Source organism: Dendrobates tinctorius, unplaced genomic scaffold (assembly GCF_039654945.1).
Source record: "Dendrobates tinctorius isolate UK_male_01 unplaced genomic scaffold, ASM3965494v1 ptg000032l, whole genome shotgun sequence".
Taxonomy (NCBI): Eukaryota; Metazoa; Chordata; class Amphibia; order Anura; family Dendrobatidae; genus Dendrobates; species Dendrobates tinctorius.
In genome coordinates this window covers 19,434,570-19,506,658 of record NW_027361700.1, presented here as the reverse complement: position 1 = coordinate 19,506,658, position 72,089 = coordinate 19,434,570, and the positions used below count along the sequence as shown (strand labels likewise).

The 72,089-nt window shown below is 46.2% G+C and overlaps 1 protein-coding gene across 2 annotated transcripts; it reads right to left on the bottom strand.

Annotated features, from left to right (window-relative positions):
- Positions 1–23,735: 23,735 nt before the first annotated feature.
- On the bottom strand, positions 23,736–46,124 carry LOC141086471 (transcription factor CP2-like protein 1). 2 transcript variants are annotated; one of them, XM_073572548.1, is made up of 15 exons: positions 45,977–46,124; positions 44,635–44,777; positions 42,093–42,169; positions 41,098–41,203; positions 39,157–39,263; positions 38,881–39,033; positions 38,633–38,743; positions 37,895–37,989; positions 37,691–37,745; positions 36,991–37,084; positions 35,403–35,493; positions 34,819–34,898; positions 25,828–25,973; positions 24,478–24,529; positions 23,736–24,016 (listed from the first exon to the last, which is right to left on the bottom strand). In XM_073572548.1, exons 1-15 carry the CDS (start codon positions 46,057–46,059, stop codon positions 23,979–23,981), a joined length of 1,431 nt encoding a protein of 476 aa, XP_073428649.1. In that variant the 5' UTR covers positions 46,060–46,124; the 3' UTR covers positions 23,736–23,978. The 2 variants fall into 2 exon arrangements, with proteins under 2 accessions (XP_073428649.1, XP_073428650.1); XM_073572549.1 differs by lacking the exon at positions 42,093–42,169.
- Between the last annotated feature and the right edge of the window lie 25,965 nt (positions 46,125–72,089).

The following is a 72,089-nucleotide window of genomic DNA, read 5'->3' as shown; positions in this document are numbered from 1 at the left end:
AGAGCGTGCTACGGAGGTCCACAGAGCGCGCTACAGCACAGCGTGCGCTTCAGAGGCCCACAGCGCACGCTTCGCAGGCCCACAGCGCTCTACAGAACCGCGCCAGGATGGAAGGAAATGCTTCAGCAGGTGGAGGGGTAAGTGCGCATAGCGCAGACCACCCTCCCCCATCCATCCCCACAACCCAGATCTTAGTAGAGCCCCTTCTGTATTATTAGGAGAAGGGAACCCCGGCTGAATCCCCCTCGGGGGTGAAGGACCCGGCCAAAGCCACCTCCAAATCAGTCCGATGCCCCGTATGCAGGGTAAAGCTGCCAGACACCTATAACAAGACCCTGTGTGGACCCTGTACCTCATGGGTCATAGGCGAGGAACAGCCATCCCTCCTTGCCGAAATGAGATCGCTGATAAGGGAGGAAGTCCGGGCCTCTACAGCCAGCTGCGCTCGTCGTCAGTCTCCCAGCCCAGGGCCGAGTCGCAAACATCCAAGGTGGGAGGCAGACCCAGAGTCGGAAGCAAGCCCTAGTGAGGAGTCTGACTTCCGGGACTCAGTTCAGGAGGAAGAAGGCGAGATCCTGGGGGATAGACGGGATCAGAGCAGAAAGTACCTGTTCAGACTGGAGGACACGGACGAGTTGGTCCAGGCAGTCAGTAACACTATGCAAATAGAAGTCCCTAAACCGCAGTCCAGACAGGACTTAATGTTTGGAGGACTAGTGGCCAGGAAACAGGTAGTGTTCCCCGTAAGTGAACACATCAAAGCGATGGTCCAGGAGGAGTGGAAGGAGGCAGAGTGTCGGTTGATACTCTCGCGAGACTTTAAAAATAGACTGCCTTTTGATCCCGAGGAAACCCGGGCATGGGAAGAAGTCCCTAAAATAGATGTCCCGGTCGCTAAGGTTACCAAAAAAACGGCCATCCCATTTGAAGACTCATCAGGTCTCCGAGACCCGATGGATAGGAAAGCGGACGTCTTGTTAAAGAGAGCATGGGACACGTCAGCGGCTCTTATTAGAGCCAACATAGCAGCCACCTCGGTGGCCAGGTCTATGTTTTTGTGGATGGGGCAGTTGGAGGAAGGACTAACCAACAGGACCCCTAGATCAGAGATCCTAGCTTCTCTTCCTCTCATGAAATCGGCCACGGCGTTCCTATCGGATACGTCGGCCGAATCAGTAAGGTTTGCAGCCAGAAACAGCTCCCTCTCTAATGCGGCCCGAAGAGCAGTCTGGCTAAAATCCTGGTCGGGGGACAATGCTTCTAAAACTAAGCTATGCTCCATCCCTTTCTCGGGCCTGAGAGTATTCGGGCCAGCCTTAGATTACATTCTAGAGCTGGTGTCCGATAAAAATAAAGGTTTCCCAGAGGAAAAACTCAGGCGGCCCCAGCCCTTTCGGAGAGGCTCCTTTTCTAGAAGACAGACCGAATTCAGGGGTCGGGCAAGGTCTAATAGAAGCTCCTATAGGAGCTCCTTCAGCCAAGGTGGGTGGAACAAGGGTCACCCATTCACGTCAAGATCGAGGAGGCAATGACGCCATAGGTATTGGGGGAAGACTTCGCCACTTCACAACAAACTGGTCCCGAGTCACCCACAATCAATGGGTCCTCAGAACCATCGCGGAAGGCTACAGCATAGAGCTTTATTCTCCTCCCCCCGAGAGATATATTACCCCCACCGTTGTCCTGGAGGACTCCGCAATGTGGACGGATCTACAGGACATGGTAGACTCAAAGGTCATAGTACCAGTTCCCCCGACAGAAAGAGGAAGAGGGCACTACTCTTCCCTGTTTTCAATCACAAAGCCATCGGGCGAGGCTCGTACCATCATAAACCTGAAACCGCTAAATGCCTGGGTCAGGTACAAAAGATTCCGGATGGAATCTATCCGATCCGCAATACTCCTAATAGACAGGGACGCCGTCATGTGTACCCTAGATCTAAAAAAGGCTTACTACCAGGTCCCTATCCATCCCTCATCCCAGAGGTTACTAAGTTTCGCGGTCAGTTTACCGGCCCGGACCTGCCAGTTCCAGTGTCTTCCATTTGGGTTGGCCTCAGCTCCCAGAATCTTTACAAAGCTGGTGATAGAAGTGGTGGCCTACCTGAGAGATCAGGGTATCATGATCATCCCATATCTGGACGACTTCCTACTGGTGGCAAGATCCAAAGAAAAGCTCATTCGCGACACAAACCGAGCAATTACTGTAATGGAGTTCCTTGGCTGGGTGATCAATTGGGAGAAGTCGGACCTCAGACCAGAGACCAGAAAAGTATTTCTTGGAGTCCTTCTAGACTCAGCCGACAGAATATCTTGGCTACCCGAGCAGAAGCAGAGGACCATTCAAGCCAGAACCAGAGACCTGTTGAGGCGTCAATGCTCCATAAGAGAGGCAATGGAGGTCTTGGGCCTCATGACGGCCTGCATTCAGTGTGTCCGATGGGCCCGATTCCACTCGAGATCATTACAGAAGGAGATCCTCGCGAGGTGGGACAGAAGTCAGGCATCGCTAGACAGACCCCTAAGGCTGCCAGAACGAGTAAGGGAGTCCCTTTGGTGGTGGACACAGTCCAGAAACCTTCAGATGGGCGTACTTTGGACAACCTCTCCATATGTGGTAGTCACCACAGACGCCAGTGCGTGGGGCTGGGGAGCCCACATAGAAGGGAAGATCTTCCAGGGGAGATGGCCAGTAGACATCAGGTCCAGATCCTCCAACTTCAGAGAGCTCTTCGCGGTCTGGGAAGCGTTGCGGAGAAACCAGTCGGTACTAAAGAATCATCATGTCCGCATACTATCCGACAATATGACAACAGTGGCATTCCTGAAGCGCCAGGGAGGACCCAGACATAAACCACTACAGGCCCTAGCGGGAAGGATATTCGCGTGGGCGGAGCAAACAGTCCGATCTGTGACCGCAGTACACCTAGAAGGCTCTCAGAACGAAGTTGCAGACTACTTGAGCAGACAACGGATCCACCCGACAGAGTGGGAACTGAACGAAGAGATCTTCGACCATCTCTGTCAGCGTTGGGGGACCCCCAGTATAGATCTTTTCGCAAGCCGAAAGAACTCGAAGGTCCCCAGATTCTATTCCCTGAATCCGACGGACCACCCGGAAGGCGTAGATGCCCTGAGCCAGACTTGGGGAGAATCCCTCGCTTATGCATTCCCACCACTAGCTCTCATACCGGCAGTGCTCAGGAAGATACGCGAAGACCACGCAAGAGTGATGCTGATCGTTCCATACTGGCCAAAGAGAAGCTGGTTTCCCCTTCTAGGAGCCATGGCAGTAGGAAACCCAGTCGAGCTACCCCTGCGGAAGGACATCATCCACCAGGGCCCGATCTACCACCCAAACCCAGCAAGACTCCACCTATCGGCCTGGATCCTGAGAGGGACATCCTAAAGGCAAAGAGATTGTCGGATCAGGTCATATCCACCCTACAGGCCAGTAGAAAGCCGGTGACATCCGCAATCTACCAAAAGATATGGAAAAGATTCTGTCTGGAAGGTTGCAGGTCCGATCTCGGGGCGGGCACCCCCCGACCTCCCTAGTATACTAAATTTCCTGCAGGCAGGTTTTAATAAAGGCCTTAAGCCCAGCACTCTGAAAGTCCAGATTTCAGCCTTGAGCGCCTTCTTCGACTACCAGCTAGCTTCACATCCCTGGGTAATCAGATTTATAAGAGCCACGCAGCGCCTGCGCCCCACGATTAGGCAGCTCACCCCGCCTTGGGACCTGGGCCTGGTACTCAGGTTCCTCTGTACAGAACCCTACGCCCTCAGTGAGAAAATAACCATCCCTGCTCTCACTCGTAAAATGGCCTTCCTAGTAGCCATTACCACGGCCAAAAGAATAGGGGAGATCCAGGCCCTGTCCACTAAGGACCCATATCTTCAGATAAGAGATGACCGTATAATCCTAAGGTTAGATCCGGCATTTACCCCAAAGGTAGCCTCCGCAAAGAATCTAAACCAAGAGGTAGTGTTACCATCGTTCTGTGACAATCCCCGTAATGAAAAGGAACAGCGTCTTCACTCGTTGGACGTGAGGCGTGCAGTTCTAGACTATCTAGAGGCCACCAATAGCTGGCGCATCGACCCAAACCTGTTCATCCTTTTTGGGGGTAAAAATAAAGGGAAAAAGGCCTCTAAGGCGTCCATCGCACGCTGGATTACCTCAGTAATCTCTGACGCCTACCAAGCCGAAGGCGCCAGCCCGCCAGGTTCCATAAAGGCCCACTCTACGAGGGCGGTATCGGCCTCATGGGCGGAACGGGCGGGGGAATCGGTTGATCAAATCTGTAGAGCAGCAACCTGGGCCAACCTTAATACATTCTGCAAGCACTACAATCTTGATGTGTTATCTGGTCAACAGACCGCATTTGGGAGGAAAGTTCTCCAGGCGGTAATCCCACCCTGAGGAGGTGCTTTGGTACTCTCCATGGTGCTGTCAGGTGGACGTCCTGGAAAATAGGTATTAGACCTACCGGTAATGATGTTTCCAGGAGTCCATCCTGACAGCACGGGTAGTTCCCTCCCTGTTATGTTATACTATGTTATATTACGATATGTCATATGCTGTAAATATGATTGTTTCATTAAACTGTTACTAGCATCATCCACCTTGTGGTACTTGTTAAATCACTGAGGGAAAGGGGGTGGGACATGACCTTTTAACCTCTCGTGTGCTTTTCCTGTCCCTGTAAGGAGGAGGACGTCCTCCATGGTGCTGTCAGGATGGACTCCTGGAAACATCATTACCGGTAGGTCTAATACCTATTTTTTTTTTTTTTTTTTTTTCCCCCTTAATGGTCATTCATTAGGTGGGATAAACAATGTGTTCATTTTATTGTGTGGGTCAATACAGACACAATGATGCCAAATATGTAATTGTATCACTTTTATACGTTAAAATACAGTTTTTCCAAAAGATTCTTTTAATGTCTTGCCTGTTGGCATATAAGAACTTTAACTTTAATTTTCGTTGACTGAGCCATTTGAAGATCTATTTATTTTTTTTTCCATTTTAAAAATTGCAAATAGGTTAATGGCCTAGTGCAAAAGTTTGGGCACCTTAGGAGATTTGCCCACAAAGCAGGTGAAGGCTATAAGAAGATATCAAAGCATTTAAGTTGCCCTTTTCAGTTCAAAATGTAATTAAGAAATGGTAGTTATCAAAATTTCAGTGAGAGCTGCTCATAGAATTGCTAGAGAAGCAAATCAGAACCCCCACTTGACTGTAAAATACCTTAAAGATTTGGCAGGCTGTGGAGTTGTGGCACATTGTTTTACTGTTCAGAGACACCTGCACAAATACAGCCTTCATGGAAGAGTCCTCAGAAGAAAACCTCTTCTGCATCCTCACCATAAAATTCAGCATAAGAAGTATGCAAAAGATCATCTAAACAAATCTGATGTGTTTTAGAAACCAGTCCTGTGGGTCAATAAGGTTAAAATAGAACTCTTTGGCTACAATGATCAAAGGTATGTGTGGAGAAAAAAGGGCACCGAAATTCAGGAAAAGAACATCTTGACAACCATTAAGCATGGGGGGTATATTATGCATTGGTTGTGTAGCAGCTAATGGCTCCTGGAACACTTCACAGGTAGCGGTAACCATGAATTCCGTTAAATTTCAACATATTCTTGAAGCAAACAAACGCCATCTGTAAAAAAAAAAAAAAAAAAAAAAAAGCTGAAGTTGAAAAGTGGATAGCTTCTACAAATGGCTACTGATTCTAAACCTGTGTCAAAATCCACAATAAACTAACTTTAAGGTGCAAGCGCTGAAGGTTTTACTATGGCCCTCACGGTCCCCTGATCTGAACATCATTGAAAATCTGTGCCTAGACTTCAAAATAGCAGTGCCTGCAAGATGACCCGGGAATCTTATAGAACTGCAAGAATTTTCCAAGGCAGAAGGGATGAAAATCCCTAAAACAATAACTGAACGACTCTTGACTAGCTACAAAAAGCATTTACATGCTTTCATACTTTCAAAAGGGGGAGCTACTGTACTTGGTACTAACCATGCAGGGTGTCCAAACTCTTGCATTGGCCCATTTTCCTTTTTTGTAATTTTTAAATGTAAAAGGATGAAAATAAATATAATTTTTACTTTTTGTTGCCTAAAATACAAAGGAAAATTTTCACAATAACTGCAATTATGACCAGGGGTGCACAAATTGCAATTATGACCAGGGGTGCACAAATTTTAACATGACACTGTATTAAGTAAAATGGGTTACTTGCATTTTTTTTTTTTTGTTTTATCATGCTTTTGATGCTGTTTTTTTTTTTTTTTTTTTTTTTTTTTTTGTCTTGTTGGTGTCGGTTGCTTTATTTGGCTTGATATAGTCATGAGGAGATTACATGCGTTTTTGTTGAGTTTCCGCTGCGGAATCACTAAAAACACCTGTGCACTTTTTCTTTTACTCAACTGGAACTGTAAGACTCAGTTTTTGACACCGTGAAAATATGCTATGTCAAAAATTCACCAAAAAATGATTGTGGGCACACCGCCTTATTTGGATAATTTCAGACAAAGCTTTGCCAAATGTGTAGTGTGTTTTGTTGTGGTTTTTTTTTTTTTTTTTTTTTTTTTTTTTTTTTATATACAACCAGCCTTGCTAAAGCAGAAAGTTGGGGGCTGGTATTGGACCATGGATATTGACCCCCCCACCCGACCAAAAAGTAGCAGCATGCAGCCACCCAGAAAAGGCACAGCTATTGAATTTGCCTGGATATTTCCACTTGCCCTGTGGCAGTGGCAAGTGGGGTAATATTTGTCAGATTGATGCCACCTTTGTATTGTCCAGTGAAGTCAAGCCATGTCTTAGTAATGGATAAGTGTCTTATAGATGCTTCTCCATTACCATTTCTATAGTTGTATGGTAAATAAATACACAGCAAGAATAAAGTCTTTTATTTGAAGTAAAAGCAAAACATATTTTTATTTAAAAATATCAAGCACAGTTGTACTCCCCTAACGCCCATTCCATTGTAGCCAACGTCTCCTGTTATAAAACAAAAATAAAGAGAAACACACTATGCCTCACCTGTCTGATGTTCTGTCCCCCATTGTAATCCATGTCTGGGGATAAATGGTTTTCAACTTGGAAGGTGCCAAGATGCGACCGTCCAGGTTGAGAACCATTGATGCAGCATCAGTGAGCAGCGGTGACCTCATCGAGGTTACCATGGGTCACTGAGGCTGCGTTCCCAGCTGGGCTGAACGGCGGTGACCTTAGCGCCGTGAGAAAAAGTCAATGCATTCAGCTCAGTGAGTTCACCACAGAGCAAAGATCTGAGGTGTACTTACTTAGCTGTCAGTTTTGCCTGTCTGGTTATCCAGAATAAAGGGGAACCCATGCCGTTTAAAAAAAAAAAAAAATTAAAAAAAATTTTTTTATTTGAGTTTAGGAAGCGGCTGATGAATACTCCCATCAGCCGTCGCCTGCTGTCACTGTTATTAACGGCAGCAGGTATAGGTTGATGGGAGTAGTAGTACCAACAGCTGCCGCCTGCTTTCACACTGTTATTAGTTGAATATAACTCAACATGCTCTCCTGCTCGTGCTAATCGAAGCACGAGCACGGGAGAATGATATGAGCGGTCTTCAGCACCTAACGCCAGGGAACAACGCTAACTGTACGGCTTCCCAGGCACCAGTATGTGTCACACTGACACACGGATATTATCCATGTATCATCAATGTGCTCATGTGCGGGATGGTTAGTGGCCTGTTCTACTGTTAAACGGACGTGTCAGCGTATTTTGCCCATGGGCACAAAGTCCATGGAATCATGCTGACATATGCACAGACTACGTGTGTAAAAGTCTCCGGTACGTGTGAAAACTCACCACACATACAGGACACACTGACATCTGAAACCGCTCTTAAAGTGAGAGTTGCACATATCATCATCACTGTCCCCAATGGGCCTCACAATCTAAATTCCCTATCTGTATGTCTTTGGAATGTGGGAGGAAACCAGAGTACCCGGAGGAAACCCACGCAAACACGGGGAGAACATGCAAACTCCTTGCAGATGTTGTCCTTCATGAGATTTAAACCCAGGACTACAGGGCTGCTGTCCACTGAACCACCTTGCTGATAAAAAGTAGCTCACCCTTTACTGGCAGGCATTAAATAATTTCCCCTGAATTGGCTGCAACTTTCCCCTGTGATCATCTTAAAGCACCATTCCAACGTTTTTGTTTTTAGTAATAATAAAATAAAAAATTTCAGCTCTGGAGTGGTGCAAACAATCGAAGTTTCCGGACCCTAGCAATATACTTGCCAGCTGCCATGTTCAGCTATTCCCGGAGCCTCTCCAGTCCCATGATGCAACTTCTGACTGACTGGAAGTTGGAGGTAACGGTCACAAGCTCTCAGTGTAAGTCTGAGACCTTTGTTCTGCCCTCGTTGTGGCTCTCATAGACTTACATTGAGTTATTACTTCTGGAGCGATCCATCCGGTCACAAACTGCTGGAAAACTCCTGGAGTGGCAGCAATAACAGCTAAAGTTAGAGGCTGATGAGTAATCTACACACATGGTCAAAATTGATGGTACCCCACCGTTCAATGACAGAAAAGCCAACAATGGTCACAGAAATAACTTGAATCTGACAAAATTAATAATAAATACAAATCTATGAAAATAAACAAATGAAAGTCAGACTTTGCTTTTCAACCATTTTTCTACAGATAATTTTTTTTTTTTTTTTTTAAATGAAACTCATGAAATAGGCCTGGACAGAAATGATGCTACCCTTTAACTTAATATTTTGTTGCACAACCTTTTCAGGCAATCGCTGCAAACAAACAATTCCTGTAACTGTCAATGAGACTTCTGCACCTCTCGACAGGTATTTTGGCCCATTCCTCTAGAGCAAACTGCTCCAGTTGTCTCGTGTTTGAAGGTTGCCTTTTCCAGACGGCATGTTTCAGCTCTTTCCAAAGATGCACCATAGGATTTAGGTCAGGGCTCATAGAAGGCCACTTCAGAATAGTCCAATGTTTTCCTTTTAGCCATTCTTGGGTTTTTAGCTGTGTGTTTTGGGTCACCTGCTTAACCCAGCAGGAAGTACGGTGGCGTCTAAAAATCACTAAAATTGACAAATCCCCGGGCCCGGATGGGATACACCCCCGAGTACTGCAGGAATTAAGCACAGTCATAGACCATTATTTTTAATCTTTAAAGATTCCATAATAACAGGGTCTGTACCACAGGACTGGTGTATAGCAAATGTGGTGCCAATATTCAAAAAGGGGATAAAAACTGAACTTGGAAATTATGGGCCAGTAAGTTTAACTTCAACTGTGGGTAAAATCCTGGATGGTTTTCTAAGAGATACTATACTGGAGAATCTGGAGAAGAATAACCTCATGACCAGGGCCGGTTTTAGGCAAAGTGGGGCCCTAGGCAAAGTTTAAAATGGGGCCCCAAATGCTAACATACTGCACATCACACAGAAGCATTTCGATTGTATTTACATGCACTGAGTTCGGGCCGCTAAATGATCGTCAAAATTGAAGTTGTTCAATGCTTGTTTCCCGGCCTCTTTCCACCATCTGAGAAAGAATGATGGGAACAGAACGATCACTAAGGGTGTGTGCACACGTTGCGGTTTTTGCTGCGGTTACGCCGCAGTTTCCATGCAGTTTACAGTACAATGTAAACCTATGGAAAACCAAATCCGCCGTGCACATGCTGCGGAAAATTCCGCGCCGATTTGCTGCGGTTTATTTTCAGCAGCATGTTACGTCTTTTTTGCGGGACCGCAGCTGCAGTGTATGTTCCGGGACATACAAATCAATCTCTCTCTCATTCACACTGCCAAACCGCACTAGAACCTGCATCAAATCCGCTGTACACATGCTAGGAATCCGCAGAAAAAATGCATGTATTTTACCCTGCAGTTTCTGCCAAGAGATATGGATTCTCTGCAGAAAAAGCCGCAGACTAATCCGCAACGTGTGCACACACCCTAAGGGTGGTTTCACATTAGCGTTTCAGGCCGCAGCATCGGCCTGCACACGGCCGCCGCTAAGCCCCGCCACCTGCCGCGCCTCCTCCGGTAGCTCCGCCTACGGGCGCATGACGCTGCATGCGTCCTGCGTCCCCTATCTTTAGCACTGGGGACGCAGGCCGTGCGCAGATATGCGTTTGGCAGCGCATGCGTCCTTTTGACGGTGCGCCGACCAGCGCCAAACGCAACCTGTTGCAATTTGGTGCGCTCGGCGCACCGTCAAAAGGACGCATGCACCGCCAAACACATACCTGCGCACAGCCTGCGTCCCCAGTGCTAAAGATAGGGGATGCAGGACGCATGCAGCGTCATGCGCACATAGGCGGAGCTACCAGAGGAGGCGCGGCAGGTGGCGGGGCTTAGCGGCGGCCGTGTGCGTCCCCAGTGCTAAAGCGTCATGCGCCCGTAGGCGGAGCTACCGAAGGAGGTGCGGCAGAGAGCGGGGGGCTTAGCGGCCTGCAACGTTAATGTGAAACCACCCTAACAGATCACCATACAGTATCATGTTATCAGCAGGACATCTACAGTTTACACCCCATAGTCCTCCATATAATATAATCTGCCCCAAAGTCCTCCATATAGTATAATACACTCCTTATAGCTCTCCATATATTAAAATACACTGCTCAGTCCTCCATATAGTATACTACACTCCTCATAGCCCTCCATATATTAAAATACACTGCTCAGTCCTCCGTATAATACACTCCATATAGTATAATGCACCGCCATAGTCACCCATGTAGTACAAATCACTTCCCATAGCATAATGCACCCCATAGTTCTTCATATAATGTATTCCCCATAGTTCTCGATACAGCATAATGCAGCCCACATATAGTATAATGCAGCCACCCCACAGAGTATAATGCAGCCCCGCCATACAATATAATGTAACCCCCATAGAATATAATGCAGCCACTCCACAGAATATAATGTAACTCCCCATAGTATATAATGCAGTCCCACCCCCTATATAGTATAATGCAGCCCCTCCATAGAATATATGGCAACCCCCTCATGGGATATAATGAAGCCCCTTATATAGTATAATGTAGCCCCTCCATAGAATACAATGTAGCCCTCCTCATATAATAACTATAATACAGCGTCCCCATAGAATATAATACAGCCCACCTCCCCATAGAATATAATGTAGCCCTTCATATTATTTAACACAGCCTCCCCCTATAGAATATAGGGTAAAATGTACCCTACATGGTATATAACACACCGCATAGTATACAGCCCAGCCCACCATGGTATACAGGCTGTATACCATGCTGGGCTGTATAATACAGCCCAGCATTGTACAATATAGCCCGCCCAGCATGGTATAATACAGCCCAGCATGGTATAATACAGCCCAGCATGGTATATAGCACCCCAGAATGGTATAATACAGCCCAGCATGATATATAGCACCCCAGAATGGAATAATGCAGCCCAGTATGGTATAATACAGCCCAGCATGGTACTGTATATAGCCCCCCCAGAATGGTATATAGCCCCCCCCCAGAATGGTATAATACAGCCCAGCGTGGTATATAGCCCCCCCAGAATGGTATAATACAGCCCAGCATGGTATATAGCCCCCCCAGAATGGTATAATACAGCCCAGCATGGTATATAGCCCCCCCCAGAATGGTATAATACAGCCCAGCATGGTATATAGCACCCCAGAATGGAATAATACAGCCCAGTATGGTATAATACAGCCCTGCATGGTATATAGCCCCCCCAAAATGGTATAATACAGCCCAGCATGGTATATAGCCCCCCCAGAATGGTATTATACAGCCCAGCATGGTATAATACAGCCCAGCAAGGTATATAGCCCCCCCAAAATGGTATAATACAGCCCAGCATGGTATATAGCCCCTCAGCACGGTATGATACAGCCCAGCACGGTATAATACAGCCCGGCATGGCATATAGCCCCCCAGCACGGTATGATACAGCCCAGCACGGTATAATACAGCCCAGCATGGCATATAGCCCCCCAGCATGGTATGATACAGCCCAGCACGGTATATAGCACCCCCCAGAATGGTGTAATACAGGCCAGCATGGTATAATACAGCCTAGCATGGTATATATCCCCCCACAGAATGGTATAATACAGCCCAGCATGGTATATAGCCCCCCCAAAATGGTATAATACAGCCCAGGACGGTATAATACCGCCCAGCATAGTATAATACAGCCCTGCATGGTATATAGCCCCCCCAGAATGGTATAATACAGCCCTGCATGGTATATAGCCCCCAGAATGGTATAATACAGCCCAGCATGGTATAATATAGCCCAGCATTGTATATAGCCCCCCCAGCCTGGTATAATACAGCCCAGTATGGTATATAGCCCCCCCCAGCATGGTATAATACAGCCGAGCATGGTATATAGTCCCCCCAGAATGGTGTAATACAGCCCAGCATGGTATATAGCCCCCCCCCAGCATGGTATGATACAGCCGAGCATGGTATATAGTCCCCCCAGAATGGTGTAATACAGCCCAGCATGGTATATAGCCCCCCCAAATGGTATAATACAGCCCAGCATGGTATAATACAGCCCAGCAAGGTATATAGCCCCCCCAAAATGGTATAATACAGCCCAGCATGGTATATAGCCCCTCAGCATGGTATGATACAGCCCAGCACGGTATAATACAGCCCGGCATGGCATATAGCCCCCCAGCACGGTATGATACAGCCCAGCACGGTATAATACAGCCCAGCATGGCATATAGCCCCCCAGCATGGTATGATACAGCCCAGCACGGTATATAGCACCCCCCAGAATGGTGTAATACAGGCCAGCATGGTATAATACAGCCTAGCATGGTATATATCCCCCCACAGAATGGTATAATACAGCCCAGCATGGTATATAGCCCCCCCAAAATGGTATAATACAGCCCAGGACGGTATAATACCGCCCAGCATGGTATATAGCCCCCCCAGCATAGTATAATACAGCCCTGCATGGTATATAGCCCCCCCAGAATGGTATAATACAGCCCTGCATGGTATATAGCCCCCCAGAATGGTATAATACAGCCCAGCATGGTATAATATAGCCCAGCATTGTATATAGCCCCCCCAGCCTGGTATAATACAGCCCAGTATGGTATATAGCCCCCCCAGCATGGTATAATACAGCCGAGCATGGTATATAGTCCCCCCAAATGGTATAATACAGCCCAGCATGGTATATAGCCCCCCAGAATGGTATAATACAGCCCAGCATGGTATATAGCCCCCAGCACGGTATAATACAGCCCAGCATTGTATATAGCCCCCCCCCAGCCTGGTATAATACAACCCAGCATGGTATATAGCCCCCCCAGCATGGTATAATACAGCCCAGCATGGTATATAGCCCCCCCAGCATGGTATAATACAGCCCAGCTGACGCTCTCTCCCCCATCACTGCCTCCTTCAGTGCGGCGGCGGGAGTCGGCGCTGGGGGCAGGCGGGCCCTCCTGCCTCACAGGGGCCCCATAGTGGCTGTGTGATGTGCCGCTGGCTGGGGGCCCCTGGAGGAGCGGGGGCCCTAGGCAGCTGCCTGGTCTGCCTGCCCATAACGCCGGCCCTGCTCATGACCCAATATCAACATGGGTTTACAAGGGACTGTTCCTGTCAGACTAATCTGATAAGCTTTTATGAAGAGGTAAGTTCAGGACTGGACCAAGGGAATGCAGTGGACGTAGTGTACATGGACTTTTCAAAAGCTTATGATACGGTGCCACACAAAAGGTTGATACATAAAATGAGAACAATGGGGATAGGGGAAAATGTGTATGTGGGTTAAGAGCTGGCTCAGGGATAGGAAACAAATGTTGGTTATTAATGGAGCAGTGTGTCGGACTTGGTCACGGTTAGCAGTGGGGTACCACAGGGGTCAGTATTGGGCCCGCTTCTTTATAACATATTTATTAATGACCTTGTAGGGGGCATAGAGAGTAGAATTTCAATATTTGCAGATGACACTAAACTCTGCAGGGTAATCAATACAGAGGAGCACAATTTTATATTACAGGAGGATTTATGTAAACTAGAAGCTTGGGCTGATAAATGGCAAATGAGCTTTAATAAGGATAAATGTAAGGTCATGCACTTGGGTAGAACGAACAAGATGTATAATTATGTGCTTAATTGTAAAACACTGGGCAAAACTCACTGAAAAAGTCCTGGGTGTATGGGTGGATGACAAACTCACATTTAGTGGCCAGTGTCAGGCAGCTGCTGCAAAGGCAAATAAAATAATGGGATGCATTAAAAGAGGCATAGATGCTCATGAGGAGAACATAATTTTACCTCTATATAAGTCACTAGTGCGACCACACTTAGAATACTGTGTACAGTTCTGGTCTCCGGTGTATAAGAAAGACATAGCTGAACTGGAGCGGGTGCACAGAAGAGCGACCAAGGTTATTAGGGAAGTGGGGGGTCTGCAATACCAAGACTGGTTATTACACTTGGGGTTATATAGTTTGGAAAATCGATGGCTTAGGGGTGATCTTATTACAATGTATAAATATATGTGGGGACAATACAAAGACCTTTCTAATGATCTTTTTACTCTTAGACCTGTGACGGCGACAAGGGGGCATCCTCTACGTCTGGAGGAAAGACGGTTTAAGCATAATCACAGACGCGTATTCTTTACTGTAAGAGCCGTGAGACTATGGAACTCTGCCATATGATGTTGTAATGAGTGATTCCCTAATAAAATTTAAGAGGGGACTGGATGCCTTTCTTGAAAAGTATAATATTAGAGGGTATATACACTAGTTTCCTTAATATTGCGTTTATCCAGGGAGCTAGTCTGATTGCCGTATGTGGAGTCGGGAAGGAATTTTTTTCCCCAATGTGAAGCTTACTGTTTGCCACATGGGGGTTTTTTTTGCCTTCCTCTGGATCAACATGTTAGGATAGGATATGGGTTGAACTAGATGGACTTAAAGTCTTCCTTCAACCTTAATAACTGTTACTATGTATTATTCTGTTGCAAGACCCATGACCTGCGACTGAGACCAAGCTTTCTGATACAGGTCAGCACATTTCTCTCTAGAATCCCTTGATGGTCTTGAGATTTCATTGTACCCTGCACAGATTCTAGACATCCTGTGCCAGAGGCTCCTCCATGTTTCACAGTAGGGACAGTGTTCTTTTCTTGATATGCTTCATTTTTCCGTCTGTGAACATAGAGCTGATATGCATTGCCAAAAAGTTCCATTTTTGTTTCATCTATCCATAGAACATTCTCCCAGAAGCTTTGTGGCTTGTCAACATGTAGTTTGGCAAATTACAGTCTGGCTTTTTTATGATTTTTTTTTTTTTTTTTATTTATTTATTTTTTTTTTTCAACAATGGTGTCCTTATTGGTCGTCTCCCATGAAGTCCACTTTGGCTCATACAACGACGGATGGTGCAATCTGACACTGATGTTCCTTGGGCTTAACGTTCACCTTTAATCTGTTTAGTAGTTTTTCTGGGCTCTTTAGTTACCATTCGTATTACCTGTCTCTTTGATTTGTCATCAATTTTCCTCCTGCGGCCACATCCAGGGAGAATGGCTAAAGTCCCATGGATCTTAAATCTCTGAATATGTGCAGCTGTAGTCACAGGAACATCAGTCTGCTTGGAGATGGTCTTATAACTTTTACCTTTTAGCATGTTTATCTATAATTTTCTTTCTAATCTCCAGAGACAACTTTTTGCTTCCTCTGGTCCATGTTGAGTGTGATACACACCATGTCACCAAACAGCACAGTGAGTATCTGTAGCCCTCTATACAGGCCCACTCACTGATTGCAAGATTGTAGATACCTGTGTTGCTAATTAGTGGACACGCCTTGATTTAACATGTCCCTTTTGTCACATTATTTTCAGAGGTACCATCATTTCTGTCCAGGCCTATTTCATGAGTTTTATTTTTTTTTTTTTTTTATAAAATCTGTGGAAGCATGGTCGAAAAGCAATGTCTGACTTTCATTTGTTCATTTTCATAGAACTTTTATTTCTTTTGTTAGATTCAAGTTATTTCCATTGTGACCATTGTGGGTTTTTCTGTCATTAAACGAGGGGTACCAACAATTTTGACCACGTATGTAAGTTCCCTGCCCCTAGTATTATAGGTGCTTCACTTCAGCAGTAAAATTACAAAACCCCACTGGAGTGGCGCTTTAAAAGTGACTTGATTAGAGCTATTCTGTGTAATTCTCTGGCTGACATTATTAGGGCTGTTTCATACATCAGTGGTTCAGGTACGTGTAGTGACCGTTTTCTCACGCACCGGAGACACTGACACGCTGACCTTTCCGTTTTGACCCGGACACACGGGACGCAAAGCCTGAAGCACACGGAGAACAGTGTACACTGTCCTCCGTGAGCACGAACGGACGCCGGGGAAGAAGCGGCTACTGTAAGCTTTGTTTCCCTGCATGTGGTGCTGAACGTGGCTGTCATTCTTCCTGCTCTGTCGGCAACAGCGCGAGCAGGAAAGAATGGATGGCAAAAAAAAGATGTGGGGTCACCCTTATATTTATTCGGACTCCCATGACAGCACCACGAGAGAGGGGATCCGCCCTATAGGAACAGGAAACCTACAGATACAAAAGGGCGGCACCTCTCCCACGCATCAGTTGGTTTCCTGTTCCTGAGGGGATGGGATCCTACAGAAGACCGGATCCCAGGCCGGCCAGCCGATACAGGTAGCGAGGGGGTCTCCTACCTCGGCCTGGTGCGGATCTCCTGGAGGACGCCATGGTGGCCCAGGATGGGTGGCACGGCGGTGGCGTGTTCAGCAGGGAGCAGCGTCTGGAGGATGTCCGTCTCCGGGGTTAGGCCGCCGCCGGTGAGTATGTTCCCCCCGGGGGTTCCCGGCCCCAGCGGTGCAGGTACGGCGGCAGCGCGGCTGCAGGGGGCTGTGACCGGGTGGCGCTGCTTCCGGGGCTCCCGGGCGCCCCGCGTGACTTCCGGTCTTTCCCGGGGTAGCGGTGACGTCAGGGGGCGGGCGGAAGATGCGCTTCCGGGTCGGTGCGCGACTGCGCATGCGCGAAGAATCCAAGATGGCGGCGCCCATCGGAAACACCGATAGCGTCGGCTTTCGGACCGTGTGCGGCGCCAGCTGGGGTAGGGAGCCCTGTTAGGGGGGGAGGGGCGCGACATGGATACTGCTGACCGGAGGAGGGGTATTTAGGCAGGACCCTGGCAGGGTACCTTGCCTTGGCCACATTATTACAAGCAGCAGCGTACAGCAGCAGCAGTGGCAATGGAGAGTGATCGAGAGCAACACCAGCAGCAGCGGCAGAAGCAAGGGCGACAGCAGCGGCAAGCATCACTGCCGCCCCTGGATGACCTTCGGCAGGTCAAACAGAAAAAGAAGGTGTCCCGTGACAGTAATGAGCGGGCGGGACGAAGTGACCAGTCCACTCGTAAGAGCTCCTCCAGGCAGACAGGAGCATCGACTGAGAGAAATCCCCCTCATTCTCCGGTACTTGATTGTGGCACTGGTAAGTGATCTTCGTGAAAGTTCACTCAGTGACGGGACCCCCCTTCTGTGTTTTTTTTTTTTTCTAGGGGAAAAAGGCTACAAATAAGACTAAACATAGGGAATGCGCACTCTGTGCATGCCCATTACCGGACCAATGCCTCAAAAAATTGTGCCCCCCCTGTATTCAGCAGACGGTGGCAGAAGAGTCGCCCACGGTAGCGGCGAGTTTAAGGGACATTGTCAGGGCAGAAATGAGGGAAACCCTAAAGTCCTTGTCCCAGCCGGAAAGTCTAAGGGGCGAGGTCCCAGTGGAGTCCGATTCCTCGGTAGAGTGGAGAAAAAGCAGAGACTCCCAGGCTTCATCTCCCTCGTCCTCCTCAGGAGAAGAGGACTCGGGGCGATTTTGTCTGCCTCTTGACCGGGTAGACAAGCTGGTCAAAGCAGTCAGAGGGACAATGGAGGTAGAGGAGCCTAAGCCCCAATTATCCATGCAGGATGTCATGTTCTGTGGGCTGGAACAGAGGAAGCGGAGAGTCTTCCCATTAAATCAAAAGATCCAGGATCTGATCCACAGAGAGTGGGAAAAAAACGGATAAAAGAGGGTCGCTACCACCAGCCCTCAAACGCAGATACCCCTTCGACGATCCGGCAGTGAATACTTGGGACAGAGCCCCCAAATTAGACGCAGCCATTGCAAAGGCATCGAAAAGATCCTCGCTACCCTTTGAGGACATGGGATCCCTTAAAGATCCCCTAGACAGAAAGGCAGATACTTTCCTTAAAAACACCTGGGAAATGGCGGCCGGGTCCTTAAGACCAGCAGTGGCATCAACGTGCACGGCCAGGTCCATGATGGTCTGGTTGGACCAGTTGGAGTCACAATTAAAACAGGGTACATCAAGACAGACAATTCTTGGGGCCCTACCAACCATCCAAGAGGGAGCAGCCTTCCTAGCAGATGCCTCAGCGGATGCAGTGAGAATGGCCGCCAGAGCAGCAGGTCTCTCTAATGCAGCTCGTAGCGCCCTGTGGCTAAAGTGCTGGCAGGGAGACATTCAGTCCAGGGCAAAGCTCTGTGCGATTCCATGTGAGGGCGAATATTTGTTCGGCGCTGTCTTAGACAAGCTGCTTGAGAAGGCAGGGGACGACAAGAAAAAATTCCCAAACCTTTCGTCTGCGTCCTACCATCGTCCATTTGGTAGAAGGAGATTCGGCCAGGGGAGAAGGCGCAACTCTTCGCCTATTAGAGATCGCCCCAGATGGGAAGACAGAAGGAGAAGAGGTACTGGCTATATGTTCACACGCTCGTCGAGAGATCAAAAGAGATCAAATCAATGACTAGCAATTCCCGTGGGGGGTAGACTGTCATCCTTCTTCCCGGCATGGTCACAGATTACAAATAGTGACTGGGTGCGCAAGGTAATATCCACCGGGCTTAGATTGGAGTTTACCCAGGTCCCGCGGGATACCTTTAAACTAACCCCTTTAAGATCTTCTCCTCTCGAACAGGCGGCTTTAGAAGCGGAAGTCTTGAGCCTATGCCAGAAAAATGTCCTGGTAGAGGTTCCAGAAGCTGAAAGAGGAAGAGGGTTCTACTCTCCCCGGTTTCTAGTCCAGAAACCTGATAAGACATTCAGAACGATTATAAACCTTCGTTTCCTTAACGAGTTTTTGATTAATCGTACATTTAAGATGGAGTCCATTAATACAACAATAAAAATATTGTTTAAAGGTTGTTTTATGGCAGTCATAGATTTGAAAGATGCGTACTATCATGTACCTATCCATACAGACTTCCAGCAGTTCCTGAGAGTGGCGGTTTCAGTAGGTGGCACAGTGCGTCATTATCAGTATAGAGCCCTTCCCTTTGGTCTCTCAGCAGCACCCAGGGTATTTACAAAGATAGTGGCCGAAGTTATGGCTCATTTACGGGAGGTTGACGTCTTAATCATCCCATATTTAGATGATTTCTTGATTGTGGGAAAATCGGTGGGTCACTGTAGATCCCAGATAGAAAAAGCTAAATCCAGATTAGAAAACCTCGGATGGATTTTAAACTACGAGAAATCCCGACTCCAGCCCTTAAAAATACAGAAGTTTCTAGGCTTATTACTAAATTCAGAAACTCAGCAGTGCCTGCTGCCACTAGATAAATTGCAAAAGATACAGGAGCAGGTTCTTCGGGCAATTGATAATCCGTCTATGACCCTCAGACAGGCCATGTCCCTGTTAGGCTCTCTAACTTCATGCATCCCAGCAGTCAGGTGGGCACAATTCCATACTAGAGCCCTTCAGAACGACGTCCTGGTTAATAGCAGGGCCTTGGAAGGCTCCTTACAAGGTCGAGTGTTGCTAAGCCCCTCAGCTGTTACATCGCTTAGATGGTGGCTCGATAGCGAGAACCTAGCATCAGGGGTGCCCTGGATAACATAGATAACCCGTATTATAACCACAGACGCTAGTTCCTTCGGTTGGGGAGCCCATATGGGGGACATAGTGGTACAGGGACATTGGGATTCTGATTCTGAAATCTCATCCAACCAGAGAGAGCTATTGGCGATAGAACGGGCAGTCAAGAAACTCATTATGTACCTACAGGGCCATCACGTGAGGATACACTCGGACAACCAGGTAGCGGTAGCATATGTCAACCACCAAGGTGGAACCCGCTCCAGCGCTCTGATGCAGATAACAGAACGGCTCCTTCAGATAGCAGAGAGAAATTTTCTATCTTTAACCGCGCTCCACATCAGCGGAAAGGACAACGTAAGAGCAGACTTTCTAAGCCGCAAGACTCTAAGGCAAGGAGAATGGGCTTTGAACAAAGATATTTACCACCAGATTGTCCGCAGATGGGGTCAGCCAGAGGTAGACCTCTTTGCCACCAGAGAAAACAGAAAAGAAAAATTGTTCTGCTCTCTGAACCCCAGGGAAAATCCCATGGCGGTGGATGCCCTCCTGATAAGATGGGACTTTTCTCTGGCATACGCCTTCCCGCCATTGAATCTTCTTCCTCTGGTAGTCAGGAAGATCAGAGAGGATCGGGCAAAAGTCATACTAATTGCCCCCTTTTGGCCCAGGAGGACCTGGTTCGCATGGTTGAGGACCATGTCGGTATGCGATCCCTGGGTACTGCCGAACCTTCCGGATCTCCTCTACCAGGGGCCAGTCAGCCACCCACAAGTAGCGGGACTTCATTTGACGGCGTGGTGTTTGAAAGGTCACTATTAAAGGATAGAGGGTTCTCCAAGAACTTAATTGACACCCTCCTGAGGAGCAGAAAATTAACTACCACTAACATCTATGCTAGGACCTGGAAACGATTCCTGTCCACCTTTCACTTTGACGTCAGAGACGGAATTCCCACAAAACATATTCTGGAATTTCTCCAGAAAGGTTTCGAATTGGGTCTCTCCACAAGTACGTTAAAAGTTCAAGTTTCAGCCTTAGGGGCCCTGTTTGCAGGTGATATTGCAAAAAATTATTGGGTAGCAAGGTTCATCAGAGCAGCGGCCATATCGAGACCTATACACAAAGACAGATGTGTGCCGTGGAACTTAAACTTAGTCCTTACAGCCATGACGGAAAGTCCGTTTGAACCTTTAGATTCTGCCTCACTAAAGGTTATATCTCTTAAGACAGCATTTCTGGTAGCGATAACATCCGCACGTAGGGTGAGCGACATACAGGCACTTTCCAGATTGCCCCCTTACACAGAGTTCTTGCAAGATAGAGTAATCCTAAGGCCAGATCCAGCATACCTTCCCAAGGTAGCAACACAATTCCACAGGACACAGGAGATAGTTCTGCCTTCCTTCCTCCCTAATCCAACCAACCCTAAAGAGCAAAAACTTCAGGCATTAGATATTAGGAGATGCTTACTTACATATTTAGCAGCCACGGATCCTTGGAAGAAGGAGAACGCATTATTCCTATCCTTCCAAGGTCCCAGGAAAGGATACAGAGTATCAAAACGCACGTTAGCAAGGTGGATTAGGGAGGCTATCTCTCTTGCCTACACAGCAGGTGGCGGCCCAGCTCCACAGAATCTGAGGGCGCATTCCACTCGGGCCATGGCATCATCCTGGGCAGAAAGATCTGGAGTATCAATTGATCAGATATGTTAGGCGGCCACCTGGTCATCTCCTTCCACCTTTTTTAACCACTATCGGTTAGACATGGGTGCCTCCTCAGACCTCACCTTCGGGCTAAGGGTGCTGCAGGCTGTAGTCCCTCCCTAAGTTAGTTTACATCTCTGTAATTCTCTCGTGGTGCTGTCATGGGAGTCCGAATAAAGTATTAAGTTACGTACCGGTAACGGTATTTTTCGGAAGCCCGTGACAGCACCCTTAGTTCCCTCCCTTGTTCATGTATAGGGGTGCACTCCTTTAGAAGATTGTTCATAAAATTACCTCATGTGGGAGATGGTGTAAAATAATTCTGGTAAATAGGGTAGATAGGTTGTATATATTATATGTTGTGTACTAACCATGGTAGCCTCTCAAGCTCTGTAATCCAACTGATGCGTGGGAGAGGTGCCGCCCTTTTGTATCTGTAGGTTTCCTGTTCCTATAGGGCGGATCCCCTCTCTCGTGGTGCTGTCATGGGCTTCCGAAAAATACCGTTACCGGTACGTAACTTAATACTTTTTAACCAACCCGACAAAACTAACCTGTGCGGGCTGCTACTTTCAGGCTGGTAAGGGGCCATGACTATGGCCCCCCCAGCCTAAAATCAGCAGCCCACAGCTGCCCAGAAAAGGTGCATCAGTCACGGAGCCTGTGCACGCTGCTTCCCATTCATTCCTCAGTAGCTTACAGCCCGAGCGGTCGCATTAGCACCGCTCCGGCTGTAAACTGATTAACTCCCAGATATGGATTTCCGCCGTGGGACTTGCCTGAGCGTCGAACAGGTATTGTATTTTTTTTTTTTTCAGGAGATCGAGGGATTCTAGACGGGATTAGCAGTGTAATAAAGATGGAAAAAATGTGTGGTGTGTTCTTTCATTAAAAGACTTTGTTTTAATATACTATAATATAGTATATTATAATATATACTAATATACTGTGTGTGTGTTTAACCCTTTACTTACTATAGGATTACTAATGGATAGGTGTCTTGACACCTCTCCATTACTAAAGCGGGTTTAATGTCACCTCACAATAGAAAGGTAGCATTAACCCCTTATTACCTCACTTGCCATCGCTACAGGGCAAGTGGGAAGAACCCGACAAAGCTCCAGAATAGGCACATCTAATAGATGCGCCTTTTCTGGGCAGCTGTGGGCTGCTATTTTTGGCCTGGGGGTGCCATATTAATGACCCCTTACCAGCCTGAAAATAGCAGCCTGTACCTGTTAGTTTTGCCAGGTTGGTTCAAAATATAAGGGGGACCCCACGTCGTCTTTTTTTTTTTTCCATTCATTCTTCCCTGCTCGTGCTGTTGCTGGCAGAGCAGAGAGAATGACAGCTGCTTTCAGCACCACATGCAGGGGAACAGCACTTACTGTAGCGCTACTTCCCCGGCGGCCATCCGTGTGGTACTGATATGCGACACGCGGCCATGGATATCTCCGGTACCGGAAATATCTGGACGTGTGAAACCGCCCTTAATCTTTCATGCTAACTGTTTGGGATGTTTCCCTTTTTTTTTTTTTTCTTTTTTCTTCTGCGATTCTCTAGTGTATTTCCAGACTCTCAAGAACTGCATATTAATCCAGGTGCTGACAAAACCTCACAAAGCATCTTTTCCAAAAGATTTCAGTGATGCTCCATCATTTGATGGAGCTCCACTATCTGAGCATTTTAGTTCCGATGACTTTTGCGCTCCATATTCACTGGCAGATAATCCGCTGTGATTTACCATGGCAGCATCATGGTGCATAAGATTGTGAAAAATATATCCACTTAAATTGAGTGCTCAATGGCGCAGCATGTGATTTTATGCTGTGGATGTAGGTGTGAGTTTCACCCATTGCAGAGTGAAATGTGGAGATGTCGCGGCTTCATGTCTGCAGTGCCAATATTACAGGAGAGCCTAGCATTAGGGGGCATGAAGCCCATGCAGGGATCTTTCTATACATGCCAAGTTTTTGAAATGCAGTTTCGGAAGTATATTACGTACCTTGTAGATTTCCGCTCCTGATTTTATTATTTGGAACAGGAATACCAATATAAATGTGTATATTTGAATAATTTTGTAAGAAATTTTTATTATCAAATTTATATATACAAATAATATAAAAAAAATATCCAAACTGTTTCATGTATATAGAAGCGCAGCAATTGGGGAGCTTTTTCTAAGAACAGGACCAGTTTTGTTTAGCGTCATACTTGGCAATCCGTTCATCCATTGATGTGACTGGCAGTGTTTGAAGCTGCTGATCTCCTCTTGTGTGGAGCTGGCAGTGCAGGGGTGTCAACATTGCCCACTCTTTACCGGAGAATACAATGATAGCCATCTGGGTTTTGCACTAAAAAAAAAACAAAAAAAAAAAACTCAGCATATGTAAGAATACAGTCTTCTGACAGCTGGTTTGGGGGTTTTCTCAAATATGATTCTGCTGCCGGTTGTCTTTCGTAAAATCCTTTTAGTTGCAGCTGTAGGCAATTATTTTATTGGATTCTTTGGTAAAAGATTAGGGGTGTAAGGTTTACCAAGGCTGTTTTGAGATCTGAAATAATATTTTTATGTTTTTAATAGCAGAAATTTAGATTCATGCAGGTGACAGATCCATCCAATGACTGATCCATGATACGTTTTTTTGCATGCGTTTCTATTGTGCATGATGCGCATGCCCAAAAAAAACGCTAATGTGAAATTAGCCTAAGCCATCGACATAGTTAATTATAGTGGAGCTATTGGCATATCGTGCATTATATATACTGAAGCTGTCCAATGACTGTTTCTATAAAACAGATTACGGTAACTCACATTTTTGCAGCGTAGCTGTAAAGCAGGATTCATCCAGCATATTTCTCACCATCTGGGGGGACAAAGAACCAGGTTAGAATCTGTATATTGCTAGGAAAATGCCCAATATTGTACAGTATATGTTTTTCACGTGGCGCAATACATCAGAATTTGCTGTGGATTGAACGCTGCGTACAGCCCCAGCGTTCAATCCGCATTGTCCAGCTATTACAGCATAGTGGAGGGCATTTTATGAAATCCCATCTCCACTATGCGTACAAAGACAGGGGTGACATACCCACGAAACCGGACATGTGGCGCGTCTTTATAGAACGCAGCATGTCTATCTTACGGAGATGCTCCATTTCTGCAAGATAAATAGCCCAGTCTATGAATAGGATGCGGTGAGTCCGCATGTGTTCAATGAACACGTGTTATCACCGCGCGTAAAAAAGGGGGCAGCGCTTTGGGCGGAGCGGGCTGGCGTTAGGAGCAGGCAGACTAGGCAGCTGCCTTGGGCCCCCGGTCCTCCAGGGGCACCCAGCCAGTGGCGTGCCACTAATAGCGGCACACCAAGCAGCTGCTATGGGGTCCGTAAGTAAGAGATCGCAGAGGATACATTTTGTGAGGTAAAATATTGTTTAAAAACAGTCAGTGAAATATTTTACCTCACAAAATAAATCCTCTGTGATCCCCTGCTGTAATGTCAGTATTGTCTTTTGCTTCCTCACCTGCCCAGGATGTGTGGTATGCTCCGTACACGGTCAGACAAATTTTAAAATGACTTTTCGTTCATGGGAAAACCCCTTTGTGACCGGCTTCCTCTGCCTGTAGACACGTCGCGCATCTGCCGCTGGGATCAGCCGAATGATTCACTGCGCCTGCACGGAATTCGTGCAGGCGCAGTAAATCAGACAGCCGCCATCTTTGTGCAGACAGATAGTGGCGGTCACATTAAAACTGCGCATGCGCTCCACCTGTACAAAGATGGCGACGGTCAGTGAATCATTCAGCTGATCCTGGCGGCGGCGTGTTCGCGATGGTATTCCGCTGGTGGTACCGTGCAAGAGGCTGCGTATGGCGTATACTGTGTGCGTTGCCTACGGCATATACAGTTTGTGTGTGTGTGTGGTGCGACGGTGTTCCGCTGGTGGTACCGCGCAAGAGGCTGGTACCAGTAGCAGTTTCCATACTGAGACATCCCTCACTTGGGTGTCCCAATATGGTGGTTGGTGAATGTCCACCGCTTGGAATCCTGGGATCTGGATGGAACAGGAAGTGAAGACATTACAAGGTAATTATATATTAGAAGGAAATTGGTAAATCCCAGATATCTTCATTCGATCATGTAACCTTACAGTGAATACCTACCATGTCACTTAGCAGGATATGGATCCCGTGGGGGCCCGTCCTGGAGATCCGTAAGATGTGGTTTGCTGGGACACTGAATAGGTCTGCCAGTTTATTGGTCAGTTCGGCTGCAGTCACATCTTCCATGTAGATCTCCTGATATAGGGCTGAGAGAGATAGAAGATGAACCCCATTAAGATCTGCTGTACATCACCTTGCCCCTATTTCATTTTATATCTCCTATATAACTTAGCTGAAATCTCATCACCATTGGCCGCTTAAAGATAAAAAACATTAATGACAGCTGATGTTACTTCCAGGCCTTCTGTTGCTGGAGGTCATAAGAGAACAAAAACCTGTTTTCTCATGGCTTTGATATTCCTTGCCTGTCAGAAGCAATCTCGAGCCACTGGCTGAAGACTGTGATTTTACATTGCGGTTATGTTTCAGAGTATGGCCTTGGGCATATGGGTGTTGACTTTTACATTCCCTACCGTTTGTTTTATTTTATTATTTTTTTTTTTTTTCTGTGCCTATTTCATTCACATGTTATATTGTACTATAACTCTTAATTCCCCATCTTTTCCATGTTAGGGAGTCCCATTGCGGAGACTGTTCTCCATAGTGACTTTACGGCTGCAGAGGAGGCAGGAGCACTGGCACATTAATACGTCATGGCACCATAAATGCCAGAGGTCTTATCCAATGCTAGCTATAAGGTTTCAGTCACATGGTGGTTTTCTGTCCTTTTTCATTCTACTTTTATATTATTTAAGGACGAAGTACCCATGTTTAAGGAATATTATGAGAAGTACCCATGTTTATTATGAGAAGTACCCATGAGAAGTATCCATGTTTAAGGAAAGTTCATGGCTCCTCATTTCCTCTTTAAATAACATTCCCACAGAATGGATGGGGCAACATTAGGATTTATTTTTGCCTAGTACAGAGCCTGAGAGAAACCAACATGTCATGCTCCAACCCATAGGGCCCAGAGAGATACCGTCTTGGACGATTCTTGTAACCAGAATGTTACAGGTTGCTGGACTCTGATTTCTACATTTTAAACTGTTCCTTTAGCAATTTTGGGCTTTTCTTGACATGGAACATTAAATTTAAAAAATCCCAAAATAGTGGCTTGCACATAACTCTTGGATTCTCACCATAGTTGTGGTGCAGTCATTATATAGTACTGTGCAAAACTTTTAGGCATGTGTAGGGAAAAAAAAAAGCTGCAAAGTATGAATGCTTTAAAAAAGAGAACGGGTAAAAGCATATCAATCACTAGGACAACCCTTTTTCAATCTGAATGTTTGCCCCCGTTAATATAAAAACCCCTGTATTTACCTCCCGTGGGGGCACCATTGCAGCGGTGTCAGCACTCGTGTCCCCGGGGCTAACGTGAGCTTGTCACGTGAGCCCTGTGCCCAATTGGTGCTGGTGGCACCGCAGCGGTTTTGGTCCTACGGATCCGCAGCATAATTAGCTGCATTGTACAGTACCTTTTATAGCCTATGGGAATTGAAAACCGCTGTGCAGACACTACGGAATTTTCCCCGCGGATTTGCTGCGATTTTCAATCCGCAGAAAGAAATGACATGTCAATTCTTTCTGCGGATTCCGCTGCGGTTTACCATCTCCTCCATTGTAGAGATGATGAACCGCAGGCTAATCTGCAGATAAACCGCAGGTCTCTTGACCTGTGGATTTACCTGCGGATTTTGCAAAATCCGCAGCAGAATCCGCAGCGTGTGCACTAGGGTGACCGGATCTCATATGGGGGGGAAAAAAATGTCAGAATCTTGTTCGTCTGGACCCCACAAAACGATTCCCCTTTCCAGATATTGAGATAGCCAAAATTTGAGCTCGATCAAACGACGTTAACCCGTGCCGCTCGTCGCTCAAAGTTTGAAAAAATCAAAATTGAGGTATTTTAAGATTTAGGTATTTTGCATAGTCTGTTAGACTATAAAGAATGTGACAACATTGCAGAAATAGCCCTGACCAAATTTTCGAACCATTTGTGGTATTTGAATGCAGAGTTGGTGGGATTATCATTTTTTGATCCCACCATTACAATGAAAAGTTGTTAATGGCTAATAAATTGCTCAGTAGCACAGATGAACCATCAGAGCACGCTAGGGTTGTAAATCCAAAAGTTAGGAAAGAAAAATTAAAAGAGGTAGGAAGTAACCGACTTTAACGACCTTCTGACAAAAGATGAAGAACAAAAGCAATATGTCCTGCAAGTTGTAAGCAAATGCCGAGCATTATATTCTGACATTTCAAAAACTACTTTAACAAAAGCTCTAGAATAGATTAGATAACTATGTAAAATTATCAACTCATGTAGGTTAGCGTGGAACACAGCATCCAGGAGGACCAGGCTCGCGCTTTCCCTGCCAGACAGATAAGACTTAACTGCGCTCCAGCAGCACACTGACATTTGGCTTTACAGGGACATACAAAAAGCGCCCTCCAATATAATCTTTGAGCCAGACAATCTTTGAGCACGTAACTGATGAAGGTCTGCACTGACCGAAACGTTTTGTTTGGTACTACAATTAAACTGTTCCATTTAAGCATTTAAGTTGAGTGCCAGGTTTTCATTATACTATATATGGTTTGGGAACCTACCTTGGCACCACCACAGTTGTGCACATGGTGTTTTTTCCTTCATTAGGGAGTGTGACCTTGTTCCCCCCTGTTGATTGATGTACGCCACTGTTACTCTGTTGTCCGACATGATCCGGACATTGCAGCCGTTTAGAAGGGGGATAACGTTTTTTAAGGCTTTGTTTACTGCCCATAGTTCTCTCAAGTTGGAGGATGCGTTTGGCTCTTGAGGCCCCTAGGGTCCCTGGGCCACCTGACCCCTTGGGTGCGCTCCCCAGCCTGCGGAACTCTCATCTGTCAGAATTATGTCGGTCACTGGACTGTCCCATAGTATCCCTGACGTCAGGTTTGTCCTGTCTAACCACCATCTGAGAGAGTTTTTGACCTCTAAGGAAAGCTCCAGCCATCCTTCTAAACGCCCTCTCAGCAATTTTTGTGGTGACAGAATTTCTCCCTGAAGCTGTCGGGTGTGGAATTGTGCCCACCTGATCTCTGGGATACATGCTGTCAGGGTGCCTAGCAAGGTCATTGCGCTTCTCAGGGTCATGTGAGGTTGGTCTTGTGCCGCCAATGTCCTATTTCTCACCTTTTCCATCTTGGCCTCTGGTAACAGACAAGTTTGTTTTTCTGAGTCCAGGATGAACCCTAGAAAAATCTGTCTCTTTAGGGGTTGTAGTTTTGATTTTTTTGATGTTTACCATCCACCCCAGTCTTTGTAGGGTGTCTGTTACTCTTTCCACCTGCGCCGTGCAATGGTCTTCTGAGCTGCCCACTATTAGGAAGTCGTCCAAATAGGGTATTATGACCGTGTTGTGGATTCGGAGGAAGGCTGTCATCTCCGCTACGACTTTGGTAAACACTCTCGGGGCTATGGATATGCCAAATGGAAGGGCTCTGAATTGAAGATGTCTGAGATTGCCCTCGATGTAGAGAGCCACTCTTAAGTATCTTTGATAACCTGGGTGAATCGGGATGTGATGGTATGCATCCTTTAGATCGACTACAGCCATAAAACAATTGTGGTGTAGAAGTTTTATGGCTGTAGTTACCGACTCCATTTTGAAGGTCTGATTTTTTTTATCCACTGATTGAAGCCACTGAGGTTTATGATTGTCCTGAATGACCGGTCTGTTTTTTTTTATCTGGAAGAGGGGTGAGTAGAATCCCGTTCTCTCCTGTCCGCTCGGGACCTCGGACAGAACATGCTTGTCTAGCAAACTTAAGATTTCTGACTCCAGGGCCAATTGTTCTTCTATCCCCTTCCTGATGGGGGTCACAACAAATGATGCTCTCGGCCGCTGAAAAAACGGGATTTTGAGGCCTTCTCTTATGATGTTTAAGATCCAGGCATTGGAAGAGATACCTTCCCAGGCCAGGGAAAAAAGCATCAGTCTCCCCCCTACCGGAATGCTGGAGTCATTGTGGGGATTTTTTGGAGGATGAGGTGGCTCCTCCGAACATGAATCCGGACTCCTTCTTCCTTTTTGTCCTCCCATTTTCTCCTATCCCCCGGAGAACGGCCCCTGTTGAATTTTCCTCTCTGAAAGGACTGCCTTCTCTGATCTGCTGGAAACCTGGGGAAGTCCTTCTTTCTATCACTTGCTTTTTCCAAGATGTCATCCAGATTTTTCCCAAATAAAAAATGACCATCACATGGGAGAGAGCACAACTTGGCTTTAGACTGTAGATCCCCTGGACAGCCTTTAAGCCATAATGCGCGCCTTGCGGCGTTTGATAACCCTGCTGCTCTAGCCGTCTGTCTTATGGAATCAGCGGAGGTGTCGGCTAAAAAAGCTGCTGCTCCGTGCAGAAGGTACATGTCCGCCAGAATTTTTTCCCTCGAGACCTTTGAAGCAAGTTTCTCTCCCAGCTGCTGTAGCCAAATCATTAAGGAACGTGCTGTGCAGGTGCCGGCTATTGCCGGTTTTAGTCTTCATGCTGCTGCTTCCCACGTATGTCTTAAGTAGGAATCCGCTTTTTTATCTAGCGGGTCTGTAAGTGCTCCTTGAGTCTTCCAGGGGCAGGGCCGATTTTTTTTGGATGCCACGGACATCGCTGCATCTATCTTTGGGACCTTATCCCATATCTCCGTGTCTTTATGTTCAAAGGGGTACCTCCTTTTAGAGGAGGAGGGAAGTGCTCCTGATCTCTCAGGCTTCTTCCATTCTCTTTCAATGAGTGCTTGGTCTTTCTCATTGACTGGAAAGGTACATTTCTTCCTTTCCTGTAGACTCCCCGAACATGACATCTTCCAGGGACTTAGCTGTTTTTTCCTCCTGTAGGCCCATTGTTACTCTTATGGCCTTGAGGAGAGCATCCGTATCCTCTACTGGAAAACACGGCTTACCACCCGTGTCGCTATCCGAGGAGGAGGAGGATCGGTGTTCGGCCAGAGATAGGGCCGAGGAAGAGTCTGAGAAAGGGCTTAGGGGAGTCTTTTCTACTTCTTCTTTTTTTTTTTTTTTTTCTTTAACAATACTTTAAGGGAGTCTTCCACCTCTGACCTGATGACCGATCTGAGGTTGGTTGCAAAGCTTGGCGCCTCCTCCGCCATGGTTCGCCGGGTGCAGTTGGCACAAAGGTCCTTCTGCCAATCTCTCGCTAGGGGGGCTTCTACATATGGCACAATCTCTATTGTTCCTCTTGCTCCCTGCTTTTTTGGGCTTTTCCTAAGGAATTTAACACACAAGAAGGACCCTATTAACACCATACTAACATTCATGGAGATCGCTCACCACCTGTAAAGTAGGGTACCGGACTCGGAGGCTGTGGTGGAGCACGTGACCTGTGCTCTCTGGACATCGAGGAGTCTCCCGACCTGTGGCTCAGGCGACTGCTGCTTTTGCCGCTTGAACGGCTGCTATGCTTGTGAGCCGAGGTTTCTGATGTAGGCTTAGACGGTGGAGACAGCGACTGTTCCTGATCTGACCCCATGGTTTACCTGGCCGCACTGACGTCCTCCTCCTTTAAGTAGGTCTGGCCCAGTGAGCTTCCCCCCCCCCCCCCCTGCGAGCGCTATCCTTTTCCATGCGGCCGGCGTCGCACCAGGCGCCATATTGCCGTCGCACTTCTGACGTCAGCCGGCGCGCTCCCAGGATGCCCTGTGCCGCTGACGTCAGTGGCCGGAAAACTCCCTTGGCTCTCCCACGCTACGTGTCGTGAGGGAGACGGCCTGGGGAGGCATGGTGGAGCTCCCCGGAGCATAGAGGCCGCCAGCCGCACCCGCACGAACCCAGAGCCCCAAGGAGACCCCGGGGACTGCGCTACCAGGAAACAGACGGCCGGCACTACAGGTAAGATGACCTGTTCTTCCCGCGCCGGGACGGCCCTGGGTCTCTTCATCCATGATAGGCACCGCCGCTGTCAGTCTGGGATTCCCTTCCTAGGACAGGAACCCAACTGAAGCGGGGGAGAGGTGCCGCCCCTTATATTTCAGCAGATCCCTCTCTCAGGTTTGCTGTCATGGGTGAAGGGAAAACCCAGCAATTCAGGAATTTTTTTTTTTTTCTCCATTCCATGTGTGGTAAAATTGGTAAGGCAGTTTTTTTCTTCAGGTAACTACGATTACAGCGATACCTCATTATATCATTGTTTGGTGTTTTTTACACAATAAAAACTTTTTATAGAAAAAAGAATTATTTTTGCATCACTTTATTCTGCGAGCTATGAATTTTTTTTTTATTTTTCCGCTGATGGAGCTGTTTGGCGGCTTTTTTTTTGCGGGACAAGATGACATTTTCAGCGGTACCATGTTTATTTATATGTTGTTGCACTTTTTCCAAGCGGTATGATACCGCTTGGGAAAAGTATAATTTGCTACTTTTTTTTTTTTTACGGCATTCACTGAAGGGGTTAACTAGGGTGACACTTTTATAGATGGGATTTTTAGGGACACGGCGATACCAAATGCGTGTTTTTTTAGGGGATTTTTTTTTACATGTTTTTTTTTTTAAATGTTTTTTGTGTGCTTTTTTTTACCTTGGGACTTTCACTTTCGTTGCAGGTATAATACATTGCAATGCTGCAGCATTGCAGTGTATAATACCTATGGAGAAAGCTGCTGAGACCATACTGTGGGCGTGGTCTCAGTGGCTTTCCGTAGCTGGAAGACTTGGATGTTGTCATGACAACCCCCGGGTTATCATGGCACAGATCGGGCCCCACAATTACATTCCGGGGACGCCGATCTGAGGCAGAGGGAGCCCCCGACCCTCTGTCTCTCCCCTTGAGCGCTGAGATCACGCTTGATCACAGCAGTCAGGGGGTTAACAGCCAGGGGCAGTGTGGACGCGGCTCCTGGCTGTCAGTGCAGGATGCTTAGCCACTGCAGCGCTGAGCTCCTGCACTGATCAGGCAGGAGATGCTGAAATTTCAGCATCTCCTGCCCGATCGCGCTGTGTTTGGTCAGTCAGATTGACTGACCAATCACAGCGCTCTGGGTGCTTGGACCAACTGCAAGGGTCCTCACACCTCATCCCGTGCGTGTCAGCTGTCATAGACAGTTGTCGGCACTGAACTGTCACTGCGTGTTTACACGCAGTGACAATTCAAATGAATGACATGCACAGTCCGTCATGGCGCGGGAAGTTACACCCAGCCATGACTGACTGCGCATGTCAATGGACGTTAACGGGTTAAGTGACTGTGCTTCATGGCAGGACCTATCACTTAAAATACTTCTTCCCGCCTGCTTGTTGTCCCTCTATCTCCACCCTCACCCTTATTTGATTGATAGCTCTGGCTTCATAGAGCCGGAGACGGTGTACTGAAACCAAGTAGGTGGAAAGGTGTATTTAAATGATTTAATGCACAGATCTCCTGTACTTAGTTTGAACACTCATTCTGTGCTGACAGTCCCTTTTAATAGTTTAACAATAACAAAATGCAAATTGAAAGAACTCAAGAAATGTTAAATCAAATAAGTATTTTGATGTTACCACCCTTTTCTAGATAATCTATAAGAATTGATGCTGTTTTGAAGGCAAAGTCAGGGACTTTGGTATAATTGGTTACTCATGCATTGGACTATAATCCTACAAACTGGTGATAATGGTCATCATTTTCATATGTAGGTTGAAATACTGTTATTAACTGAAACAGTTGTGTAGGAGGCTTTAAAACTGAGTGCATAGCAGCCAAACTGCTGCAAAAGTAAGGAAGAAGACCGTATCGTGTCACAGGTAATACACCGTGGCAAGACTGGCCACAGCATCAAGACACAAGGTAGTTGTATGGTATATCAGCAAGATGTCAAAAAAAAGGGGAACAAAACTTGCTGTTAAACATCCTTTGCAAACACATCAAGAAATGGGCAATGTTGAGGACCATAGACCTCTAGGTCTTGATTCAGCTGATGAAAGACACATGCTTACTTCCCCTCGATTTTGGAATTTGTCCAGAAGTGCCATCCACTCAGAACTGACAGCAACTAGTGAAGTCCAGCTGAAACCATCTTCTGATCAAAGAAGTGGTCTTCATGGAAGAATTGAGTTGCCTGGTTTCCATATCGAAGATATGGCTTTTTGAACCCAACTATGCTTGAAATCCAATAACTGGGATATAGAAAAATAGCAGCAGGTGCTCTGGACTGATGTCAAAATTTGACATATTTGGCTGTAACAAAATGTAGTTGTTTCATGGACTCGCTGGAGAACATTTCAATAGTTAAGAGTCCTGGAAGTGATGATATGGCCCGCACGGAGCCCTGATCTCAACATTATTCAGAGACAGAAGGATTTGCACAAGCGTACATCCACAGAAGATCTGTGGTTAGTTCTCCTAGATGTTTGGAACAACTTCCCTGCCAAGTTCCTTAAAAACTATGTGCAAGTGTACCAAGAAGAAGTGATTGCTGTTTTAAAAGACAAAGGAGTGTCATTCAAAATATTGACTTGAAGTACTAATATCTCTTATTCATTCACTTAATTGTATTTTGTTAATTGATAAAAAGTAAACCTAATATTTCTTAAGTATTGTTACTTTGCAGCATTTTTTTCTACATCTGCCTACAACGTTTGTTTAGTATTGCATTTCTGTCATCAAAATGTTCTAGTTTGTCAGATGTAAGCCCTAATTCACCTTCAGTGTAATCCTCTCTTAGCCTTATTAAAACTGGGAATGCCCAGTAACGCTATCCCTTCCAATTGTCCACTTGCCAGGTAGAAGAGTAATCCTGCTTGGCATTTGGGTTACAAGATCATAATCTGTTACTGGTTTATTCGATCGCAACGATATTGTGGATGTGCCCAGAATGTGACATTGGTCATTGGAAGAGCATCATAGAGGGAAAATATACTGATAGCGTTGCCGGTGACGGGGTATTAGGCACCAGGGTTGGCAGGAACACAGACTACAACGTTGTTCAACAATGTAAACCTTTTTGACAGTAGTGCTCACCTGTCTGTATTGCATCTGTGTCTTGTTTCTTGGCTGATGACTCTGTACTAATGTACAATGTGAGACGAGGCCGCACAGACCTGTTGGGACAGATAGATGGGGAGTTTTGAGTTTTTTTCCATATATTACTGATTTCCTTAAATAGTGGGCTTGGGCAACAAGCAAATTATACCCCCACATATATAAAAGGTACTACCATACCGTATCCAAGTAATGTAATCATAAAGTGACATCTTGACACTGCTCACATATTACGGTCATCAGTGGTTAAATAAAAAATGGCTATATAATGTCTAAATATTTTTCCTCATATAGTGTTAATAGAACCTAAATAATACTGCCTTATAGATCAGTGCAAAGCAGGAGATGGTGGATGACTTTTCATATTTCTTTTTGGTCACACAACTGTTGGGTTACTTACTTGAGTTGTAAGGTTGTTACTTGGACCCCATTTTGCCTACCCTATTAAGCCTCTTATACCCATATACCTTTTAACTATAAATCTCACTGAGCCGCATCTTCAAACACTGACTCCTGAACATGATTGTCCAATCTTCTACATGTACAGAGCAAATGGTATTTACCTTGAAGTCAGAGCATGAGACAATCTGATCCCATCTGCCACTCCACAGATTTGAGTTAGGTCCCTGCGGGTCATTTTTAAGAGGTCCGCACCTGGTGAAAGGAGCAACTTGAAAATTAGGATATGTAAACTAAGTGACTTTGTCTTAAACCGTATACAGACTGGGTTTTGTGGTGTTATTGAAGCATGTTCACTCAAAAATCAAAAACATTATTTCATGGTTTCTCCATTTTGCTGTTGAGATGCTGTTTTTGTGGGGTTTTTTCCACCTTCTCCAGGATTTGGAAAACACCTTCTGAGGGAAAATGAAAAAGTGCATCTGGATGGAAAATGCTCCAAACTGGGCAATGTTAAATGAGGGGGAAATAAAAAAAAAAAAAATCAGGATAAAAAACTCAATCAAAACCATTTTCGAAAAAGAAAAATTCCTCCAAAATGGGAACATTTCCTGAAGCTGTTTACGCTTGATAAACTCCTTTTTGAAGGCCTCAAAAAAACTCTGCACATAACCTACCGATGGGCTTTAGTAAAATAAATTGCAGAATATTATTTCAGGCCTCCATACACATTAGGGATCCAAGCTGGCTGATTTCAGACAGATTTGCCAACCATCCAGTATTTACCGGGCAACCTCCTGATTCTCCCATGATGGTTGATGTTGATTAAAAAAAGGATTTGAAGTCAAACTCCTGATCCTTTATTGTTCAGTTAGAGAAGCCCTTGCCAGATGAGGCTGATTGTGGCTTCCTAATCTCTCTCCATAGAAAAATCGGGAACCCTGAAAAATTGTGTTTTATGACCCTTATTTTATAGAATAGTAACAGAAGAAACTGGGAGAACTGTTGGTATCTACAAGAGATTTATATGGGTACCTTAGGCTTTAGTCTCACGTCGAGTTTTGCTGCGTTTTCTTCTGCAGGCTAAACCTGCTCTTTGGGCAGTAAAAAAAAAAGAAGCCGGTTGTACTGCATTTTTCATGTAAATACAACTTAGTGTCTGCTGTTCCTGAGTTTTCTGCACCAAAAACGCATCAAAACCTGATCTCTGCATTTTTGTTCTCATTGCTTTCCATGGGTGAAAAAACGCTGAAAGTGACATGCTGCAGTTTTCAAAAATGCAACAGTTTTCCAATTCAGTCAGGGGAAAAAAAATGTGTGTACATGAGATTTCTGAAATTTCATGGCTTTTGCTGGTACTGTAAAACGCAACAAAAATGCAAACCGCAATTGTACTATCAGTGAGCCCTGTGTTATACCACCATGTAGGACAGCAGAGTAAATAGAATTTGACGATAATGAAATCTGTATCAGTCTAGCATGGAAGCTGATCTGCACCGGGCCTAATGAAAACATTACATGCTATAGGGCTGGCTGGTATGTAAATGACATAGTATTATGGGACATTACCATACAGTTTAGCACTTATAAGATTTGCATAATATATCATCTGTAAGCAGAGACACAGGACTAGATAATGAGGATATCATTAGTCTGACATAGAAATTGCAGCAATACCATTACAGAACATCAAAAGTGAACAAGTGGAGGAGACAAATTACCCCGGGGGCTTCCAATTATTATCCTTATTACCTGTGAAATTGCAAAATGTTCTGCAGTAATTAGAAAATCGGTTTCGCAGCAGCCATTGCTGGGTGTCGCTGATGGAGGCTGAGGGACTGAGACTCTGGAGATTGACAATAAGAAACAGTATTAATAGGTGATGACAAAGGAATATAATGCACCTTATTGGTGGCGGATGGTAGTGCCATGCCCTGTTTAGGCTTACTATCTTCACTTTTATTTGCCTAATTCATTCAATGTGCCCATATTACAATGTCTCTTCTATAATGCTTGTGGGAAAAAAACAAACCCTAAAAGTTAATTCAATGGATTTTGAAAAAAAGTTATTTTTTGTGAGAAGTAGCACCTCACATAGACAGGGTTTGATATTGCAAGTCTGTTACTTTTACTGAAATTTGACTGCATTACCAGACTCAGCCTGTGGACAAGAGTGTTGGTTTCTTCTCTCCTACTAAGGCTGGGGTCACACTTGCGAGTGCAATGCAAGAAACTTGCGCATCAATACCCAGCACTCGGGACCGGAGTGTGGAGCTGCATGTGTTTCTATGCAGCTGAGCTCTCCGGTTCGAACCGCCGGAGATTGATGCGAGAGATTCGCGTGAGTTTCTCTCGTTGCACTCACAAGTGTGACCACGGCCTAACACTCACCCTCTGCCTTTTCGGTTTGCGATAGATACTCGAAATTTCATGAGGTAGGTTGGATACTGACCTCTTCTGTACACTCTGTGGAGCTGTCTGAGGCACATACAGGGGATGCACAGATCCTATGGGAGAAAATGGGAATCCATGTCATTGAAGTATAGCGCACTGACTAAATATTACACTATGGTTTCCAGTGCTTCATCCCATCAAGCAGTTTACAAATGATTTGGTTCGTCTCTATAACCCTAGCCAGAGAGGCATTGGCATTTACCTGTCAGGGGTGGACACCTTAAAGTTTCGTGGTGAGCAGATGCCAGGAGTGATGCTAGGGCTCCTGGGTGTTTCAACATCTGGCCAAGGTATGCACTACACAAACATAATAGATGAGTTATTAATCCCTCAGATTTTATGAAGAAATACATAATAATAATAAATCTTATTTCTATAGCGCCAACATATTCCGCAGCACTTTACATTTCAGAGGAGACTTGTACAGATGATAGACATTACAGCATGACAATAATCACATAGATCATAACAGATACCAAGAGGAATGAGGGCCCTGCTCGCAAGCTTACAGTCTATGAGGAAAAAAAAAAAAGGGAGACATGAAAGGTGGGTGGTAACAATTGCCCTGATTGTATGGACCAGCCATAATGTTAAGTGAGTAACAGTACAGACACAGAGGGTTAATGGATGCATAAAGCGTGTGAGAACATGATACGGGGAACCTGGTTATGGTAAAACTTTTGACTGTGCCACCCAGGGATAGTTAGATTAATGTATTGAGGCGGTAGGCCAGTCTGAATAAATGCGTTTTCAGGGCACGCTTAAAATTGTAGGGATTGGGTACTAATCATATTGTCCTGGGAAGTGCATTCCAAAGAATTGGCGCAGCACGTGTATAGTCTTGGAGACGGGAGTGGGAGGTTCTGATTATTGAGGATGCTAACCTCGGGTCATACACAGCTTGACCTGACAAAAGTGAGTATACACGCAGTGTAGGTACCTCAGTAAGGATAGTGGTTTCACAAGGGGGTTGGTACTTCTCACGATCTAGTGCTGAACGCTTCTCCACCTTCTCACGATCTGTCTTCTGCTTACGGTCTGCTCCTTTAGGCTGGGAACAGATGCAAGTATATAAGTTGATGTGAAATGACCACTTCTAACAAGTGTTGGAAGCTGGCAGCTGGTAACTGTAGTTTTGCAACCGCTATCCAGCCTCAGATTGGAGACTACAATGTCTGGTCTGGGTACCTTGAACACTTTGACTTGGCAGCTACAGGAATATAAGTGCTCGGTAAGGTTCCCCTGAGAGTCGGCCTTGTAGGTGTCCACCTGGATTCGAAAGGGGGCTCCTTTTTCGCCACCATTTTTTCTTTGGGTGAACTCTGTACTGATACAGTGAACCTGAAAAAGAATTTGATTTCACCGTGTTAAGCTATTACCCCAGTGGGATCCTACAGTTCACAAATTTGTATAGCGCCAGTGAAAGATGACAAGGTCTGTCTAAGTCACTCGCTTTTTCCTCACCTGTATGAAAACTGACGTTCTTTTACTGGGATCCCATAGAAATTCAATGATGTTCAATGCATTGGGATTTACTAGAGGGTTAATGACTCCCACAGACAAAGGGACATCTGAAATGAAGAACACAAGACTCCAGAAAATTAACATGAAACTTTATTACTCTAAAAAGAGTGGGTGATTTATTATGGGAGAGAATTGGTCACTAAAGGTGTATGGCGCTTCTCCCCTATTCTCATAGAAAGCACGTGTGCTTTGATAAACTAAGGCTGATTTCACATATCCGACTACTCTGATCAGCAGACGCAGCTTGACTGCCAGGACTCCCAACCTGTACTAAGTACTTCATAGGTATATGTGAAGCAGTTGGGTAAGGGCAGGAGACCTTGAGGTTAAGTATTCTGATCCGGGTACACAGGTGTGTGAAGCCAGCCTATGTGTTTACGGTGGGAGGTCATGCAGAGTGCTGTGGTTCTATTCACATCTGCACTATTCGTAAAGAGAATCTGTCAGCAGAGGTTTTTGCTATGTAACCTGATGGCCACAGGAGACACTGATTTCAGTGATATCTCACTTATTAGGGTGCGTTCACACTCCGTTTAGGCACGCATTCAGAGGTACTCGTCGGGGTTTAAGTTCGAACCCCCTGTTAAACGGGATTCAGACGTATGCGCCAATGGTGCCATAGACTATAATGGTGCCAGTACAGCAAATATTTGCTCTGACATGTATCATTTTCGGGCATATCCACCTACTGGAGGAGGACACCCAGACGCAATCTACTACTTAGTGTCTATTCAGTAGGCATATATGCCTGACAATGATGCATGTCAGAGAGCATGTTCCTATCGGCGCGTACACCTGCATCCCGTTTTAAGGGGGCTTTGAACGCAAGCCCTGACAGGGCCAACAAACAGGTGCCTAAACTCAATGGCTGTGTGTTGTTGTTTCCATACAAATGGAAGAGAAAATTTCCATTGTACTCACGTTTCAGTAATCACCTGTCTTTATTTTCCGGAGTGCCATTCCGATGCTGCTGACCGACCAGAAATATCCAATGAAAAAAAAGAGGTGGACAGGCACATCCAATAATAATAAAAAAAAATCTCCAAGCTTTATTCCAAATACGGATCTTTAAAAATCCATCCAAAGATGATGTGGTACAGCATGCTCTATGACTAAGGGCGCAGTAGGCGCCAGAAACGTGTCAGAGCATTTCCTGTACCACATCATCCTTCTGTGGATATTTAAAGATATGTATTTGGAATAAAGCTTGAAGAATCTTTTCCTTATTGGATGTGCCTGTCCACCTCCTTTTTTTTTTTTTTACATTGGGTGTTTCCATACAGTGAATGCTTTATTCCCAGGCTGTTATCCCAGCCTAGACTAGCTCCCTAGTGCCACATAGTCCTACCACACCGCCTCCTGTGATAAGCAGCTCACTGGCAATAGACCATGTACACAGAGAGCTGTGATGGGGGGTGGTTTTAATCTTCTGAGCTCTGCTGCATCTACACACTCTGATAGTGTCACAACTGCTGCACCCAGTAAACTAAGTGATAAATCACTGGAATCAGGGCCTCTTTTCCTACATAATGTTGCTCTCAAATGGGGTAGCAAAAACCTGCTGACAGATTCCCTTTAACCATTATTCTGTACTGCCATAAGAGAAAAACAATGAGATTATCAGAGGGCTGTACCAGTCCTGTGATGGACAGTAGCCGCACTTAACAGGAGCCACAAACTTATAATGAAGTCTATTTGTTTTCCTCCATTGCTGCTTTTTCCAATATATATGTCAAAATCTGGGCTTGAGCCTCCAAACGCAGATGTGAACCTATTCCCTTAGTCTCCCCCACCCCTGTTCTGCAGTGATACTGCCTCAGACACAAAGCTGCTGTGTTACAGATGATTTTAGGGAGGACTTGTCATGTAAAGCGTGTGTACCGATATCCAGAATTCTGTCTCCCGGGTGACTGAGCTGCCAGCTTTCCAATTGCTGTCTTTCACTATATTGCAGGCGCCTGTCATGGAAAGCCACACGGATTACACTCTGCGGAAGAGATAAGAAAGAGACGATATGTCAAGCTACAGCTACCTTATGGCGTATGCCATGTACTGTAAGGTCACCTAATGGCACTGCATCCGTATCCATGGCAACCTTGTGAGCACCATTTTTCAGTTTACACCTGTGGTACACTATCCCCACCCCAACGTGCACACCTTCCCCTGGAAGTTGAACCAGCTAAAAATGAAATGGGATCATACACAAATATGCAAAGGAAGGTAATGACATAAAATAAAAGGACTGATATTTTTGTTAAACCCACACACTACTCTGGTGGTCTCAGGGCTGTCTTTGTTTATTTGGCTGCGGTAATGACGTGTCCTCTACCGATGAGGCCACTGCAGTCAGGTACGGGCCATACATTGCCATACACTGCTGTGTCCAACGATTAGCTGCAGCGGTCTCGTGAGTAGACCACACGATCATTATAGCCAAGTAAACAAAGGTCTGTCCTATTTAGGAGGCAACTTTTTTTTTTTTTTACTTTATTACCAGCAGAACTGTGAATGCAGCTCTGAAGCATAAACGGCTAACATAGGACAATATTTTCTAAAAACATCACAGAAAAAAGATACAGCCTTACCAACACCAAATCGGATTACAAATGTACTAGCAGGATGAAGCAGACCCCCATGATGAAAGCGGGGGCTATAACCAGCAGAGCTGCGAATGCAGCTCTGAAGTATAGGCCGATCAGTACAAATTGTGTAATGCATTTATAAATGGTACACCCCTTTTCATATAGAATATATATGGGGGTGTATTAAATACACACTATAAAAGAAACCCTTGCGTATTACAGCGCACAGGTCCAGATTTACATTTTATTGTATCAATCAGCAAAAACTATTGTCTGTAAGACGCGTGAACCAACCTTTAGTGACCGACGACTTTCTGCCATGTCACTTGCTCCCTTCCAGTTACTTAACAAGCGGATCTCATAGGACTGACCTACAACCAATTAGTAAAGGGCAGAAATAAGAACTCCAATAATGTGATAGGGATACAGGATTTGCTATGGGCTGTATAATAGGACAAAAAGATCACGATCTACATTCTGTTCCCAGAAGGTAATTTTGAAAGCTAACATGACCTGCCATAGATACCGCATCTGTCCGGTTGTCATTTATTGATTTTCTAATCATTTAATTTATACTCCTGCCTTCCTCGTACTTAGGGTTCCCCCTGCTGGTTACATAGCTGTACTGCTGTATAATAATGCACTGATGTCGATCACCTTATCAGATGCTGTAATTTACCAGTGTGTCCCAAATCATTCTGTTTGGAAAGGTTGACGACTTTAGAAAATATGTTTATATAATGCTTTGCCAAAATTATAATATTTACATATGCATGTATTTAATCTTCTCTTATCTTTGGGCTGTCGTTCAGTAAGTGACATTCATAGCGGATCTTCCCCTTAAATAGAGTATTGGAGTCTTTTATGATGATTACATAACACTTCCATGTATTAGGTAATGCCTATTTGCTTGCTTGGCTTTTATTTGCTGTCCTACTGGTTTTCTGAGTGTAAGTACTAACTGGAACTGGTTTCAGCAAGAAGATGACTGGACCAAAGCTGCAACCAAAACACTGCAAGACAAGCTGTCACCTATTCCTTAGATGACAGTTGTACTTTCCCCTTTGTCTACCTTATGACAATGAATCCGTAAAAGATAGATGCATAGACCATCTGTTTAGGTAGTGTAGGACCACAAGTACCATCAAGTCTATGAGCCTCAGCGGAGGAAGCTTTAGTGCTTTATCAGACGCGTTGATGTAATGGATATAGTATGAGGAGGCGCTAGCCTAGGTACCAGCAATCTAAGTGCACCCTGCATTGATTTAAAGGGGTTGCAAACTTTCCAAGTATAAAGTGTGTGTGTATATATAGATTGATATACAAGTCCTAGAGCTTTGCTATGAAAGTGGTCCTGGCTAGGTGCTTGCATTAAAGGGACAGGGACAGTTTTAGACAAAGTGGGGCCCGAAGTGCTCACATATTGCGCCATCACACAGAAACGTTTAGGTTTTGTTTACGTTAAACGAGCATGACCAACAATGTTCAAGTTCGGCTCTTGTTTCTCGGCTTCTTTACACAGGCTGGCGAAGAATGGTGGGGACAGAACAATCACTAGTAGATCATTGTGTCCCCATAGGGTGTCATGATGTCACTATGATGCATTCTCAACATCGTAAACGACACGGATAATGCAGAACTGCTATTAGCAATGTTGTTTCTGCTGTAAAAATGCTGGGGGCCACTTAAGGGGTTGGGGTTCTTGGCAATTGCCCAGTTTGCTTCCCCCCACCACATACCCCTGCCTTGTAAAGGGGTATTTAAGTCGGTAGAATTTATCAGCCATCCATTTGATAGATGAGAACTTTTCGATCAGTGGGTAATCAACTGCTAGGACCGCCACCGATTGACAGAATCCGGTATGCAAGGACTGGCAATGTGCATGCTTGATCGTTGCTCCATTCATTTTCTATGGGACTGAAGCGCATTGCCACTCCATTCTGATGGGGATAAAAGTGCCCCGTTCTGACAATTGGTGGAGATCGCTGTGGTTCTCCTGTCCACCCCACTTGGTGAATAGTTGATAACTTCTTCCTACTAGAATACCCATTTAAACTGCAACATCAGAGAAATGCAAGTGATTGAGATACATCATTAACGAATATTACAGCTATACTGGTGCATGTTGTACTAACCCAAGAATGATCCTTAAAGGGCTTTTCACATAATCTCAGTGCATATCTGGGCTGTAGAATGCTGACAATAAGTGATTTACCTTCTGTCACCAGTTTGCAGGGTTTCCAAGATATCAGCTCTTGCTTGTAAGAAAAACGTCCAGGGGGGTGTGTTCAGGCATTGAAATGAGAACTGGTCGTTTCCTCCTACTCTACTAAAAACATGCCCTCTATAGCAACAACCCCACCCTCCATAGCAACAGGCCCTCCCCGACCACATGAACAAGCCTATCCCTCCTCACACAGTAACAAATCCTCCCCCTCTAGCAGCCTCAGTGCAGAGAGCAGAACCACCCAGCTGCTCCTCCCCCAGACACACGCTGAACAGTGATCTATGGAAAGTGAAACTAGTGAGGAGGAAACGACCAGTTCTCATTTCAATGCCAGAACACACCCCCCTAGACGTTTTTCATAGAATCAAGAGATCATATCTTGGAAACGCTGCAAACTGGCCACAGAAGGTAAATTACTTATTGTCAGCATTCTGCAGCCCAGATATGCACTGAGATTATGTGAAATCCCGGACAACCCCTTTAATGCGCTGTTAGTCCTATACAGTTCCTTATGGGGCCCGTTTTGGGCACTATGGGTATGAGAGTGATATCAATGTAAATAACATTAGTAGTAACTCTCCTTCAGATTAGACCAGAGTTGAACATTACCCTGGTTGAGGTAGGTGAGGGTCTCCTCATGTAGCTTCACGGCTGGAGAGCTGGGAGCACAGAGGACACATTGGAAGGCTGGGCACAGCGGGGTGGGCATGGGCTGGTCCTCTTGTTTCAGAAACGGCAGTGGTATGGTATCCCTGTAAACCACACATAGAAACGTGGAACGTAATGTAATTTAGGAAAATTTAATATTATACACAAAATAAAGCTACTCCACCCCCCAATGTAAACTATAACAATACTAGTCATGGTGGTATTCTGCACACATATAATACCAGGAAGTGCGTAGGCTCAGTACATTCATACATGTCACTGAAGTTCAATATGACAACAAATGCTTCTTATAATACTGCAGCTGCTGCAGAATCTCTTTTAAAGAGTAAGAAGGAGCATGCTTTCCATGACTGATTTTTGTGCATCTCCCCATAAACTTAGAGGCTGACTGTAGCTGCTGTAGAACCTCGTTTTGTGACGAAATAGACAGTCGGTGGATGGGACTTTAATTCATGCCTGCTAAATACTGTATGCCATGCTCCTTAAAGGGTTGGTCCCATCTTTAGACGTTATAACCTATCCATAGAAACAAGGATTTACAGCGCCCTATCTGAATGATGAGGAGGCGTGCCATCTGCCATACGTACCATCCTTCAATTCATCATGTATGGGATTGCTGGCAGAAGCCGAGGTCAGTACTTTACTATTTCCAGAAGTCCCTCAGAGGATGATTGGAGTGATGGTGCAATTGTTTGACCTCTACACTAGTCAAGTGGGGCATTCAGAGTCCGCTCCTGGGATCAGACGGGGAAGGGGGGTTTATGGAGTTAACTATCACTTTTCCTATGGATAGGTCATAACTTCTAAAAATGGGAATAACCCTTTAATGGTAGAGTTGTATCCGTGGTGTATCTAACTTGTCTCTAATCATTTGTGCCTACCACACCACATTACACCTTCCTGGGTAAATCTGATCACAGCATACCTAAATATACATATATTTTTAACCTCTTCAGAGACAGATTTTAAAGACTTCGGACTGGCATAGATAGACCATTGTCCGGTCATATAGGTTTGACCTCTGTGACCCACAATGATCTTCACTAAGAAAGTGCAGTACCACTTTCCGCCATGTTGGCTCCACTTGTATTTTTTTCAGGCAGCTACATGCCCAGGCCATTGACTTAGAATGGAACTAAGATATGCCACTTTAACAAGTAACGTTAAAAGCCGTCATGCCATTTTATAAAAATAAACTATTTCCTATGGATCCAAACAATAATACCAAGATAATCACATACATCGTTGAGCGCCTACTTATGCAGTAGCGTTGTATCGTTACCTGTAGATGGCATTGGTTGGGCTCTGGTAATGTTCAGCAGGTGTGGGCCAGTAATGCTCAGGTTGGCTGTGCCAGAACAGCATGGTGAATCCTTACTTCTGATGGTAGTCCAAGAAGTGAAGGCAGAAGCATTGTCGGAATGAACCTGCTCTTATAAAGCAGAAGGATGACATAAGAGGCTGGGGCTATGTTGACACCTGTCATCCCAGCTACGTCGGCTCCTATTGGCTGCTAGGGAAGATACAGCCCAGTGTCCAGAGAGTGAGTATCTGTATACATATATACAAACATAGAGACATCACACAGGGCTCACTGTTTATATGTACACAAGAGTGCAAAGGAAGAAAAAACTCACAACACCAATATACATTGTCATGTCACAGGGCAGCTACACTCTGCATCTACGGATAAGGAGACAGACTTCTTATCTGCAACACACAGCAGACAATAGCTACACTTTACAGAAGTGCATGAAATGAATTGGTTAATAAGGTTGAATAATTGCTGAAAGGGGTATTTTCATCTATTTCATGGATAAAACCCAATAAAAAAAGCATACACCCTGTAGTAAGTATAGTTGAAATGAGAGGCTTACATACCCTATATAAAAGACACATATGCATGTTTTTCTTAATATCTGACATGAAATCAGAAGAAACCTTTCCCGTTTTAGGTCAGTTACAATTACCATAATTATTAATATTTGCCAAATGCCCGAATGATGAGAGAGAGCGAGAGAGAGAATGTTTTAAGGCATTTTTATTCCTTACTGCAAAGTCAAAAGTTTACATACATTTCATTAGTGTTCGGTACCATTGCCCTTAAACTGAATGACTTGCACCTTTCCAGCTTTGCCCATAAATTTCTAACAGGATTGAGATCAGGGCTTTGTGGTGGCCACTCCAAAACATTTACTTTTGTTATCCTCAAGCCACTTTGTTACCATTTTGGCAGTATGCTTCGGGTCATTGTCCATTTGGAAGACCCATTTAATAATAATAATAATTTTATTTCTATAGCGCCAACATATTCCGCAGCACTTTACATTTCAGAGGGGACTTGTACAGACAATATCACGAAACAATCACTGACCTCAGGGAGACCAGTCAAAGAAAACACTGCGGCAGCTGGCAAAGGCGCTCAATCAGTGAAATCCTAGGTGCATTGCTCCCTGGGAAATACGAATATGCAAATAAAGTCCGTGGTGCCTCATTTAAGAGTCTCAAACACGGGACTAGCCAGATCTTCCTCCAGGGAAGGACCCAGCCAAGGAGTGGCTCCTTTCGGAAACCACCATATTAAGTTGCCCTTCAAGTCAATATCCAGCTCTTTACGAGTTTACAGATATGACAAGGGAGATACCAAGGCCAGGTATCCATCCACAGACAGCTGTTTCGGGGTGTTGCCCCTCATCAGTGTGGAGTAGGATTTTGGCTAGGTGGGAGCAATGCCTAGGAGACCAACATCACGAAACAATCACTGACCTCAGGGAGACCAGTCAAAGAAAACACTGCGGCAGCCGGCAAAGGCGCTCAATCAGTGAAATCCTAGGTGCATTGCTCCCTGGGAAATACGAATATGCAAATAAAGTCCGTGGTGCCTCATTTAAGAGTCTCAAACACGGGACTAGCCAGATCTTCCTCCAGGGAAGGACCCAGCCAAGGAGTGGCTCCTTTCGGAAGCCACCATATTAAGTTGCCCTTCAAGTCAATATCCAGCTCTTTACGAGTTTACAGATATGACAAGGGAGATACCAAGGCCAGGTATCCATCCACAGACAGCTGTTTCGGGGTGTTGCCCCTCATCAGTGTGGAGTAGGATTTTGGCTAGGTGGGAGCAATGCCTAGGAGACCAACATCACGAAACAATCACTGACCTCAGGGAGACCAGTCAAAGAAAACACTGCGGCAGCCGGCAAAGGCGCTCAATCAGTGAAATCCTAGGTGCATTGCTCCCTGGGAAATATGAATATGCAAATAAAGTCCGTGGTGCCTCATTTAAGAGTCTCAAACATGGGACTAGCCAGATCTTCCTCCAGGGAAGGACCCAGCCAAGGAGAGCAGGTGGAGGCGTTGGTCTGCTCCTATCACCAAAATGTACCTTTCAGGTTATCCCTCAACTACTCTCACTAGTCTTCCCTTCTTTTGAGGTCCATGCCGTCAGACTCTACACCCCCTTCTCCATGCGAGTGGCGGTGGTGTGTCGTCCTCCCGGCCCCTCCCATCAGTTCCTGGATCATTTTGCCACTTGGCTTCTACATTTTCTCTCCTATGACATCCCTACCCTCATCATGGGAGATTTCAACATCCCCATTGCTCTTCCCCTCTCCCCATCTGCTACTCACCTTTTATCTAACCTCCTCGTTTGGCCTTTCGCAGCTTACTAATTCTCCAACGCATGAAGACGGAAACACCCTTGACTTGGTCTTCTCTCGGCTTTGTGCAGTGGATGATTTTGCAAACTCCCCTCTCCCGCTCTCTGACCACAATCTTCTTTCATTCTCTATCAAGAACTGCCAGGCTGCTCAGGTCACCCCCACTGTCCATACTTATAGAAACATACAGGCCATTAACACCCAGAAACTTATGAAGAACTTGCAGTCTTCATTGGCTCCTATCTCCTCCCTCTCATGTCCTGATTCTGCATTGAAGCATTACAATGAAACACTTCAAAGTGCCCTGGATGAATTTGCACCCCCTATAAATAGAACTCCACAACACAGACGGCGACAACCCTGGCACACCCTGCAAACACGTTTCCTGCAGCGGTGCTCCAGGTGCACCGAACATATGTGGAGAAAAGCCAATCTATACGAAGATTTCATCCATTATAAGTTTATGCTCAGATCATACAACACTTCCCTTCAACTCTCCAAACAAACCTATTTCAACGCCCTCATCACCTCACTGTCCAATAACCCGAAACGTCTCTTTGACACTTTTCATTCTCTACTCAACCCAAGAGTACAGGCCCCAACCACAGAGCTCCGAGCTGACGATCTGGCCAATTACTTCAAAGAAAAAATTGGCCAGATTCGACAGGAAATTATCTCCCAATCACCTCATACCATGTACTGTCCTCCCTCCCCCACTGCATCTAGCTCACTCTCTGATTTTGAACCAGTCATAGAAGAAGTAATCTTCTCGCCCAGCCACTTGCACCAGTGACCCATTTCCATCACATCTCCTCCAGTCCCTTTCCCCTGCTGTCACCCCTCACCTAACTAAAATATTTAACCTCTCTCTCTCTTCTGGTATCTTTCCCTCCTCATTTAAGCATGCCATCATCACTACTTAAAAAACCATCCCTCAACCAAAACTGTGCCGCTAACTATAGACTTGTCTCTAATCTTCCCTTCAGCTCTAAACTCCTGGAACGCCTGGTCCACTCCCGTCTTATCCGCTATCTCTTTGATATCTCTCTTCTCGACCCTCTCCAATCCGGTTTCCGCTCTTTACACTCTACTGAAACTGCCCTCACTAAAGTCTCTAATGATCTACTAACAGCTAAATCAAATGGTCATTACTCCATGCTAATTCTCTTGGATCTCTCTGCAGCATTCGACACTGTGGATCATCAGCTCCTCCTCACTATGCTCTGTTCCATTGGCCTCAAGGACACCGTTCTCTCCTGGTTCTCCTCCTATCTCTCTGACCGCTCCTTTACTGTATCTTTTGCCGGTTCCTCCTCCTCTCACCTTCCCCTTACTGTTGGGGTTCCTCATGGATCGGTTCTAGGCCCCCTCCTCTTCTCCTTGTACACTGCCCCTATTGGTCAAGCAATCAGTAGATTTGTTTTCCAGTACAATCTCTATGCTGATGACACCCAATTATACGCTTCTTCTCCTGACATCACGCCAGCCTTTCTAGAAAACACCGGCGATTGTCTAAACGCTGTGTCTAACATCATGTCCTCACTATATCTGAAACTGAACCTGTCAAAGACTGAACTCCTTGTGTTTCCTCCCTCTACTAATGTACCTATACCCGACATTGCTATTTCTGTGTGTGGTTCCACTATTACTCCCCAGCAACATGCCCGCTGTCTTGGGGTCATACTTGACTCCGAGCTTTCCTTTGCCCCCCCACATTCGATCACTGGCTCGCTCTTGTCATCTGCACCACAAAAACATTTCTAGAATTCGACCTTTTCTTACTTTTGACTCTTACTGTTTCTCTTATTCATTCTCGTCTCAACTATTGTAACTCTCTTCTAATCGGTCTCCCTCTTACAAAACTCTCCCCTCTTCAATCTGTCTTGAATGCTGCAGCCAGGATCATATTCCTCACCAATCGTTACACCGATGCCTCTACCTTGTGCCAATCATTACACTGGCTACCCATCCACTCCAGAATTCAGTATAAACTTATTACCCTCACCCACAAAGCCCTCCATGGCTCAGCACCACACTACATCTCCTCCCTTGTTTCAGTATACCATCCTACCCGCACCCTCCGTTCTGCTGATGACCTGAGGTTAGCATTCTCAATAATCAGAACCTCCCACTCCCGTCTCCAAGACTTTACACATGCTGCGCCAATTCTTTGGAATGCACTTCCCAGGTCAATACGATTAGTCCCCAATCCCCACAATTTTAAGCGTGCCCTGAAAACGCATTTATTCATACTGGCCTATCGCCTCAACACATTAACCTAATCTATCCCTGTGTGACACAGCCAAAAGTTTTATCATAACCAGGTTCCCCGCATCGTGTTCCCACATGCTTTATGCATCCATTAGCCCTCTGTGTCTGTACTGTTACACACAACATTATGGCTGGTGCATACAATCAAGGCAACTGTTACCACCCACCTTTCGTGTCTACCTCTTTCCTCATAGACTGTAAGCTTGCGAGCAGGGCCCTCATTCCTCTTGGTAATTGTTATAATCTATGTGATTATTGTTATGCTGTAATGTCTATTGTCTGTACAAATCCCCTCTGAAATGTAAAGTGCTGCGGAATATGTCGGCGCTATAGAAATAAAATTTATTATTTATTATTATTATATGAGACAGCCCCTTCCTATGGTTGGGGCCTGAGTATCGTGTTGCTTCCCTGCATGGCTGCTTGGTCTGCTCGGTCGCTCCCTGTATTCTGTGCCCCTGCACTCTGCTCTGTAGTGCGTCTCTGCACACGCTCTGTGCTTGTGCTCTGCCTCTTGTTTCGTGCCTTGTCTTGTGTTGTCTCTCGTGCCATGTTTTGTCCGTGTCATGCTTGGACTTGTAGTCCTTCCGATGTTCCCTGCCTTGCCTGCTTTGCCATGTCTTGCCTTTGCTATGTTTTGCCTTGTGGTCCTTCCTACGTTCTCTGTCTTTGCTTGTTCTTCCTTGCTCTTACCTATGGTGCTCTGTTGTGCCTCCTGGCACACGCACCATTCCTCCTTTCTTACCTATGGTGCTCTGTAGTGCCTCCTGGCACACGCACCATTCCTCCTCTCTTACCTCTGGTGCTTTCTTGCACACTTCCATGCTAGTCTCAAGGTTCTCCCTTGACCCGGCTCTGGGCTTCGGCCTACGCTCCGCTGCTAGCTCTGTTCTCGCTCTGACCTGGCTCTGTGTTTTTGCCTACGTTCCACTCATTGTTCCGTACCCTGCCTATTTTTGCCTTGTTTCTTGCTTTGCCTTGCCTTGTTTCTTCGTGTGCCCTTTGCATGCGCCTGGCCTTCCTAGCCTCCTGCTTGTGCCTCAGCCGTGCCCGCCCTAGCCGTGCCCGCCTGCTTGTGCCTCAGCCGTGCTCGTCGGTCAGTGACAGCTGTGTCGCCTGCTATGCCCCAGTCGGGTTCGCTGGAGTCTTACCAGCCTGTTTGTGCTGCAGCCCGCCCAGTTAGCCAGTGCCCCAGCCGTGCTCTCTGTGCTTCCTTGCACCTATGCTGTCTCTGCACTGTGCTCTCCGTGCTTCTCTTAGCACGCGCAGGCCCTCACCTGCCCCATGGCATACCTCCCCGTGCTTCTGTAAAAGTATGCTCTAGCCATGTACCCTGTCATGCCCTCTAGCACGTACAGGTCCTAGTCTGTACCCTGACCCTGGTGTGCCTCTCTGCACGCGCAGGACTCTGCCTTGAACCCTGACCCTGGTGCGCCCTCTGGACGCACCGGACTCTGCCTCTGACCCTGGCGTGCCCTCTGCACGCGCAGGACTCTGCCTTGAATCTTGACCCTGGCGTGCCCCTCTGCACGCGTAGGACTCTGCCTTGAACCTTGACCTTGGCGTTCCCTCTGCACGTGCAGGACTCTGCCTTGTACCCTGACCCTGGCGTGTCCCTCTGCACGCGCAGGACTCTACCTTGAACCTGACCCTGGCGTGCCCCTTGGCACACGCAGGACTCTGCCTTGTACCTTGCGCCTTGGCGTGTCTCTACACACGCACCCTGTCTTGTATGTTGAACTTTGAACCCTGACATGTCCCCTACACACGCACCTTGCCTTGCACCTTGCTTTGAACCCTGGCGTGTCCCCTACACACGCACCTTGCCTTGCACCTTGCTCTGGACCCTGGTGTGCCCCTATGCCGCACCCTGCCTGGAATCTTGCCTTGGACCTCGGCGTGTTCCCTAACATGCACCATGTCTGGAGATCTGTCGTGCCTCCTTGCCTGAACCCTGGCTTGCCTGCCGGATGCCCGGAAGCTGCCGATCGCTGCCAGAGATCGTAAGCCTGATGACTGCGGCCTGATGTCCGAGGTGATGTCCGCAGCCGGATGCCCTGTTCCTGTCGATCGTTGCCAGTTGTCCGGAGTCCGATGCCATTGTGCCCTTGCCTTTACCCAGGCATGCCACCTGGCACATACCATGCTATGGACCTTGGCGTGTCCTCGCATGCACGTTGCTGTGTTTTCCTTATCACATTTTTGCACTGAATGTTATCCTGAATTTGCCTTAATGAAGATACCTTGAACTTACGTCTTGTCTTGTCCTGTTTCCTGCACTCGTACCTAGTGTCTACGTGAGCCGGCCATCTGGTGCCAGCAGTCATGGTGGCTCACCCCCTTGGTCTTGCCCCTGACACTCCCTGTATAGGGGGTGGTTCCTCACAAGGTCAGCTCGCCCTAGGTGGGTGGGTGCCACGACCCAGAGGGTCCACTCTAAAGAAAAAGTCGACTCAGCGTAAGCTGACCTCGTCACAGAGTTGAGGCGGTAGGCCAGTCAGTTTTTAGGGCACGCTTAAAATTGTAGGGATTGGGGACTAATCGTATTGACCTGGGAAGTGCATTCCAAAGAATTGGCACAGCACGTGTATAGTCTTGGAGATGGGAGTGGGAGGTTCTGATTATTGAGGATGCTAACCTCAGGTCATCAGCAGAATGGAGGGCACGGGTAGGGTGGTAGACTGAGACGAGGGAGGAGATGTAGGGTGGTCCTGAGCCATGGAGTGCTTTGTGGGTGAGGGTAATAAGTTTGTACTGGATTCTGGAGTGGATGGGTAACCATTGTAAGGACTGGCACAAGGTAGAGACATTGGTGTATCGATTGGCGAGGAATATGATCCTGGCTGCAGCATTCAAGACAGATTGGAGGGGGGAGAGTTTGGTAAGAGGGAGACACATTAGAAGAGAGTTACAATAGTCCAGATGAGAATTTATAAGAGAAACAGTAAGAATTTATGTGGAGTCAAAAGTAAGAAAAGGTCGAATTCTAGAAATGTTTTTGAGGTGCAGATAACAAAAGCGAGCCAGTGATCGGATGTGGGGTGCGAATGAAAGCTTGGAGTCAAATGTGACCCCAAGACAGCAGGCATGTTGCTGGGGAGTAATAGTGGAACCACACACAGAAATGACAATGTCGGGCATAGGTACATTAGCAGAGGGAGGAAACACAAGGAGTTCAGTCTTTGACAGGTTCTGTTTCAGATATCGTGAGGACATGATGTTAGACATAGCGTTTAGACAATCGCTGGTGTTTTCTAAAAAATGCAGGCGTGTTGTCAGGAGAAGCAGCATATAATTGGGTATCATCAGCATAGAGATGGTACTGGAAACCAAATCTACTGATTGTTTGACCAATAGGGGCAGTGTACAAAGGGAAGAGGAGGGGGCCTAGAACCGATCCTTGAGGAACCCCAACAGTAAGTGGAAGATGTGGGGAGGAGGAACCAGCAAAAGATACAGTAAACGAGCGATCAGAGAGATAGGAGGAAAACCAGGAGAGAATGGTGTCCTTGATGCTGATGGAGCAGAGCATAGTGAGGAGGAGCTGGTGATCCACAGTGTCGAACGCTGCAGAGAGATCCAAGAGAATTAGCATGGAGTAATGACCATTAGATTTATCTGTTAGTAGATCATTAGAGATTTTAGTGAGGGCAGTTTCAGTAGAGTGTAAAGAGCGGAAACCAGATTGGAGAGGGTCGAGAAGAGAGTTAACAGAGAGATAGCGGATAAGACGGGAGTGGACCAGGCATTCCAGGAGTTTAGAGATGAAGGGAAGATTAGAGATAGGTCTATAGTTAGTGGCACAGTTTTGGTCGAGGGATGGTTTTTTAAGTAGTGGATGTATGATGGCATGCTTAAATGAGGAGGGAAAGATACCAGAAGAGAGAGAGCGGTTAAATATTTTTGTCAGGTGGGCTGTGACAGCAGGGGAAAGGCACTGGAGGAGATGTGACAGAATGGGGTCACTGGTGCAAGTGGTTGGGCGAGAAGATGCAAGGAGCCTGCTTGCTTCTTCTTCTGTGACTGGTTCAAAATCAGAGAGTGAGCTAGATGCAGTGGGGGGAGGGAGGACAGTGCATGGTATGAGGGGATTGAGAGATAATTTCTTGTCGGATCTGGTCAATTTTTTCTTTGAAGTAATTGGCCAGATCGTCAGCTCGAAGCTCCGTGGTTGGGGCCTGCACTCTCGGGTTGAGAAGGGAATGAAAAGTGTCAAAGAGACGTTTAGGGTTTTTGGACAGTGAGGTGATGAGGGTGTAGAAATAGGTTTGTTTGAAGAGGTGAAGGGCAGTGTTGTATGTTCTGAGCATAAACTTATAATAGATGAAATCTTCGTGTAGATTGGATTTTCTCCACAGACGTTCGGCGCACCTAGAGCACCGCTGCAGGAAACGTGTTTGCAGGATGTGCCAGGGTTGTCGCCGTCTGTGTCATGTTATTCTTTGTATAGGAGGTGAAATTTCATCCAAGGCACTTTGAAGTGTTTCATTGTAATGCTTCACTGCAGAATCAGGACATGAGAGGGAGGAGATAGAGGCCAATGACTTCATAAGTTTCTGGGTGTTAATGGCCTGTATGTTTCTATAAGTATGGACAGTGGGGGTGACCTGAGCGAGATGGCAGTTCTTGATAGAGAATGAAAGAAGGTTGTGGTCAGAGAGTGGGAGGGGAGTTTGCAAAATCATCCACTGCACAAAGCCGAGAGAAGACCAAGTCGAGGGAGTTTCCGTCTTCATGCGTTGGAGAGTTAGTAAGCTGCGAGAGGCCGAACAAGGTTAGAGATGAAAGGTGAGTAGGAGAGCGGAAGAGCAATGGGGATGTTGAAATCACCCATGATGAGGGTGGGGATGTCACAGAAGAGAAAATGTGGAAGCCAGGTGGCAAAATGATCCAGGAACTGATGGGAGGGGCCCGGAGGATGATACATCACCACCATTCACATGGAGATGGGGATGTAGAGTTTTACGGCATGGACCTCAAAAGAAGGGAAAACAAGTGAGGGTACTTGAGGGATAACCTGAAAGGTACATTTTGGTGATAGGAGCACACCAATGCCTCCACCTGCTCTATTGACCTTGGGGTATGAGGAAAGTGTAGTCCCCCATATGAAAGAGCAGCAGCAGCAGTAGTGTCTGCTGGATACAGGTTTCAGGAAGAGCCAGAAGGTTAAGAGAATTGGAAAGCAAGAAGTCATGGATGAAGGTGAGTTTATTACACACTGAGTGAGAATTCCAAAGGGCACAATTAAGAGAGACAGAAGGCATGCAGGAAACATTAATAAGATTAGAGGGGTTTCTGAGTGTAGCAGTCGGGGGGTTTGACTTTCTATAAGAAAGGGGACCAGGGTTGGGAGCAATATCTCCTGCGACTAGGAGGAGGATAGAAAGAGTGAGCAGATAGTTAAGTGATTTGTGAGAGTGTCTCTGATGTTGAATGGTGGGACTGAATGGATCTGTGCTGTTTAGCAATATGAAAAGAGCGAGAGTGCTATACATAGGAGAGAAAAGGACTGAGGGGCCGATATGGATGGAGTGTAAAGAGTTAATGCAAGGGCGGTGGATGTGAATTAATGCAGCGGCTTGGATATAAATTATACAAATGCATATGGTAAAAATGTGTAGTAGTCCAAATGTACAGGGAATAGATGTATATAAATGTCTTACCTGTCTCCTGCCCTGTCTAACTGCCATGTTATAACTGCCTCAGACTTTGATCAAAAGTACTTTGATTAAATGTACATAAAAGCCTCCCGCCATAAATGCCTTCCCCAAGCTAGGTCGAAATATATAGGTGCCTAAGGCTTACATCTGGTTTTTGTTTTTTTTTCGTTTTTGTTTCCTCTCTTCTTGTTAACAATCAATCAAACTAAACTAGGACAGCAGGGCACAATAAATGTTGGGTTCAGATAAACTAATGTCCAGGCCTACATGCATCATAAACCACTTTGAAAAGTTTCTTGACCTTACAACATAAGGGGACAAGCAGAGCAAGCAGAGTAAGTTGAAAAAACTATATACCAGTTATAAGCTTGCATAAGTTGAAAAGCATTCAGGATTAACTGCTTGCTGGCATAGAATGGAGTGGATATACACAGGAGTTGAATCAGAGCAGGAATAGAACAAGCTGGTTACCAGTTATAAGCTTGCATAAGTTAAAAAGACATATGTAGCATTCAGGATTAACTGCTTGCTGGCATGGAATGGAGTGGATATACACATGAGTTGAATCAGAGCAGGAATAGAATAAGCTAGTTACCTGTATGAAGAAGATAGAGATGCGTGTTATAACTGCCTCATACTTTGATCAAATGTACTTCGATTAAATGTACATAAATAGTTCCTAACTGATGCCTTGAGATGTTGCTTCAGCATTGTCGTATAATCTTCTTTGTGAAGTGCACCAGTCCCTCCTGCAGCAAAACAACCCCACAACATAATGCTGCCACCTACATGTTTCACAATTGGGATGGTGTTCTTAGGCCTCATACTCACTGGCGATTAAATCGGACGATTGCAATCCGATTTTAAATCGATTGCACTCTGACCAATGTTAGTGAATGGGTGACATCTCACTTGCGATTTTTTTCTCATCCAAAATCTGTCTGAGAAAAAAAAATCGCAGCATGCTGCGATTTGCAGTGATTTTCGCCAATACAAGTCAATGGGTGCGATTAAAAAAACAGACCAAAAACAGACCATCCGTTTTCCATCCGTTTTAAATGGATACATTACCATTCTGTGGTATAGAACACTGTAAATGGTCCTGTAAATGACTGTAGAAAAATAGTTGCTGGGAAAAAAAAACGGATTGCAAACGGATGTAAAACGGAAGGAAAACGGATAGAAAACGGATGGAAAGATTAAACATCGCATAGAAATCGCATGACACTCGCATAACACTCCACCCTTTTTTACAGTCCAGAAATCGGACCTTTTTTAAATCGCCAATGGGTATGAGGCCTTAGGCTTCCAAGATTCTCCCTTTTTACTCCAAACGTAACGATGGACATTATACCCAAAAAGTTCAATTTTATTTTCATCAGACCACAGGACGTCTCCAAAAATTAAGGTCTGTGTTCCTGTGTGCATTTGCAAACACTAATCTGGCTTTTTTTATGTTTCTTTTGGCGTAATTATTATTATTTTTTTATATAGCACCATAAATTCCATGGTGCTGTACATGAGAAGGGGGGTTACATACAAAGTTATAGATATCGTTAACAGTAAACAAATTTACAATGACAGACTGGTACAGAGGGGCGAGGACCCTGTCCTTGCGGACTTACATTCTATGGGATAGTGGGGAAGAGACAGAAGGTCAAGGGTGCAGCAGCTCTGGTGGTTTTGAGACGGCAGCTCGGGCGGTGGTGAGGCGGCAGAATGGTTATTGCAGGTTCCGTTTGAAGGATCCAAGGGTGGTGGATAATCGGACGTGTTGAGGCATGGAATTCCAGAGGATAGGGGATATTCGGGAGAAATCTTGAAGGCGGTTGTGTGAAGAACGAATAAGTGTGGAAGAGAGTAGGAGGTCTTGGGAAGATCGAAGATTACATGAGGGAAGATGCTGGGAGATTAGTTCAGAGATATAGGGAGGGAATAGGGTGTGGATGGCTTTGTGAGTCAGTGTTAGTAGTTTGAACTGGATTCGTTGGTGAATTGGGAGCCAGTGGAGGGATGTGCAGAGGGGAGAGACAGGGGAGTAGCAAGGAGAGAGGTGGATTAGTCGGGCAGCAGAGTTGAGGACAGACTGAAGTCGTCCAAGAGAGTTAGCAAGGAGGCCACAGAGGAGAGTGTTGCAGTAGTCAAGGCAGGAGATAATGAGACGGAAACTCCCTCGACTTGGTCTTCTCTCGGCTTTGTGCAGTGGATGATTTTGCAAACTCCCCTCTCCCGCTCTCTGACCACAATCTTCTTTCATTCTCTATAAAGAACTGCCAGGCTGCTCAGGTCACCCCCACTGTCCAGACTTATAGAAACACACAGGCCATTAACACCCAGAAACTTCTGAAGAACTTGCAGTCTTCATTGGCCCCTATCTCCTCCCTCTCATGTCCTGATTCTGCTTTGAAGCATTACAATGAAACACTTCAAACTGCCCTGGATGAATTTGCACCCCCTATATATAGAACACCACAACGCAGACGGCGACAACCCTGGCACACGGTGCAAACACGTTTCCTGCAGCGGTGCTCCAGGTGCGCCGAACGTCTGTGGAGAAAATCCAATCTACACGAAGATTTCATCCATTTTAAGTTTATGCTTAGAACATACAACACTGCCCTTCACCTCTCCAAACAAACCTATTTCAACACCCTCATCATCTCACTGTCCAATAACCCGAAACGTCTCTTTGACACTTTTCATTCTCTACTCAATCCAAGAGTACAGGCCCCAACCACTGAGCTCCGAGCTGACGATCTGGCCAATTACTTCAAAGAAAAAATTGACCAGATCCGACAGGAAATTATCTCCAAATCCCCTCATACCATGCACTGTCCTCCCTCCCCCACTGCATCTAACTCACTCTCTGATTTTGAACCAGTCACAGAAGAAGAAGTAAGCAGGCTCCTTGCATCTTCTCGCCCAACTACTTGCACCAGTGACCCATTTCCGTCACATCTCCTCCAGTCCCTTTCCCCTGCTGTCACCCCTCACCTAACTAAAATATTTAACCTCTCTCTCTCTTCTGGTATTTTTCCCTCCTCATTTAAGCATGCCATCATACATCCACTACTTAAAAAACCATCCCTCGACCAAAATTGTGCCGCTAACTATAGACCTGTCTCTAATCTTCCCTTCATCTCTAAACTCCTGGAACGCCTGGTCCACTCCCGTCTTATCCGCTATCTCTCAGAAAACTCTGTTCTCGACCCTCTCCAATCCGGTTTCCGCTCTTTACACTCCACTGAAACTGCCCTCACTAAAGTCTCTAATGATCTGCTAACAGCTAAATCAAATGGTCATTACTCCATGCTAATTCTCTTGGATCTCTCTGCAGCATTCGACACTGTGGATCATCAGCTCCTCCTCACTATGCTCCGTTCCATTGGCCTCAAGGACACCGTTCTCTCCTGGTTCTCCTCCTATCTCTCCGACCGCTCCTTTACTGTTTCTTTTGCCGGTTCCTCCTCCTCTCACCTTCCTCTTACTGTTGGGGTTCCTCAAGGATCGGTTCTAGGCCCCCTCCTCTTCTCCTTGTACACTGCCCCTATTGGTCAAACAATCAGTAGATTTGGTTTCCAGTACCATCTCTATGCTGATGACACCCAATTATACGCTTCTTCTCCTGACATCACGCCAGCCTTTCTAGAAAACACTGGCGATTGTCTAAACGCTGTGTCTAATATCATGTCCTCACTATATCTGAAACTGAACCTATCAAAGACTGAACTCCTTGTGTTTCCTCCCGCTACTAATGTACCTACACCCGACATTGCCATTTCCGTCTGTGGTTCCACTATTACTCCCCAGCAACATGCCCGCTGTCTTGGGGTCATACTTGATTCTGAGTTTTCCTTTGCCCCCCACATTCGATCACTGGCTCGCTCTTGTCATCTGCACCTCAAAAACATTTCTAGAATTCGACCTTTTCTTACTTTTGACTCTGCAAAAACTCTTACTGTTTCTCTTATTCATTCTCGTCTCGACTATTGTAACTCTCTTCTAATCGGTCTCCCTCTTACAAAACTCTCCCCTCTCCAATCTGTCTTGAATGCTGCAGCCAGGATCATATTCCTCACCAATCGTTACACCGATGCCTCTACCTTGTGCCAGTCATTACACTGGCTACCCATCCACTCCAGAATTCAGTATAAACTTATTACCCTCACCCACAAAGCCCTCCATGGCTCAGCACCACCCTACATCTCCTCCCTTGTTTCAGTATACCACCCTACCCGCGCCCTCCGTTCTGCTGATGACCTGAGGTTAGTATCCTCAATAGTCAGAACCTCCCACTCCCGTCTCCAAGACTTTACACGTGCCGCGCCAATTCTTTGGAATGCACTTCCCAGGTCAATACGATTAGTCCCCAGTCCCCACAATTTTAAGCGTGTCCTGAAAACGCATTTATTCAGACTGGCCTATCGCCTCAACACATTAACCTAACCTATCCCTGTGTGGCAGAGCCAAAAATTTTACCATAACCAGGTTCCCAGCATCATGTTCCCACATGCTTTATGCATCCATTAGCCCTCTGTGTCTGTACTGTTACACACTTAACATTATGGCTGGTCCATACAATCAGGGCAACTGTTACCACCCACCTTTCGTGTCTACCTCTTTCCTCATAGACTGTAAGCTTGCGAGCAGGGCCCTCACTCCTCTTGGTATTTGTTATAATCTACTGTATGTGATTATTGTTATGCTGTAATGTCTATTGTCTGTACAAATCCCCTCTGAAATGTAAAGTGCTGCGGAATATGTCGGCGCTATAAAAATAAAATTTATTATTATTATATTATTATAATGAGGGCATGTACAAGAGTTTTAGTAGATTGAGGGCTGAGGAAGGGACGGATTTTGGAAATATTTTTGAGTTGGAGGTGGCAAGAGTTTGGACGTTTGGTTTGAAGGACAGGACAGAGTCGAGAGTTACTCCGAGGCAGCGGATTTCAGGTGCGGGAGAGAGTGTGATGCCGTTTACCCTAAGGGTACAGTTACACTAAGCGATGCACCAGCAATCCCGACAATGATATGGATCGCAGGGGTCGGGGGTCGCTACTTACCTGTCAGACGCGGCGATCCTGACGTCCTCCAGCCCGCGTCCACGCGTCGCTCGTCTCCACAGCAGGAAGCCCAGCAGGAAGCACCCGACGAGAAATGGTCCAGGACCTTCTCACGCGATCAGCGATAATCAGCGGGGGAGCCGGTCGCAGGTAAGTATCAGACAGCGATATCGCTAGCGATGTCGCTGCTGCGTCACAAAACCAGTGACGTTTCAGCGATATTGCTAGCGATCTCGCTGTGTGTAACGGGGGCTTAATAGATCGGGTAGGAAAGATACGCGAGATGGAGGAAAGATAATGAGTTCAGTTTTGTCTACATTGAGTTTTAGGAAGTGAGAGGTGAAAAAGGAGGATATGGCTGATAGACACTCCGGGATTCTGGACAGCAGAGAGGTGACATCTAGGCCAGAGAGGTAGATCTGAGTGTCGTCTGCATACAGGTGGTACTGGAAGCCATGGGACTTTATGAGTTGTACTAGGCCAAGATTATAGATGGAAAAAAGTAGGGGCCCCAGGACAGAGCTTTGGGGGACTCTAACTGAGAGAGGGCGGGATGAGGAGGTAGTGTGGGAGTGGGAAATACTGAAGGTGTGGTCATAAAGGTATGAGGCAATCCAGGACAGGGCAAGGTCTTTGATGCCAAGGGAAGAAAGAATCTGTAGCAGTAGGCAGTGGTCAGGGCAGTTTCTAGGGAATTTTGCCAACAGGGTAAACATCCAAAAAGCGCCCCCCCTGAACACCGATAATACACACGCACACACAAACACAGGCTAAGTACCCCAGATATTACCACCAACCACCACCCCACCGATATTACACACACACACACAAACAGAAGGCTAAGCACCACAGATATTACCACAAAAATCCTTCCCCCCGCCCCGATATAATATAATAAACACAAACAGTAGGGTAAGCACCCCAGATATTGCCTTCAAACACCCACTACCCCCCGATATTACACACAAAGACAGCAGGCTAAGCACCACAGATACTGCCACCAAACAACCCCCCAATATTACACACAAAGACAGCAGGCTAAGCACCCCAGATATTGCCACAAGTTCAACCCCCCCAATTTTACACAAAAAACAGCAGGCTATGCACCACAGATATTACCACAAAATCCCCTCCCCCCCAATATAACAAACACAAACAGCAGGGTAAGCATCCCAGATATTGCCCCCAAACTCCCCCCCCCAATATTACACACAAAGACAGCAGGCTAAGTACCCCAGATATTGCCAGTGCCACAACCCTCCCCCATACTACACAAAAAAACAGCAGGCTAAGCTAAGCACCACTGATACTGCCAGCAAACAACCCCCCGATATTACAAGAAAAAACATCAGGCTAAGCACCCCAGATCATGCCACAAAATACCGCAATTAGAATACCTCAATCCGGGCCAGGCACAGATTGATCATTCATTGATATAGCAGCAAAGACCCTGGATCCAAACAGCAGCGATCAGGCAGCGTCCGTCTCTAACTATCCTTCCTGTGTGAGAGCGTGGGGGCGTTCCTCGGCCAGTCGCAGAAGCAGAGGAGCTCAGGAGCAGGCAAGTGAGTTATAGGAGTGAGTGTGACGTCACTCACTTACACTATCTCCCTGCGTGGCGCCCTGCTGGCTGAGCTGCTGCCTGTCACTGTGAATGATTATTTTCTGCCGGCTGTTTCACTTCAGGGAGGGGGGGGTTATCGCGCGCCTGCCTGGGCTTGTAGGGAGACAGACACAGACAGCTAGGCACTAGGCAGCAGGGCTGCCACTAGGAATTTCGGGGCCCCATACTGGTAAAATTTTCGGGGCCCCCTTGAGACTCCACCCAGGCTCCACCCCAGCCCCGCCTCCACCCCTCGAACTGTCCACAGTCCCACCGCTCTCTCTTGGAAAAACTCCACTTCTCACCAATCACAAATTAACAGTTCCCATCACCAGATCACACATATAGCCGGCAGCTTTTGTTTTGGCCAAAAGATTTTTTAAGCCGCAACCATAACAGGGTAGACTCTTTTGGCAGAGCTCTATTCTACTGTAACCTATTAAATATTTGTTAAAATATGTGATACAATTTAGGTTTTTTCTATTTTTCAATTTTTAAAATGACCAATAATATCACATACAAGGGAAAAATACCACCGCACCATGTCCAGACCACATAGTGACCTATAATACCACACACAAGGAACAAATACCGCCAGACCATGACCAGACCACATATTACCACCACAGTGACCGAATAATATCACATACAAGGAACAGCACCGCACCATGACCAGACCACATATTACCACCACAGTGACTGAATACTACAATACTGATCAGTAATAAAAAAAAACACACGATACTATCACCATAAGTGCCATTATACACTGGAGATCTGTACTTAGTATGCAGTGTCTGTGTGCAGGTAATACAGTGATCAATGACATTATACATAAGGCCTCTATACAGTGTATAGTGTCAGTGTATAGGTGACACACTAACTCACCAGTGACGTCTCTAGGTGAAGTCCTTCATCTTTGCTTTTCATCTTTCATCCAGCACAGACCGCCATCACGTCTTCCAGCCATGGCTCGTCTCTGCAGGAAATAACACAGTTCATAGAATCATAGAATCATAGAGTCGTAGAGTTGGAAGGGACCTCCTGGGCCATCTGGTCCAACCCCCTGCTCAAAGCAGGATTCGCTAAATCATCCCAGTCAGATGTCTGTCCAGTCTCTGTTTGAAGACTTCCATTGATGGAGAACTCACCACTTCTCGTGGCAGCTTGTTCCACTCATTGATCACTCTAACTGTCAAAAAGTTTTTTCTAATATCTAATCTGTGTCTCCTCCCATTCAGTTTCATCCCATTGCTTCTAGTCTTTCCTTGTGCAAATGAGAATAAAGTTGATCCTTCTACAATGTGACAGCCCTTTAGATATTTGTAGACAGCTATTAAGTCTCCTCTCAGTCTTCTCTTTTGCAAACTAAACATTCCCAAATCCTGCAACCTTTCCTCATAAGACAGGGTTTGCAGACCGGTCACAATTCTGGTCGCTCTTTTCTGAACTTGCTTCAGTTTGTTGATGTCTTTTTTAAAATGTGGTGCCCAAAACTGGACACAATATTCCAGATGAGGTCTGACCAAAGAGGAGTAGAGGGAAATAATGACTTCACGTGATCTAGACTGTATGCTTCTGTTAATACATCCTAGAATTGCATTTGCCTTTTTTGCTGCTGCATCACACTGTTGACTCATATTCAGTCTGTGATCTATTAGTATACCCAAGTCTTTTTCACATGTGCTGTTGCTTAGCCCTATTCCTCCCATTCTGTATATGCCTTTTTCATTTTTATTGCCCAGATGTAGTACTTTGCATTTTTCCCTGTTAAAAACCATTCTGTTAGTTGCTGCCCACTGCTCCAGTTTATTTATATCTTTTTGAATCCTCTCTCTCTCTTCTATAGCATTAGCTATCCCTCCTAGTTACCCAGTTACCTAGAGCTCCGCTTGCAGAACATATTACTTAATTTTCCCAACTTCTACCTTACATCACATGAAGAAAAAAAGGCAGCATAGTGTCACTCTACACAGTAACAGGACCGCCCTCCTCCCATTTAATGCAGTATACTCAAAAAATAAAATAAATACATCACTGCAGTAATAATATCCCTTAATTAGACCCTGTGGTAATAATATCCCCCATCCTAGCCCCTGTGTGTCTCATTCTTGGCTTCAGCCATCCGTTCTCCCATCCTGCCCTCATAAGTATCCATTCTCCCCCATATGATCTCCCCATCCTGCCCCATCTGTCTCCACCGTATCCATCCTGCCCCATGATCCTGCACGATCTGTCTCCAATCCTGCCCCCAGTGTCTCCAGTCATGCCCCATGTCTTTGATCCTGCCCCCTGTCTCCAATCATGCCCTGTATCTCATTCTGCCCCTTCCTGCGTCTCACTGTCACATTCTGCCCCCGTGCCTCACATTCTGCCCCTTCCTGTGCCTCACTGTCACATTCTGCCCCCGTGCCTCACATTCTGCCCCTTCCTGTGTCTCACTGTCACATTCTGCCCCGTGTCCATTCAGCCCCCTCCTGTGTCTCACTGTCACATTCTTCCCCTATCATGTCGAGCATTCTGCCCCATCGTGTCCAGCATTCTGCCCCATTCATCTCCAGCAATCTGCCCCCATCGTCTCCAGCAATCTGCCCCATCATGCCCAGCAATCTTCCCCATCGTGTCCAGCAATCTTCCCCATCGTGCCCAGCATTCTGCCCCCATCATGACCAGCAATCTGCCCCATTGTGTCCAGCATTCTGCCCCCATCGTGTCCAGCATTCTGCCCCCATCGTGTCCAGCATTCTGCCCCATCGTGTCCAGCATTCTGCCCCATTGTGTCCAGCATTCTGCCCCATTGTGTCCAGCAATCTGCCCCCCCGTGTCCAGCAATCTGCCCCATCGTGCCCAGCATTCTGCCCCCATCGTGTCCAGCATTCTGCCCCCATCGTGTCCAGCATTCTGCCCCATCGTGTCCAGCAATCTGCCCCATCGTGTCCAGCAATCTGCCCCTTCGTGTCCAGCAATCTGCCCCCATCGTGTCCAGCATTCTGCCCCCATCGTGTCCAGCATTCTGCCCCCATCGTGTCCAGCAATCTGCCCCATCGTGTCCAGCAATCTGCTCCATCGTGTCCAGCAATCTGCCCCCATCGTGTCCAGCATTCTGCCCCCATCGTGACCAGCATTCTGCCCCCATCGTGTCCAGCATTCTGCCCCCATCGTGTCCAGCAATCTGCCCCCATCGTGTCCAGCAATCTGCCCCATTGTGTCCAGCAATCTGCCCAATCGTGTCCAGCAATCTGCCCCATCGTGTCCAGCAGTCTGCCCCCATCGTGTGCAGCATTCTGCCCCCATCGTGTCCAGCAATCTGCCCCATCGTGTCCAGCAATCTGCCCCATCGTGTCCAGCAATCTGCCCCATCGTGTCCAGCAATCTGCCCCATCGTGTCCAGCATTCTGCCCCCATCGTGTCCAGCAATCTGCCCCCATCGTGTCCAGCAATCTGCCCCATCGTGTCCAGCAATCTGCCCCATCGTGTCCAGCAATCTGCCCCATCGTGTCCAGCAGTCTGCCCCATCGTGTCCAGCAATCTGCCCCATCGTGCCCAACATTCTTCCCCATGTCCAGCAATCTGCCCCAGTGTTCATCATTCTGCCCCATGTCCAGCAATCTGCCCCAGCGTTCAGCATCCTGCCCCCATGTCTCAGTCTCCCCTGGGCCCCTCGGATTGCCGCTCTTAAAAATTTAAAAAAATAAAAAAAAGTTCTTACCTGGCCGCGGTCCAGTGGCGGGCGATGCTCGCGCTCCCTCCACGCTCTGCAGCGCGTCCCAGCCGGCGACTGACAGTGACGTGACTCCTATTGGCTGGCGGCTGTTAACTATTGACGTGCGGGCCGGCGGGCCCGCATTGTCCATAGCGTTTAGCTGCGGCAGCACCGAGGGCCCGGTTTACCTACCGGTAGGGGACCGGTGACCAGAGACCGGGCCAGATGCGGCCCCCTCTGCCCATCGGGCCCCATACGCCAGTCAGGGCAGTAATGCCCTGATGGCGGCCCTGCCACTAGGCAGGCACCCCCTTGCTTGGGTGGCGCCCCGGGCGATCGCACCCCCCGTCCCCCCCTAAAAACGGCCCTGCCACCTACCTCTAACTTTGTCATTTGTGCCAATGTGCACCATGACCTCTGGATCCTCACCAGCCCCTCCCAGTAATCTGTCAACCCGATCAGCGATATGTAAGACTCGAGCGCCAGGTAGGCAGCACACCGTTCGACGATCCCTGTCTTTGTGACAGATTGCCCTATCTGTTCCCCTAATAATTGAGTCTCCCACTACCAGAACCTGTCTGGCCTGCCCTGCTCTCCTATTTCCCCCCTTACTGGAGCAGACACTCCTCCGGCTTTCAGAGGACATGCCTTGCTGCAGCTGTGCTACTCCTGCACTAACACTCCCCTCATCTGCCAACTTAGCAAACTTATTGGGGTGTGCCAGATCAGGACTAGCCTCCCTGGTGCTCTTCCCTCTACCCCGCCTTCTAACTGTCACCCAGCTAGCTGCTTCATTGTCCTGCAGCTCCAACCTAGCATCCCCCCCCCTCATCTATCCCATTGAGCGTCTGCTCAGTGAGCAGAAGACTCCTTTCCATATTGTCTATGGATCTCAGTGTTGCCAGCTGCACATTTAGATCCAGTATCTGGGCTTCCAAATGCACAACGTGCTCACATCTCGCACAGCAGTATGCACCCTCAACCGACTGTTCAAGGATTTCACACATGCGGCAAGACGTGCACTGGATGACATTGGCAATAGTGGAGCACATCCTAATGGGGATTGCACCAGACAATGTAAGAAGTGAAATCTTTGGCATTGTACTATGCATATATTTCTCTGCCGTATCTGTGCATCATGAATTGTTGTATGTGTTAAAGGGGCCCACTGAGACTCTTTTGCCCAGGGCCCATGAAAAACCTGGAGCCGGCCCTGGGGATGAGGGTACCATGCATACCAAGATAGAAACCACTGGAGCCATAGGCGGAGGAGGACATGACTTGGGGATGGGTGGACTTTTACTCCTGCAGCTTTTTTGGGATAGTGGTGTAGATTTTTAGCACGAGGGATGTTGCTTTCAGAGGAAGAAGCCCAGTATGTCTGTGCCTGGGGGGTCACTGTGAGGAGGGTGGGGCTTATATAGAACAGGAAATCTGTCTCTCCCTCTTTCTTGCACAGGATGAACAGGAAGAAGCATGTCTGCAGTGTCAGGGAGTATAATACTGGGGTTATCACCTCACATTACAGATGATAGGAGCACAATCACCTCAGACATCATGTACTAGTGTAGTATCAGCTCCTACATTATGTATGGGATCAATATTACCTCAGCAATTCATGTAGCTGCCATGTCCCTCATGTGCATGCTACATTTTCCTCACAGACTGTGAGCTTCCGTGTGACCTCCCTGCAGACATGTTTCATATACTACTCTGCATTCACCTCAGACATTGTGTAGTGTGTACTAGGGTAGTATCAGCTCCTACATCATATCTGGGATCAAGATTACCTCAGAAATTCATGTAGCTGCCATGTCCCTCACTTATTGCAGAGGCAGCTTTTGTGTGACCTCCTTGCAGACATTTCTGATATACCACATTACTGCTGTATTATACAGAGTCTTCATGAGTTCTGGGTTTATGTATGATAGGACAGAGCAGGGACACACAGTGTCTGCCATTACTATGGTGGAGCCGGGCAGTCACATGTATTAGAGACACTGATGAGAGGGGCAGTCGGGGGATGGTATATGTATGATGATGAGAGGCTGCACTTCATGTCAGTGCACTGTATACTGACCCTGCTGTGTGCGGATTATCCCCCCTTCCCAGTTATGGAGTCTGATAATCTATATGTGACCTACGAAGCTGAAGTTGGTTTCTTATTCGTTCAGTTTCTTATTCGGGCTGAAGTTGGTTTCTTATTCGGCAGTTTCTTATTCGGCTAATTTTTACTTTCTGCTTTTTTCAGGTTTTTCAATAAAAATAAAACATTCTAAGTATACAATAATATGCTATCATGTGTCCTTTAGTGAATACACTTAAAAACAGATAAAAAAAAATAGAAGGCTGGCACAAAAATGGGCATCAAAGTGGGCACTGAGGTATGGTATTGAAGGGGTTAAATGGCTTTGTGCCACTGATCTGACACCTGATTTACAAACCTTGTGATGCCCCACATCAAGTTCATGTCACTCCAGCCTGGCACAAATGGGTTCTGGGCATCAAAACTGGCATCAAAGTGGGCAGATAACCAATTTTTACACATGTGAATAATTAACAGCTAAATTTAAGGGGTTAAATGCCTTTGTGCCACTGATCTAACACCTGATTTACATACCTACTGATGCCCCACATGAAATCCATGTCACTCCACCCTGGCACAAATGGGTTATCGGCATCAGAAGTGGCATCAAAGTGGGCAAATCACCCATTTTCACAGATTTGAATAAGTAACAGCTATTTTTAAGGGGTTAAATGCCTTTGTGCCACTCATCTAACACCTGATTTACATACCTACTGATGCCCCACATGAAATCCATGTCACTTCAGCCTGGCACAAATGGGTTATCGGCATCAGAACTGGCATCAATGTGGTCAAATCGCCCATATTCACAGATTTGAATAAGTAACAGCTATTTTTAAGGGGTTAAATGCCTTTGTGCCACTCATCTAACACCTGATTTACATACCTACTGATACCCCACATGAAATCCATGTCTCCCCAGCCTGGCACAAATGGGTTATCGGCATCAGAACTGGCATCACAGTGGTCAAATCGCCCATTTTCACAGATTTGAAAAAGTAACAGCTATTTTTAAGGGGTTAAATGCATTTGTGCCACTCATCTAACGCCTGATTTACATACCTACTGATGCCCCACATGAAATCCATGTCTCTCCAGTCTGGCACAAATGGGTTATCGGCATCAGAACTGGCATCAAAGTGGGCAAATCGCCCATTTTCACAGATTTGAATAAGTAACAGCTATTTTTAAGGGGTTAAATGCCTTTGTGCCACTCATCTAACACCTGATTTACATACCTACTGATGCCCCACATGAAATCCATGTCTCTCCAGCCTGGCACAAATGGGTTATCGGCATCAGAACTGGCATCAAAGTGGGCAAATCACCCATTTTCACAGATTTGAATAAGTAACAGCTATTTTTAAGGGGTTAAATGCCTTTGTGCCACTCATCTAACACCTGATTTACATACCTACTGATGCCCCACATGAAATCCATGTCTCTCCAGGCTGGCACAAATGGGTTATCGGCATCAGAACTAGCATCAAAGTGGGCAAATCGCCCATTTTCACAGATTTGAATAAGTAACAGCTATTTTTAAGGGGTTAAATGCCTTTGTGTCACTCATCTAACACCTGATTTACATACCTACTGATGCCCCACATGAAATCCATGTCTCTCCAGCCTGGCACAAATGGGTCCTGGGCATCAGAACTGGCATCAAAGTGGTCAAATCGCCCATTTTCACAGATTTGAATAAGTAACAGCTATTTTTAAGGGGTTAAATGCATTTGTGCCACTCATCTAATGCCTGATTTACATACCTACTGATGCCCCACATGAAATCCATGTCTCTCCAGCCTGGCACAAATGGGTCCTGGGCATCAGAACTGGCATCAAAGTGGTCAAATCGCCCATTTTCACAGATTTGAATAAGTAACAGCTATTTTTAAGGGGTTAAATGCATTTGTGCCACTCATCTAACGCCTGATTTACATACCTACTGATGCCCCACATGAAATCCATGTCTCTCCAGTCTGGCACAAATGGGTTATCGGCATCAGAACTGGCATCAAAGTGGGCAAATCGCCCATTTTCACAGATTTGAATAAGTAACAGCTATTTTTAAGGGGTTAAATGCCTTTGTGCCACTCATCTAACAACTGATTTACATACCTACTGATGCCCCACATGAAATCCATGTCTCTCCAGCCTGGCACAAATGGGTTATCGGCATCAGAACTGGCATCAAAGTGGGCAAATCACCCATTTTCACAGATTTGAATAAGTAACAGCTATTTTGAAGGGGTTAAATGCCTTTGTGCCACTCATCTAACACCTGATTTACATACCTACTGATGCCCCACATGAAATCCATGTCACTCCAGCCTGGCACAAATGGGTTATCGGCATCAGAACTGGCATCAATGTGGTCAAATCGCCCATATTCACAGATTTGAATAAGTAACAGCTATTTTTAAGGGGTTAAATGCCTTTGTGCCACTCATCTAACACCTGATTTACATACCTACTGATACCCCACATGAAATCCATGTCTCTCCAGCCTGGCACAAATGGGTTATCGGCATCAGAACTGGCATCACAGTGGTCAAATCGCCCATTTTCACAGATTTGAAAAAGTAACAGCTATTTTTAAGGGGTTAAATGCATTTGTGCCACTCATCTAACGCCTGATTTACATACCTACTGATGCCCCACATGAAATCCATGTCTCTCCAGTCTGGCACAAATGGGTTATCGGCATCAGAACTGGCATCAAAGTGGGCAAATCGCCCATTTTCACAGATTTGAATAAGTAACAGCTATTTTTAAGGGGTTAAATGCCTTTGTGCCACTCATCTAACACCTGATTTACATACCTACTGATGCCCCACATGAAATCCATGTCTCTCCAGCCTGGCACAAATGGGTTATCGGCATCAGAACTGGCATCAAAGTGGGCAAATCACCCATTTTCACAGATTTGAATAAGTAACAGCTATTTTTAAGGGGTTAAATGCCTTTGTGCCACTCATCTAACACCTGATTTACATACCTACTGATGCCCCACATGAAATCCATGTCTCTCCAGGCTGGCACAAATGGGTTATCGGCATCAGAACTAGCATCAAAGTGGGCAAATCGCCCATTTTCACAGATTTGAATAAGTAACAGCTATTTTTAAGGGGTTAAATGCCTTTGTGTCACTCATCTAACACCTGATTTACATACCTACTGATGCCCCACATGAAATCCATGTCTCTCCAGCCTGGCACAAATGGGTCCTGGGCATCAGAACTGGCATCAAAGTGGTCAAATCGCCCATTTTCACAGATTTGAATAAGTAACAGCTATTTTTAAGGGGTTAAATGCATTTGTGCCACTCATCTAATGCCTGATTTACATAC

What these genes read in the sequence shown, in the direction of transcription:
- LOC141086471 (XM_073572548.1), bottom strand. Translation starts at nt 46,059, where the DNA reads ATGCTGTTCTGGCACAGCCAACCTGAGCATTACTGGCCCACACCTGCT. An exon ending in CCTCACCTACCTCAACCAGG is followed by an intron (nt 42,170 to 44,634) that starts GTAATGTTCAAC and finishes AATTGGTTGTAG; the next exon opens with GTCAGTCCTATGAGATCCGC. An exon ending in CACAGATGCAATACAGACAG is followed by an intron (nt 25,974 to 34,818) that starts GTGAGCACTACT and finishes TATCTCTCTCAG; the next exon opens with CCCTATATCAGGAGATCTAC.